Below are 52,670 nucleotides of genomic sequence, written 5' to 3'. Positions count from 1 at the left end.
AACAGCTTCCCTGGGAGACGCAGTCTGAAAGTCCCAGCTCTGTGCAGCACTTTGGTCCCCCTGTGCTGCTGAACTCAGCAGGACAAGCCTGGCAAGTGATCTAACAGGTAGCTGGAGGGGCGCCAGCTGTGCGCTTAAGGTTGAGGAGACCGGCCCTCTTTCCCAAGCCAAACAGTTTAGTCACTGTCTGAGTCTCTGCCAAAAACCTCCCCAGAAAAAGAGGGCCCCTTAACGTCACTGCTGGGTGCAGACAGCAGACCTCTCCACAGGACCCAAGTATGGCAGTGTGGCCTTGCCAGCAGTCAGAGACTGGACAGTGCACTCCCCAGGCTGGTGCTGTAACAATTGGAGCGCTTGTCCCTGGGAAGGTTGGGTCTGGGTCTCCCAGGGGGACTGGATCCCCATTGATTTTCACCACCAGATGTTATGTGGCTCCTCTTCCCATCTCTCTTGCTCTGAGTTGGGGATCCCTGTGTGGGGTTCAGACCCCATGCTCCAAGTGGGATGGAGTTTTGCCGCCATGATATCCCTCCAGCTTCTCAACCAGGCCACACCTGAGTATAGAGGGCTAGCCTTTTCTGCATTTCTGCCCTTCTTTCCAGTCTCTATGTGACTTCTTCTGTAAATCCTTGGTTATTATATTTCAGTTCAGCTAGCATTCAGTTGGTTACTCAGGTTGGCTGTTCTATAATTTAGCTGTAAGTCCGGTTTGGGGCGGGGAGCAGGTGAATGTAGCTTCCACCTACTCTTGGATTCCTCAACCACAGAATTTGCAGTCATTGTTCATAGCAATTTTATTCATAATAGCTCAAAACTAGAATGAACTCCAGAGTTCATCAACTGATGAACTAATAAACAAACCGTGCTATATTCATACAATGGAATACTACTCAGTAATAAAAATGAATTACCAGTACATGGTAATATGGATGAATCTCAAAATCAGTATAGTTAGTGGGGGGGAAAATTGGACACAAAAGACAGCATAATGTGTAATTTCATTTGTATAATCTAAAAAAAAATGCAATACTATAGTGATAAAAGGCAGATAATTAAGTAATTGACAGGGACCAGGGATTAGGAAGAGAAACATAAGGAAACTCCGGGATGATAGAAATATGATTGTGGTTTTGGTTAAATCACTGTATACGTTTGTCAAAACCCATGAAATTGTATACTCATCGAATTGAATTTATCATGTGCAAATTATACCTCAATAAAATTCACAAAAAGTAGCAATGCTTTTTATTATTTTTGGTAATCACCATTTCCTTTCAATGTTAGTTCTGTTATTGTTGGTATAAATATACTTATGAAGTTCTTTCCAGAAAGTTAATTTAGGTAGGGAGGCTGGCAAATGCCTATGTGCCCTGGGTTACATGAAGAAGAGAGAAATCATGGTGACAGTGAAGGAGATGGAATGGAGAGCAACAATAATTCTAAAGTGGATAGGAAGAATGGTTATGTTGACTGTGCCAGGTAGGATATCAGGCATTTACATTTCATTAGTTCAACTAACCCTGACAACAATGCTAGGAAAAAGTGCTTTTTTATCCCCTTTTGCATGTGAGCCATTAGGCTTGGAAAAGATCACTGAATTACCCACGGTTACACAGCTAGTAGGAGACCAAGACCCTGGGACAAGTTTGTCTGACCCCAGCTGGCTTCTGTGGCATGTCTTCATCTAAGGACTGCCAGAGCCTCTGAAAACCACTTTGCCTAAAGCTGGCCCTCCACCTTATTAACTACCCTGAGTTACCCACCAATCCTTGTTCCAAGCATCCTGGCTACCCCAGTTTGTGGGCTGGGGCTCAGAACCTGGAGTTGGCAGTTGGGAGCAGCACCTAAAGTGGTGACTGAAGAATGGGGCCAGGACAGAGAGCAGATACACAAAAGAATATAGAACCATGCAGCTAAAATATGTGCTAGATTTTAGCGAAAAGGGAGTGGAGATGAAGAATTCTATCGTTGGGAACATTCTTAATATAAGCAGTGTTTGCTACAATGTTATTGTAATCCTTCCTTGCACAGGCTGGGCTCTAAGTCCTCAGCCAGGGCAAGTCTTTGTGGGTCTTATAAAAGCCTAAGAATCCCTCCCTGCACATAATGAAATGATGCACTAATGAAACCATTCCTGCTTCCACAATTAGTTGAGGAAGCAAAACATATACACTAATAGTGAAAGTCAGTGCAAGTAAATGCTTTAGGAGCTCAGAGTCTGCTGGGACTTTAGCAGGGGAAGTCATTCATTTAATCAATTTATTCAATAAGCATTGATTAATCACTATGTGCTAGGCACTGTGTTGAGTCATGGAGGAGGATATGTGAGCAGGGTGATAAGTGAGCAGGACTTAGAGTGGGTAGGATTTACGTAACCAGGCACTCACTCACGGCGCAGCACATTTAGTGAACTTCTGAGAGAAGGCTGTACCCTTGGGGATCCTTATTCAGTCGGTCTCATGCAGATCCCAGACACATGTATTTTAGCAAATCCGGCCTCCGACATCCAATAACAAGGGTTCAGGTGTCAGCTCTACCGGGTAACAGGCTAGACTAGAGGTCACTCGGTGCCTCAGTCTTGCGTCCCTCCAGGAGGACATACAGCAGGTGCCCCACGGGTTGCTGTGCGGATTCAGTGAGCTCCCGCACGCCACGCTCTCAGCGGCAGCACTCCCACACGCTCAGCGCGGAGAAGGGGCCTGACCGTAGGGCCTGCGGAGTCCTGAGATGGGGCGGGGGGCGGGCCGACTGAAAGCGCGCGTGGGCGCCCGGGAGGGGGGCGTGTTCCTGAGGGGGCGGGGCCACCGCGCGGCCCGTCCGTAGGCTGGGGGCGGGGCCAGGGGCGGGGCCGGGGCGGGGCGGGGCCGGTGGCGCGAGCTGAAGGGAGCGCGGGGGAGAGAGAGAGGCCTCCGGGCGGGAGCTGACGGCGGCGGGGCGCGCGGGGAGGGCCCGGGAGGAGTGGTGAGCGGGAGGCGGGAGCGGGGGTGGGAGGCGGCGGGCGGGCCTGTCTCTTTAAGGTGCGCGAGCTCGCGGGCGTGGCGCCGGGGGACTGCGCGGAGGCGCGGCCTGCCTCCCTCGCACGGCCCGCGGCGCGCCCGAGCTGCGCCGACCCGCCGGGAAGCAGGGCCGGCAGCCTCGCGGTGCGGCGGCGCACGGTGAGCGGGGCGGGCCGGGGCTGGCGTCTGCGGCGCCGGGGGCCGCGGCCGCGGCGGGCTTCTCGGGAGCGGGGGACTCGGGGCGCTCGCGCGCGGCCGAGCCCCGCCTACGCGGAGGACAAAGTGGGGGTGCCGCCGCCGGTGGGCGCTGGGCGTGGGCGGAGGCCGGGCGCCCGGGTGCCTGCCTCGCCGGGCGCGCACTCCGGGCCCGGCCCTGGGGCGCGAGGAGCCGGCGGCCTCGCCCGCCGCGCGCGGGGCCCGGGCGGCGGCACAAAGGCGCTGTCAGGCCGCCTCCGGGCCGGCTCCCGGCCGGGAGACTCCTCGCGGGGTGTGAAAGCTGCGTTCGTGGGCATTGTTCTGAGCTCAGAAAAAACTAGAAGCCTCTTGAATAATTCTGCTGCCTGCTTTGTACGTGCCCCTATTTACTTGAATATATTTTCAGTAAGGTTTTGGGAGTAGGATGAAGACAACCGTAGGAGATGAAAAAACACAAAAATAACCTCTCCTTGGTAGCTGTAAGATGAAAACTAGTTCTGGAAAAATCAGTGTTCAAATACCTTCTTTGGCCTCCACAAATGTGTACTGCTGGCTCCAAAAATTATCCTCCTAGGTATGTGTTGTCAAAGAAGTTAGATAATTGGGTTACTAACGGTCTTTAGGAAAACTTCTGGGCCTCGGTAGCAATCACCAGGGCTTACTCTTTCAAACTGAGTCATCCTGGGTACGAAGCTCTTTCTTCTTTTCACCTTACTGTTTTGGCTTTATTGTGCTTAGTAATACTTAGTATAAAAATTTACAGTCATTATAAAGGCCCCATAAACGCACCTTTTATTCCTCTTACATCAGTAGTCATTTATTTTAATTGGTTCTATTTGGGTGGGTGTGGAGGGGTGTTTTAATCCCAAGAAGTTATATTTTCTCTTTTTTAAAAATTTAATAGCCGCGTTGATTATTTAACCACTGTCAGAATTTGTGCTGGTCTCCCCCCGCCCCCCCTTTTTCTTCTTTTTAAACTGTAATATTTTCTTAATAACTTTGAAGAATCTATGGTACTGTGGCATAGAATCAGAAGAGCTTCACATTTAATGCAGTTAATAATTTACTATTCCCTTTGTTATTTGCTAAATTATTTAAGGAATGACTCTCAACTCCTTTCTTTGAGCTGTTGCTTTTTAATTATGCTAAGAAACAGTGAGACAGTCATCATTACTAGAATAATTTGCATAAAAGTTTGTTTTAATTCTAAGAATTAACATATTGTTAAGTGTTTTTAAATTATAATACAGTATTAATAGTTTTCATACAGGCGTAAAGTTCACTAATGGGCCTAAAACTAAGGTTGAACAGTAGCAGTGCAGTTTTGAAACTCGTTATTTGCTTGATGTACTCTCAAGTTACTGTTGACATATATACATAAATATTCATTTTAACTTTTACAGTCATCATTGCTAGGTAGTCTGAGAAATTTCAGTATTCTAGATCTTTGGAGGTGGTCAACAAGACATTATTATATAAAATTGTAGGGTGGTTTTTTTCCCCTGTGTTTAATCTTTCATTGAGTGACTTAAATGATCAGTCAAAAGTCTAACACAAACAATGAGTTTTGGTTTATTTGTATTGTTTCACATTTTTGTATTTGTTTTTGCTCTAGTTCTTACCTTTGGATTCAAGTTTTTTGTTTGTTTTTGTTTGTTTAGCTTCCTGGGAATTACTGATTGTCTTTGAAGAAACATGAAGTCACATTCTGTTATTACGCTTACTCTAGCCATCTTGATGTTCCTGACGTGGATCCCTGTGTCACTGAGCTGTAACAAAGCACTCTGTGCTAGTGATGTGAGCAAATGCCTTATTCAGGTAGGACTAAAGGGTACTTATTCTTAATATTAAAATATATTGTAGAGCAGATATAGACACATATATACAGACATAGAGTGTATGTATAATACAGTGTATTAGATGAGGGCCTGAGGTACTCAGTCGTGGCACAGTGCTCTGGGCTTTTGCCCCTGTACTTCTCTTGCATACAAGCAGGGTCAGATTCAAGAAGTTCAGTACTGAAAATAATATCCAGCTTTCTAAACATACCGTTACAAGGTGATGAGCACTCTGTTCAGATGAACTAAAGGGTTTCTCTTGTATAACCTAGTTTACATAGCAAAGAGACCAAATAACTATATTTAGAAAAAAAAATTAGTCAAATAATAGACAAATTGTACACTAAATGTAATGTATTAGTTGTCTGTTCTAAGAAGTTACCTCCAAATGTAGCAACTTAATTCAGTAAACATTTATTATTTCATGAAGTTTCTTAGGGTTAGGAATCTGGGAGCATTTGATATGGGTGGTTTTGGCTCAGGGTTCCTCACAGGGTTGTAGGCAAGTTGTCATCTGGGATTGGCAAATTGGCTTCTGAGATAGTTGATAATTATCTTTTTCAGTCATCAAGGCAAGCCTAGTGATGTAGCTACCACTGTCATTTTCTGAAGAGAAAAGTGAGGTTAAGTAATTTGGCTAGGTTCATATAGCTATTAAGTTGCTGTAGAATGTGGTCTGTGTTTTTGACTCCAAGGCCTGTGGCCTTTCCACTAATCATACTCTTCATAAAGTGGTGAACTTCATTTCTTACATAACTGTTCTCTCTTTTCCATCCTGTTAGATCAGCAGCAGTCTCATGCCCTTTGTGTGTCTGTATTTTATTAGCCTCCCTTCTAGTTATTGGCTGTTGGCTAAGAAATTCATTAACCACACATACTAGAATTCTATGTATGAGTCAGCTACTTCTTGGCTATAATCCTGACATAAGAGCAATTGTGTGTATGCACTAGAAGTATTAATGATTTTTATAGATCAGAGGCATTTTGTGCTTAATTCTGACATTTTGGTTCTTCTCATTAATAGTTGAAATCCTAGGTAGCATGGCCTTTACGTGAGTGTAGTTTGTCACCACCTTAGCTCTGTTTATTCTTACTTTGCATTTCAAACCAAAACATTTAACTAGAAATGTTTGTTAGTTGAGTGATTGGTTTTTAATTTTTTTAGTATGAACATTTTCAAGCACAAAAGGAGATGAGGGTATGAATAGCAGTTATGATTAGCAGTTACAGCAATCATTAACTCATGCTTAGTTACCCTTGTTTTATCTCTATTCTCCTACTCTGACCACCCCAGCTGTTTTAATTTCAAGCAAACCCCTGATACTATTTTACCATAATTCTAAAACCTGTCTTTTAAAGATAAGAACTCTTCAACACATAGCTATGAGCAATTTTAAAATTACCAGTAATTCTTTAATATCACCTAATTTTATACATGGACGTTTCGATATGGCATGTCTACTTAGGCTTGTCCTCACTGAAAATTTTGTAGTCTGTACATTAATTCCAGCTTTGTGCTGTGGGGAATCTGTGCTCACTTCCCAGGTTGTTGCAGTGTAGCTTCATTACTCATTAATAGAAATAAAGTCTCATAGCAATTGCTATATTCATGTTTAGGTGGAAATTCACTTAAATTCCAAATTATTTTTTGACTCTCCAAGTCTATACTTTCTATTAGTTCAAATAATGAAAAATTAGATTTTATTTACAATACCTTGCTTGTAAGAGAGTATTTAAATAAGAAAGCTTTTGGTTAATATTGATAATACTTTCAAAGGCATTCCATATTGCTGGTAAGAAGTCTGATGACAATCTGTTGTTTAGTCTCTGTAGGTATCTTTGTTAATTTCTTTCTTCTCTCTGGAAATGTTTAGTTTTATCTCCTTATTCTTGGTGTGGGTCTTTTTTTATGGACATTATGTTGGCCACCTGTGAATCTTTTCTGAGAGGAGGGGTTTATTTTGAGTTGAAAACTAGAACATTCCCTTTTATATTATTTTTATATATAATATCCTCCTTATTGAAACTCTGATTAGTATGAGTCTATGATGTTCTGTGTCTTAGTTTTTTTAAACAGCTTTATTGAGATATAATTCTAATACTATACATTTCACCGGCTTAAGTGTACAATTTAAAGGTTTTTAGTATTCACAGAGTTATGCAACCATCACCACAATGTAATTTTAGAACATTTCCATCACCCTAAAGAGAAACCTCATACCCATTAGTAGTCACTCCCCATTTTTTCCTCCCCACCCCTAGGCAACCACTAATCTACTCTGTATGTCTTTATATGCCTGTTTTGTACATTTAATATGAATGGAATCATATAATATGTTATTTTTTATGTCTAGCTCATGTTATTGAACATAATGTTTTCAAGGTTCATGCATGTTATCGTAGGTATCACCACTTCATTCTTTTATGATCAGATAATTTTTCATTGTTATGGATATACCTCATTTAATTTATCCATTTATCAGTCCATGGGTATTTGGATTGTTTTTATTTTTTGGCTACAGTGAATTATGCTGCTGTGAATATTCATGTATATTTTTATGTGGATATATGTTTTTATTTCTTTTGAGTATATACCTAGGAATGGAATTGATAAGTCATATTTCTGTGTTTAACATTTTGAAGAACTGCTAAAGTATTTTCCGAAGTTACTGCATACATTCTCACCACCAGTCTGTAGGGATTACAGTTTCTCTCCGTTCTCACCAGCACTTGTTATTATCTGTCTTTTCATTTTGTTGATGGTATGATTTGCAACACAAAAGTTGAAAATTTTGATTAAGCCTAATTTAGAAATTTTTTTGTCACTTACGCATTTAGTGTTGTTGCTAAGAAACCATTGCCTAACTCAAGGTCACAAAGATCTACTTGTATATTTTCTTGTAAGAATTTTATACTTTTAGCACTTATATTTATTTTGATTTTATTTTTGTGTATGGTGTGAGGTAGGGTTCCAACTTCATTCTTTTGCATGTAGATATCCAGTTGTCCCAGCACCATTTGTTAAACAGACTATCTTCCCCCCTCCCCCCCACTGAATTATCATAGCACCCTTGTTGAAAATAATTTGATCTTTAATGTTGGAGCATGTTTCTGGATTTTCAGTTTTATTCCATTGATCTATATGTCTATCTTTATACCTGTACCACATTGTCTTGATTATTGCAGCTTTGTGGTATGATTTGAAATCAGGAAGTATGAGTTTCTCTGTTTTGTTTTATTTTCAAGATTATTTTGACTATTTTGGTTCCCTTGCATTACCATATGAATTTTAGGATCATCTTGTCAATTTCTCCAATTAAAACCAGCTAAGATTTTTTTTAATGATAGATTTTACTTGTTGGAGTAGTTTTTATTTAAGTTGACAGAAAAATTGAGCAGAAGGTACAGAAAGACCCCATGTACCTCTTCCCTTATACTCACTGTTTCTTCTATTATTAACATCTTGCCTTAGTTGATACTTTTGTTATAATTGATGAACCAATATTGACACACTATTATTAACTGATGCCCACAATTTACCTTAGGGTTCAGTGTCTTGTATAGTTCTATGGATTTTGACAAATGCATAATGTCATATATCTGCCATTTATAGTGTGATACAGAATAGTTTCATTGCCCTAAAAATCCCCTGTGCTTCCATTTGGCCCTTCTTCCTCCCTCGCATCACCCCCCGGGCCAAGCCCCTTACAACCACTAATTTTTTTTACTGTTTCTATAGTTTTGCTGTTTTCAGTATGTTATGTAATTGGAATTATGCAGTATGTAGCGGTTCCAGGCTGGCTTCTTTCACTTAGCAATATGCATTTAGTTACTCTATATCTTTTTTTTTGGCATGATAGCTTATTTTGTTTTATTGCTGATTTACAGTCCATTTTTTGGATGTACCACAATTTGTTTATCTGTTCACCTATGTTGAACAGAGACATCCCTGTTGCTTCCAGGTTTTGGCAATTAAAAATAAACCTGCTATAATAGCTAAGATCTGGGAAAAACCCAAGTGCCCATCAGTAGATGAGTGGGTAAAAAAGATGTGGTACATTTACACACTGGAATACTATGTACCTATAAAAAATGAGCTCTTACCCTGGAGATTATCATGCTAAGAAAAATAAGCCATTAAGAGGAAAACAAATATACATGTGCTCACTTATTTGTGGAATCTAATGAACAAAATAAACTGACAAACAGGATAGGTCCAGAGACATGGATGCATGGAACAGAATGACAGATCTCAGAGGGAATGGGAAGAGATTAGCCAGAGAACATACATGCATATATGCATAACCATGGACACAGACAGTAGTGTGGGAAGGCTTGGGGTGGGATGGGGGCTGAGTGGAGGGGGGCAAAGGGAGGAAAAATGGGAGACATCTGTAATAGTGTCAATAATAAAAAAATTCTACATGAAATAAATAAATCTGCTACAAACATCCATGTGTAGGTAGTTGTGTGGGCATAAATTCTCAACTCTGAACATATGCTCAAAGTATGTTTACTTTTGTAAGAAACTCCAAACTACCTTCCAAAGTGGCCATAACATTTTCTGTTCCCACCAACAGTGATTAGAGTTTCTGTTGCTCCACACCCTCATCATCTGATATTGCCATTGTTTCGAATGTTCACTGTTTTAAAGAGTACATTTGGTATGTTGTTTTAATTTGCAATTCCTCATTGGTTGAGCATTTTTTTCATATGCTTCGTTTGCCATCTATATGTCATCTTTGGTGAGGTGTCTGTTCATATCTTTAGCCCCTTTTTAAATTGACTTGTTTGGTTTTCTTATTGTTGAGTTTTAAGAGTTCTTTGTGTATTTGGATAATATACTTTATCAGATAAGTCTTTTCAAAATACTTTCTCCCAGCCTCTGGCTTGTCTTCTCATCTCTTACTTGTCTTTTGCAGAACAGAAGTTTTTAATCAATGAAGTTCAGCTTATCTGTTATTTCTTTCATAGATTGTGCCTTTGGTATTGCCAGCTAGGATTTTAATAGGAATTGCATTGAATCAGATCAATTTGAGAAGTGTTGCCATCTTAACAGCATTAACTCTGCTGATTCATGACCGTGAAATATCTTTCCTTTTATTTAGATCTTATTTTTTTCAACAATATTTTGTAGTTTTCAGTGTACAGATCTTATACTTCTTTTGTTAAATTTATTCATAGATATTTTATTCTTTTTGGTGGTGATATAGAAGGAATTATTTTCTTAATTTCATATTCAGATTGTTCCTTGCTTTTATAGTGTCGTAGGTCTTAAATCTGTTTTTAATCTTCTTTTATGCTTTCTGGGAAATTTCCTTGACTTTACCTTTGAACTCTTTGTATGGAATTTTAAAATTTTTGCCATAACTTTACATTTTTAGAAGCTCAATTTTCTGCTTGTTAATTTTTGTATTAACACGTTCACTTGTTTTTTAATGCAATATTTTCTCCTCAGATATTTTTGAGGTTACTTATCTGAAGTTTATTCTGTTACTTGGATTTATCTTTCTTCCAAGATTGGTTTTTCTTTTAATTTATGTCTCTCATGTGGCAGGCGTTCCTCAAATGTATAGTATTACTTAGGTGTCCATTGTAACTAAGAATGAGCTATTCAAAGCATGGTGGGGAGACTGTATATGTGGGCAGGGCTGACACACACAGGCTGGAGAGTTTCACTTGGGTAGGGAAGCCCTTGATGCTGGAATGTGTTCTTTCCTCCGAGGCTGATCATTTTCCTGAAGAGAAGCTTTTGGTTTGTTTGTTTTGATTGGCTGGTTTTCTTGTTGTTGTTGTTAATCCTAACCCCAGGGTATTTTTTCCATTGCTTTTTAGAGAGAGTGGAAGAGGGGAGGGAGAGAGACACACACACATTGATGTAAGAGAGACACATTGATTGGTTGCCTCCCGCACACACTGGAGCACACACCCCAGCTGGGACCTGACGATCAAACCTGCAACCCAGATAGGTGCTCTTAACTGGGAATCAAACCTGCCACCTTCGGTGTGATGGCCGACACTATAACCACTGCACCACACCAGCCAGGGTGATTGGCTGTTTTTCTTGCTGTGGTTGGAGTGGGTGGGTGGACAATAGATCCCTGGTTCTTGTCTTTTTGCTCTAGTGTGGAGGGTAGCCTAACTGGTCTGATAGAAACTTGAATTGGAATGCCCTCTTTCATTCCTATGTTCTTCATTTGAAGAACAGATTGGTTATTGGTATTTCATGTGCCAAGAATTGTTAAGTGGGGTTCTTGGATCCCTTAAAGGTTTATGGCATCCTCAGAATTATATTAAAAGTTGTATATGTACAGTATGAAAAAGGAAAAAAAGCCCATAGCTTTCAAGAGATTCTCAAGGTAGTTGATGCTTTTGAAAGGTTAAGAATTGCTGGGGCCCTGGCCAATGTGGCTCAGTGGAGCGGAGCATTGTCTAGTGTACCGAAAGGTGTGGGTTCCATTTCCGGTCAAGGCACATGCCTAGGTTGTAGGTTTGATCCCCGGTTGGGGTGTTTCTCTCTCACATCAATGTTTCTCTCTCTCTAAAATCAGTCAACATATCCTTGGGTGAGGATTTAAAAAAAAAAAGTGTTAAGAATTTATGAGGCTTTGCTTTTCATTGCACATAGTAAGTTTTCAAAATTCTGCTTTCACATTGACGTTTTCGATGAAAATAAGAGCTTTTCTCCTTAAACTTACAAAGGAAGAACGTGTACAGAAATAAGCATTGCTATAAAAGTTTAAAGAAAGACATTCCTTCCTTCCCTCAGAGGGAATTTAGATTTTCTTTTTGTTATTCTGGTTTGGTTTGAACAGCTTCTGTAGTGTTGAGATGATGTACTATGAGGATAAGTTAGAACATTTGTTTATATTGAGCTCTCTGCAACTCTTGAAATAACTAAATATAAAAAAATTTCCTTGGAAGCTCATAGTTATGTAAATATTTTTTACCAGTGTGGCCTTGAGGCAGCACAGTCATTCCTGCCACTCCTACAAGTTGCTACAAATAAGGGTAGTCCCTACACAAATATTTGTTTTGTGCTTCTGACAGGAAAGAAATCTAACTTTAAACATCAAGAAAGTAAAAATTGTCATCTTGGTGTATTTCCTTGCTCATGTAATGAGTGGTTTAGCTGTCCTATTTCAGGAAAAATAAAAGGTAATATATGATTTTGCTTTTAACAAGATGTTTCTGGTTTTTCCTTCTGCTGTGGGAGAACGTTTAAAATTTGGATCAATATTATGCTTTTACCCCAGAAATCTCAAGACGCATTTTGTATTAAGAATTAAAAAAAAAACAAAACCCTTACTGACTTGTGAGTACTTTTGGCTAATATTTATGGTCATATTTAGGATGATATAAACATATTTCATGAAAATATTCACTTAGGTGCAGAGATCTTTGATGCATTATTCTAGCACTTCACTGGTTATCTGAATATTTACTTAGCATTTTTATGTACTAAATCAACAGTCCGCTTTTTTCTAAAAATTTATTTAACTATTAAATCTTAAATTTTTTGACATAAGTTAGGATTTTAAAACACTTTTTATTAATAATTGTAATTTTTAAAGTGTATTTTGTCTTAAGTTAAAAATATAAGTAGTTCAGATAACTTCAGGACTTTCTTAATCACAGTAAACTAAAAAAATTAACTTTCTCTTCCTTTTTCCTTAATCAGTGCTAATTAAACTCTATGTTAGCTTCTTGCTACAATTATCTTGGTTTGTTACTAATACTAGTAATATTTTAGTTTACAATATACGATATTTTCTCTTTTCTCTTACAAACCTTACCTTATTTCTTATAGTGTTATTTTCCTCTTCATTTTACTTCCTTGCTCTTAAAAGTTGTGGCTCTAACTCGCGTTTGTCCTGTTTTGCTTCAGTTAACCCCTCATGAGAATCTTTGAAATGAATGTCCAAAAGTACTGAGTTAGGCCTGATGTAATTTAAGAAAATAATAAGTCATTGTTTCCCTTTGAATGTTTAATGTGGTTAAAATAGCTGCTAAAATTTGGAAGTAGAGACTAAAATTTATTTTCACTGACTGTTTCACCTGTTGAATTATTATATTAAAACAAAAATGAGAATTTCATTGGGAGACATAGAAATTTTCAAATATAAAATAGGGAGAAATTTTCAAGAATAATATAGAGAGAATAAATAGTAAAATAATTCCCATTACCCTGTCAGTCAGCTTCAACAGTGATCTGCAAATGGCCAGTCCAGTCTCATCTATACCTATCTCACCTTACCCCAGTGGGATTATTTTAAAGAAATTTGTTGGGGAACTTTTAAAGTAAATAAGATTAAAATTTTATTACTAGGTTTATGTAAGAAGTGGGTACCATTTCACATAGTTTGGAAGTCACGTAGACACATGAACTTGTATGCTGATTTATTTAGCCAACGGAGAACACTACTATTCTCAGTAGTGTTTCACTTAAGTTTATATCATTTTCAGAGCAAAAGTTTACCAGTCAGTTGGAATTTATAATGAACAACATGATGATAAGATTCAGCTGAGAAATTTTTGTTTGAAGTTTGAAAGTTTGTTAGATGTTCTTAAAGCGTATTACTATGTCAAAGTGGATTTGTTGTAACTTAACATAATTATGTTTATTCTTTTGAATAAAGGCTGATTGAGGATGTTTTATTTTGTATATTTGTTTTTAAATAGCCATTTGATCTAAGAAAAATTATAATGCAGGTAACATCAGCATAGGTACAATCTAATGCTTTGTTGATTACTGATGCTTATGCAATATGCATTTACTTAATTAGCTTTGTTCTTACATTCCTGAGGTCCTTTTTTTAATCAAGATATTATAAGTACTTAGAGTTGGCTTAGTTTAATATTTAAGAACCTCAGTTTGTGTTTTGAATGTGTTTTTATAATTGTATACACAATAATCTGACTCTTAAGTCATACTACCCAAATAAATTAAATGTTTGCCATTATAAAAATATTTCATATTTTAAAAATTTACAGAATATATAGAAGTAGAAAAAGGAAAGCAAATCATTCATAGTTCTATTTTAGAAACACAGACTACTCTTAATTCTTTGATATAGTATTTTCTAGGTTTTAATTCATGCTAAGATGATTTTTTAACAACTGTATTGTATATAAAACTACTGTGTTCTGCATTTTTGACTAGCATTATTTTATGCTTCTTTGTAAGAAAGTATTTATGGTAGTTTAGAGAAATATAGTTTTAGCTTAAAAATAAAATAGAGGAATTTGGTTTTAGAGTTAGAACTATCTTCTGTATTGCTTTCTTTAATACCAGCTTATGTTTATATAGTGCTTTATATTTTTCAATTCTGATTTATTAAAATAATAAATTTATGGGCCATAGTGTACCATACCGGTCTTTCAAAGGTGAAATAATGTATTCCCTGATCTCCCAGTGCACTTTTTGGGGTCAGATTTATTGAGGTATAATTACATATAATTCTCTCTTTTTTGTTATGTAGTTCTATGCTTTTTGACAAGTGTGCTCATGTGGCCACCACAGTCAAGAGGGAATATTTTCATCACCCTTAAAAGCTCCCACATGCTCCTTTGTAGTCAGAACTAGCCCCCTCCACTGCCTCAGTGCCTGGCTACCACTGATTTGATTTTTGTCCCTATAGTTTCACCTTTTCCAGAATGTCATATAAACAGAATTGTACAGTATGTAACCTTTTGTTTCTATCTGATTTCTTTTATCTAGTATAATACTTTTGAGATTCATCCAAGTTATTGTGAGTTTCAGGTATTTCTTTCCTTTGTATTGCTGAGTAGTATTCTGTTGTGTGGCTGTACCATAATTTGTTATTTATTTACTAGCTGATGGACATTGGGTTGTTTCCAGTTTTGGGTCATTATGAATAAAGTTGATATATACTTTCACATATGGGTCTTTGTGTGGACAGATGTTTCATTTCTCTTGAATGAATATCCACGAGAGGGATTACTGAGTCACCAAAGCATTTTCATAGCCATTATATCATTCGGATGCCAAAGTCTATAAGGGTAAACCCAACAATACCACCCCCTTTTTATGACCGACAAACTGAGACTCAGTATTATATGCTGCAGCTTATGGGCTGTGACTTGAATCCAGATTCTATAAGTTGAAGTCATTTGCTGTCTGCTCGACTGTAATGTTCTCAGTGATGATGTTTCCCTGTTTTACCAGCAGTGCTAACAAGTCTCTTAGCTCTTGGCAATAGTTAAGAGAATGGAAATATTTATCTGTAACTGAACATCAGAATATAAATCAGATTCTTCCTCAAGTTATTAGTTTCCATCTCTAGCCTGGAAATTTGGAAGTTCATAAAATAAATCTGTACTCTTACAGCCTAGTCTTAATCTTAAATGAATGATAACCCCCCATTTATTTTGCATTGAGGATTAAGATTTCACTGGAACCTTAGGTGTGTAGAGAACAAGATTTTCTATTAAAGTTGATTAAGTAATTATGTAAAACCTCTGTCTTTTGGCATTCAAAAATTTGAAATTCTATGTCACATTCAAGGTTTTCCCTAATAAAAATGTAGTAAAATGCATTTGAAATGATTAGGCTCTTCCTCAAAGCTTTTTATCCTGTCAGATTTTCATTTCTTATAAGCTTTTTAAGGAACTTGCCAAATTATCTCTAGATACCCATGTTGGTCAATATGGGATAGCCCAAATGTATAAATTTTTGTTTTCCATTTAGTATAAAATTTTTATTTTTCCAGTATAAAATTATTGAACAATGTGATTACCAAACTTTAAATAACATCTAGAATAGTCCTCCACACAGAGAACAGATAGATGTCTTATTTCATTATTACGCTGGCTCTCACATGTGAGAGCAGTGGTAGTGGGAACAGCCTTGAATCAGAAGACCGCGTGTGAACTCAGACTAATCAGTAACCCACTGCTCTTCAGCCTTTCCATTGGTACCATAAGCAACACCCACACTTTTTCTGAGACTTGCAGACTAGGAAAGCAGATGATATATGGTCTTTAACTCACTGAAGCAACAAAAGAATTAACTATTAAATTCCAACTCACTGGTTTTGCAACTCTTGGCCAGTGATACTTATTTTACCTTTACAAACAATGACTAAACTTGGGCAATAGCAGTTCTGATTATATTCAGGTACTGAAAGTGAATTATATAATATCTTTAATTAAACATCCTAAAGGATTATCTAAATTTAATTGTGGGCTCATTCTCTCTAAGAAAGAGTAATAACTATAATTATTGAAATGCTAAATTAATAAGAAATAACTTTCATATTTCTCATTCCAGTGTTTAAAAAGCAGGCATATCAAACCAAAACTTGGGTCAAACCTCAGCCACTTACTAATTGAATGAAATACAGATTTCAAAACTTTACTTGAAGAATGAAATAATAACTATATTATTAGGGCTCTATGAGATTCAAAATAATGCATATGAAACATTTAACATGGTGCCTGTTAGTGATAAAATAAACCCCTCTAGGAACTGTGGGGAGGGGCAGCAGTAAATACTTGGAAGCATTGAATCAGTCTTTCTGGACTGCTGTGAACTTCGAGTTTGGGTGTGATCACATGTTCCATTCAGCGGAGCAGTACTCAAATTTAGTTCTAGGAAGGTTAGTAAAATGTATAAATAGTCAGATTTTCCAAACAGGAAAGTCTACATCTCAGCTCAACTGTACTTTTTATTTAATAAGTGGAGACTTTGAAATAAGGGTAGAATGGGAGATAATGAAGTTTTTGGAGGTAGTGGTAAAGAAAGAGGTGTGAGGGTCAGGAACTGAAGGCCGGCCCGTCTCTGAGTTTTGGTACATAGAATGTTCTATTATGCAGCTGTTAAAGTATGTTGACAGATTTTTACAATAGGGAATTGCTTATTTGTTTATTTTTTTTAGAGCAGGACAGTATGTAATCATTTTCTTAGAAATGCATAGGAATTTACCAAAGTAGGAGGAATTTGGGTGTTTTTTCCTTGTACTCCAGTAAATGTTTTTCAAAGTCTTTGATAACTCAAATAAATATCTAAAATTTTTAAGGCATTACTTTTATCTTGACTCTAGCCTCTTTCTGGTTACAGAATATTCATTTATATCCTCGTAACTAGAACAGCGTAACTTTACTAGTGGTAAAGATTTCTTTTTAAGTGTCCTGAAGAAAAGATCCTGCCTAACATTTTTAAATGGAGTAATTTTTCCTGTGATCCTTGATTCATCACAGAGTTACATTTTGAATTGTTTTCTTTTGTATTTCCAATACTTAGGTTCAAAGCACTTTAGAAAATGTGTTTTATATTTAAAAATATTCATCCTAACCAGAGTTTGCTTGCTGTCAAAAAATTAAAGTATACATTTCCAAATATGTTAATGACCAAATGTTATTCAATAGTGTGATTTTAAAAGACATGTAAATTGAATGGGAAAGATGAATTGCTTGATGAGCTACACATGGCTGTTATTCATAATTATTTACACATGGAAATTAATTGTTTCCATTTTTTTCTTAACAATAGTCATAAAGCAAATGATTACCATATACTTTTGCTCTTTTAATTTACAATTGGGTTTTTGAGATCTTCAGTGTCCTATATTAAATTTGCCTGGGATTTTCTCCTGAAAAGTGAGAAGTCAGATGTATGCTTGAAAACGAAAAAGCACATGCTGACCAAGAGGTTGATGTAAGGATCTCATTTTCCTTATCTCCCAATCTCCTAAGAAGAATGCCACACTAGTTACAAAGAATAGAGATGTTTTTCATATATTCTGAGGCTTATTTACTCTGTAAAATTTCTTAATTTATGTGATTAAATTTGGTTTCTTAAAACAAGGACTTTTTAGTCTTTTCTGTAGTAAGATGAAAGAAAGAAAAATACTAGTTAGCATATTGTTACTTGGATTCAACTCGTTTTAGCAGTCATTTTAATAGTATAGTAATAAAGTTTATATTTAAGTCATTTCCCCCATGTCTAAGCTTTCTATAGCCTCTCACTTTGTATTCTACCAGTAAATTATAATCATTAAGTATATCACTATTGTACATTATTCTATCACACTGACATGTAAAAGTATAGGCATCTATTAAGAGGGTGTGAAATAGATTGAATCTTGAGGGCGGGATAATCCAGGCAAGTTCAAGTAACTTTTATTTATTTTTAATTGATTTTTAGAGAGAGAGAAAAGGAGAGGGAGAGAGAAAACCATCCATATGATAGTGAAACATCAATTGGCTGCCTCCTGCATGCCCCCTACCAGGGATTGAACCCGCAATCCAGGCATATATCCTGACCGAGAATCAAAACAGCAACCTTTTGGTGCATGGGACTATGCCGAACCAACTGAGCCATACCAGCCAGGGCTCAAGCAACTTTTAAATAGTCATAGTTTTAACTTTCCATTAGTTAGCAGCAATCTTAGAATATCACTCACCCTTTCATTCCAATTTAAAACACCTCACAGATACCTGACAATAAAAGGTACAATGAAGGCTTTACAAACTCAGTTTCTGTAATGGAAACCGTTAAGTTGACATTTACTTAAAAATTATTTAGCATAGCATACATTAATTCATTTAACAGACTACCACTTGGAAACTGTGATAGGAAAAAGGAGAGACGTATTCTTTGAATAAATTTGATACTTTTCTAATTCGTTTCTCCTGAGCTAAATAGATAATGTAAATGCAAGCAACTAAGATAGTAAAGGGATATTTTCTATGTAAAATGTAAATTAAAATTTAAAAGAAGCTTTATTTCTTGTGACTAAGTGGCATCCTTTATAAAACTAAAAACGAAAAAGTATCAATATCCTTAATTCTGATGGTGTTTTTAAAAAAAAGTGTAACTCAGAAAATGATGTCTCACTCCAAAGACAAGACAGACAGGTTTGCATGGAGAAACGAGTCACAAAGATTACCTTTGGCGACTGTGTTTTTCTAGATTTCCAAGTAAATTTGAGCTTTCCTGCATCAAGCATCACCAGTTTTATGATGAAGCATCTGTACTTCTCACGAAGTCTCTGCCCATTTAGTTTCTTTCTGACAGGCCTAGCAAAGTTTTACCTACAGCTTGCCTACACGAAAAACAGCCCAACTCTATAGAATTCTGCAGTACTAAAATAGTATAATTTGCACTTCTTATGTCTCAGATATACATTGACATCAAACTAATTTAAGTAGAGAATAGCACAAGTGTTGATTCTTGAAAGTGCTGTGTAGTAGCTAGGGGACTTTTGGAGAAGAAAAAATTCAGAATTACATATCAGTGTATTATCAGTGTGATTAACTGTCAGTGATAAAAATATGTCTCATTAGAATGCTGAAGTGACTCCAGTAGTATAGAGATGTAATAAGATAAATTTAATAGTGATAAATATTATGTGCTATGTTTAAATTCTCATAACCCAGGGAAAGCCAAGAAGGCGATGGTGGCTACAGAGTTTCCCTTTAAGTTGGGTTTGTTTAGGAGTGGCTGTCTGGTGTTAAGGGTTAAAGGAATTACCTTGAATCTTCAGTTACGAAGCAAGCTGTATTAATTAGCTTTCATGGATTAAAAAAGCACCTCAGAGTTTAGTGGCTTAAGACAATAACCATTTCTGGGCTCTCTATTTGGTACCGTTGACCTATATGCCTGTTCTTGTGGCATACCAGGCTGTCTTGATTACAATGGCTTTGTAGTATAGTTTCATATCCGGTATTGGGATCCCTCCAGTTTTGTTCTTTCTCAAGGTTGCTGTGGCTATTCAGGGTCTTTTTTGGTTCCATATAAATTTTCAGAATATTTTTTCTAGATCTATAAAATATGTCTATAGTATTTTAATAGGGATTGCGTTGAATCTGTCGATTGCTTTGGGTAGTGTGGACATTTTAATGATGTTCATTCTTCCAGCCCATGAACATGGTATATGCTTCCACTTATTTGTATCTTCCTCTGTTTCTTTTTTTAATGTCCTATAGTTTTCCAAGTACAGGTCTTTTGCCTCCTCAGTTAAGTTTATTCCTAGGTATCTTATTATTTTTGTTGCAGTGGTAAATGGAGATTTTTTTATTTTTTTTTTGTAGTTCTCTTTCTGAGAGTTCATTATTGGTGTATAAAAATGCCATCGATTTCCAGATGTTCATTTTGTATACTGCTTCTTTGCCAAATTCATTTATTAAATCTAGTAGTTTTTTGGTGGAGTCTTTCAGGTTTTCTATGGACAATATCATGTCATCTCAATGATAGTTTTACTTCCTTCTTTCCAATTTGTATGCCTTTTATTTCTTCTTCTTGTCTGATGGCTGTGGCAAGGACTTCAGTACTATGTTGAATAAGAGTGGTGAAAGTGGACACCCCTGTCTTGTTCCTGATCGTAAGGGAAATGCTTTTAGTTTTTGCCCATTGAGTATGATGTTGCCTGTGGTTTCCTCATATATGGCCTTTATTATGTTGAGGTATGATCCCTCTGTTCCCACTTTGCTGAGAGTTTTTATGATAAATGGGTGCTGGATTTCATCATGCTTTTTCTGCGTCTATTGATATGATCATATGATTTTTATCCTTCGTTTTGTTCATGTATCACACTTATTGATCTGCAAATATTGTGCCAGCCTTGCATCCCTGGAATAAATCCCAGTTTGACAAAGGAGGCAGTAGTATATAATGGAGTAAAGACAGTCTTTTCAATAAATGGTGTTGAGAAAATTGGACAGGTACATTCAAAAAACTGAGACTAGACCACCAACTTACACCATACACAAAAATAAACTCAAAACGAATAAAAGATTTAAATCGCAAAAACATAAAAATCCTAGAAGAAAACATAGGCAGTAAAATCACAGACATGTCAGGTAGCAGAATTTTTGCCAATACATCTCCTAGGGGAAAGGAAACAAAGGAAAAAATAAACAAATGGGACTGCATCAAACAAAAGCTTCTGCACAGCAAAAGCAACCATCAACAAAATGAAAGGGAACCCAGGGTATGGGAGAACATATTCACCAATGATACATCTGATAAGGGGGTAATTTCCAAAATATATAAAGAACTCATAGAACTCAAAAAAGGAAGACAAACAATCCAATTAAAAAATGGGCAAAGGACCTGAATAGACACTTCTCCAAAGAAGACATACTGATGGCCAAGAGACATGAAAAAATGCTCAACATCACTAATCATCAGAGAGATGCAAATTAAAATTATGTATGATGAGGTATCACCTCACACCTGTCAGAATGGTTACCATCAGTAAATCAGTAAACAAGTGCTGGTGAGGGTGTGGAGAAAGGGGAACCCTAGTACACTGCTGGTGGGAATGCAGACTGGTGCAGCCACTGTGGAAAACAGTATAGTGTTTCCCCAGAAAATTAAAAATGGAGCTGCAGTTTGGTCCAGTGGTCCCACTTCTGGGAATATATCCTAAGAATCCCAAAACACCAATCACAAAGAACTTATGCACCCCTGTGTTCATAGCAGCGCAATTTACAATAGCTAAGATCTGAAAACAGCCCAAGTGCCCATCAGTAGCTGAGTGGATAAAAACCTGTGGCACGTTTACACCGTGTAATACTATGCAGCGTGAAAAAGAAGGATCTCCTACCGTTTGCCACAGCATGGAGGGACCTAGAGATTATTATGCTAAGTGAAATATACCAGTCCAAGAAAGACAGCTATCACATGATCTCACTTATATGTGGAATCTAATGAACAAAATAAACTGACAAACAAAATAGGTCCAGAGACATAGATGTGTGGAACCGACTGACAGATCTCAGAGGGAAGAGAGGTGGGGGGTCGGAAGATATTAACCAAAGAATTTATATGCATATATGTATAGCCAATGGACACAGACAATAGCGTGATAAAGGCCTGAGGTGAGGTGGGGCTGGGTGGGAGGGTAAATGGGGGAAAGCTGTAATACTGTCAACATTAAAAAATAAATTTAAAAATATATGTTTTAAAATAAAACAAAAACAATAATCATTTAGGTCTTATTTCTGTGGGTTGGCAGTTTGGACCTGTATCAGCTGAGTGGTTTTTCTGGGCTCATACTTGTGTCTGTGTCAACTACTGGTTGGTTGGAGGCTGGATGAGCTAGGATGACTTCAGTTTGACTGACTTGCCAACCTGGCCTTCTCCCAGGTGACATGTGGTAGCTGGGCAAAGTTCTAGGAGAAAGTGGAAGCACTCAATATTCTTGAGACCTAGACTTAGAACAGATAAGGAGGTCACTTCCATCAAATTCAAAACAAGTCTCAAGGTCACCCTATATCCAAGGGGTCTGGAAATAGACTGTGTCTCTTGATCAGAGGAGCTGCAAAGTTACATTGCCAGTAGGGAGGGGAAATAATTGCTGCCTTCTTTGTAAGTAGTCTTTCACACCACTGATACTGTTTTAATATGTTGTAGATAAATAAAAATAGCAGTTTTATAACATTCTTTTGTTTGTACTCTATATTTTGAGAAACCACAGCTTCCACTACAAGTTGGTTATTCATTTAGATTAATTTGAACAATGAATCTAATAGCTGAAAGCAGGTTTTGTGCTTGTATTGAATTATTTTTCGAGGTGGTGTGATGGGTATAAAGTTATGGGTTCTAAGGTAACCCATTTTATTTCATAAAATGTTTCAAAATAAGGTAGAAGCATACAAAACCTGTTCACTGAATGTGTCCAAAAGAAAATACAAATCTACTTGACATTGTAGGTATTTATGTTCATAGAACAGTTAATGGTCTTTAATAAAAAATTATATGAAGAATAAATTACTATAAATGCAAATATTGTGTTTTTTACTACAAAAAATTAACAATTTTAAATATAGTTATTTGGAATTTTAAGTTTGAACATCTTATTTCTAGGAGCTCTGCCAGTGCCGACCTGGAGAAGGAAATTGTTCCTGCTGCAAGGAGTGTATGCTGTGTCTTGGGACCCTTTGGGATGAGTGCTGTGATTGTGTTGGTAAGTTGACGTGCAATAAAGTTTCTTAATATTTCTTATCACAGAGTCCTTGACTATAAGAGACTTTAAAGAATATAAATGTATTTTATGTTTATAAACTAGGGTGTGAATAAGATATAATAGTTAGCCCTGGTCGGTGTGGCTCAGTTGGTCAAACATTGTCCCATGCACCAAAGGTCTCGGGTTTGACTTCTGGTCAGGACACATGCCCAGGTTGTGGGCTGGATTCCCAGTGAGGGGCTTGCAGGAGGCAGCTGATCAGTGTTTCTCCATCACATTGATGTTTCTTTCTCTACCTCTCCCTCTCTCTAAAGTCAATAAAAGCATATTTTTTTAAAAAGACTTAATAGATATATAGAACATTATTTTATATTACATTTACTTGTATTAGATGGTGTTACAGATAGGGTGGGGTTTACAGTTGTGAGTATACAAAATGCGGAATTTATTCTTGTATTTTATTAATTAATTATTGTATTATTTTCCATACAAACAATTGTAAACCTACGTTGCCCCACCCTGTTTATGTGTATTTTTATAGAAAATAGTCTAGGAGGAAATTAAAAGTACTTATTTTTGGAAACTAGGAGTGGAGGAAAAACGGGAGATACTTTTTATTTTTAATTTTTTTATACTGTTGAATTTTTTATAAGGAGCATGTCGTATAGTTGTAAATAAAGACTAGATACTTAGCATGTTAAGAAATAGATTATCTTCCTTTATAAAAGACTTCACTGAAAGATCCTCAGAAGCTAAAAGCTATTTTTAACAGCCTTCTGAGGAACAGTCTCCACAGTGTATGAAATAAAAAAATAGCAAGCTGCAAAAGTATGTTTATAGAATGCTACCATTTGTGTTTTAGAAGGAAAACTTAAAATAGACTTGCTAGAGAAATACTCACCATCCTCTCTCCGACCACTTAATTCTTTCCCATCCTTAAAACTGAAATTCAAGTGTCTCCGAGTCTCAAAAACCTTCCTCACTTGACAGAGATAGGATCCCCTGTGCTATTCAGGTTTCTTCTATTACATCATGTAGTTCTTGCAACTATAATTGTCATTGTGCATGTCTCTTCTAATAGAGCATAAACTTTTAAAGAACAGGGATGGTGTCATACTGATGTTTTAAAATTAACCTCTATTTTTATCAAAGTGGGGTAGACGCACATACTTTAAATATATGCGATAGTGCTAAAGCAGTCCTGAGTCATACTTTGGCTTCCCGGTCCTTTGATCCTGTGCCAGAGACAGCCACTTTTATCTTTTTGGTATTGTATTACTTCCATAATTCTAAACAATATCCTATGTTATTCTTGTGATTCTTTGATATTAGAAACTTTTTGTTGACTTCTTATTATGGTAGATAATGATTTTGCTCTCTTATCTCTTTCCAATAGTTTTATCACTACTAGTTAAATCAGTAATTACTTTAACATCCATTGAGTAAATTAGTATTACATACTAGTTTGATGGATAATAGTATAAACACTGATTTATTAAATGAATAATCCTATTATCTGTCTTTTTGTATTGGAGTATAAGTACCGAGAGATTCCTTATCTGCCAGGCTTTGTATTAATGTTTAAACTTCTGGTTTTCATTTTTAGTTTCCAAGAACCCTTCTGTGATGGTCCCTTTGGGAGAACATACGTTCTTGTGTTACAGATATTTTTCTTATCTTTCTGGGACTAATGATTACAGACTTTGGTTGTTAAAGTTTTCCCTTCTACTCTTTGCCCTGTTTCTCTTTCCTTAAATGTCTGGTGATCCTGGGCCATCTATCCATATATAAAATTTAGTCACTTTAATGCGGTCTGGAAGCCCAGGCTGGTGGACGGCATGGAATCTAGTTTGCCTCGTTCTCGGATGGCTGGAGGAGGAGCTGGCATGTTCAGTGAGGATCCCTCTCCAGCTCACTGTCTATGATCTTTCCCTTTGGGTTGTGCAGCTTTTTCAGAGAAGGATTTTTGAATGTCTTGCCCTGCTGGGGCTGGGCACCTTGGCTGGCCCAGCCCTGGGATCCGGAGAGGCCGCAAGCGCAGTCGTTTACTCCCCGTTTCATCTTGTCTCCACTCTGCAGTTCCTGCCGTTTCTAGCCCAGGGCCTCAAGGACGGCCCTCTTACTGCCTACAGTTGTGGGAGGAATGAGGGAGGGGTGTGGAGGCATAACTGTCCTCGAAAGAAGCTCGCCTCTGTAGGGATACCTGGTGTCTCCAACGCCTGAGTCTCCCCAGAATTCTGGGGTTACATCTGCCTGGCAGGGAGACTGCTGAGTCAGTGACATTCCGCTCTTAGGTTCTTCCAAGGCGGGGCTGGTGTTTCAGTTTGTTTTTCTTCATTGTTTTGTAGTGAATTCTGAGAGCACAGGGACAGACGTGTCTTTTCCTCTGTTGTCTTAGGTCCATCTTGGTATTTCTAACAGCTGGTATAGTGTCTAGCACATAAAAGTACTCCAGCACATAGAAGGTTTTATGACTGTCAAAGAAATGAATTATTAATGCATTATTCTTCCAAGATGAACAGTTTATTCTATGCATTTGACAGTTATAATTCTTTTTATTATGTCAGGTCAACTAAAAGCAGCTTTGAATTATTTTGCATCATTAAATGTAAGTTAATTTAATATGTACGATGAAAGTAAAAAGGAAAATAAGCACATTAACCCCTAATATGCATATACAAGTGTTTAATTTAAACATGAGTGCCAAGCAGACAAATGCAGTTTCAGCGTTGCCTAAAATAATGTGTATGTGTGTGTGTTTTAACCATCACACCATGGTAGCAGTGCCATTCAACGTCTCCTCCTAGGAAAGGTCTGTAATTCTCCTACTGAGTAAGAGTAATTATACATGCCCATAGTTCTGTAATTGTAGAAGCAACTTGTGTTTTTCTGGGCTACTTACCATTAAAAAATTATTTACTTTTAAGGATTTAATACCAGTTTTAAATTTCAACTAAGTTTATAATTTAACTTAATTTTCATTTTAAATTCAGTTAGTCTTTCTATTTTCTAGGCTGAAGTGTAGAGATTTCAGTTCCTGTTGTTCAGCAGTACTCTTTTCTGTGTAGGCAGCTGTCTTCCACATCAGGCGTCTTTGATGTCCTTTGCAAACCTGGGGCCACTCCTCCCTTCTGAGCTGAAATGCTCCTCATACTTTTCATGGGTGGTGCACAGACCTCTGAGAGGCCCGAGTTAGAGTACAGCCTTCCCTTCCTGTCTCATTCTGTGGCTTCTGGCTCCTACTTTGTCTAGCGAGCTCTCTCCTCCAGCTGCCTTGCACAAGAGAATTAGCTCCTCTTAAGGTGAGAGTGACGACTGGAGCTCATCCCTGCCGTTCAGTGTATTCCTCAGATCCTATGGTTTCTGGAACCTAGATCTCTACCCACAGTTTGTTGTTTTGTTTTTATTTGTTTTATTTTTACTTTCCCAATCATACACAAAATAGAGAGTTCAGTGAATTTCTTTGTACCCACCCTCTCTTCAGTGGCCTTACTTGTTCCACCCACTCATCAGTCCGTCCTTCTGTCTGTCCTCTTCCCCCCTTTTTTTGTTGGAATTAACAAAACAAATAATTTCACCTTCAAAGTCCCTAAGTTATGTATCTCAAAAAAAAAAGAGAGTACATTTTCTTAGATAATACAATGTTATTCCCACACCTAAAATAATTATAACACTTCCTTAGTATTTAATACCCAGTCCATGTTCAGATTCCCCTAATTGACTAAAGGTTATTTATAGATATTTTAGTCACGTTAAGATCCCACAAAGTTCTGTTTACAGAATTTGGTTATTAGGTTTCTTAAGTTTCTTTTATTCTAAAATAGTTCCTCCTCCCCTCACCATCTTTTAAAATCCTGTTGACTTGTTGAAGAAACTAGTAAGTTATGATGGAAAATATATCACATTCTGTATTTAGCTGATTACTTTCTGTGGTTATTTAACTTGTTACTCTATTTCCTATTGACTGGAAGTTAGAGCTGAAAGTTGATTAGATTCAGGTTCAGTGTTGGGGAGGTGGGGTACAGCAGTGCAGTGTACACATTAATACCTAGTTGCCCTGCTTTTAGTGATGCTGAGATTGACCAGTGGGTTCAGATAGTGGAAGTCTGATCCCTTGGTGGTAAACTCCTCACCTATCTTTTACCTGGTGGCTTTACCCTTCATTGATGATCATTGCCACTTTCAGTTTAAATAATGATCTGTTATGATTCCTTCTGTATGTATTAGCTGTAATTATTCTTTATAGAAGAACTTTCCCACATTGACTAGAGCCCTTTGGTTACCCTGACATACAGGATAAACAAAATGTTACACACTTGCTTCTTTCTCTTTACCCATTTTCAGAGTATACTTCATGCCCTAGCAAATTCTAGTAGGGTTTAATACAGCTTTGCTTTGCTTTTTGGGAGGTGTGTGTGTGTGCGTGTGTGTGTTTTCTTTTTGAAGTATCCTTGTAAACTCATGACTTTTTAAAAATATATTTAGTGTTTTAATCAGTTGCTGTCATTATTCTTCTGTGGAAGGCAGCCAATCAATGTGTCTCTCTCACATCAATGTTCCTCTCTCTTTCCCTTTCTCTCTTTCTCTCCCCTCCCACCCTCCCTTCCACTTTCTCTAAAAATCAATGGAAAAAATATCCTCAGATGAGAATTAACAGAAAACAAAACAAAAAAGTATAATGTTGCCTGGCCTGTGTGTTTCAGTTGGTTGGCCTTCAGTTCCCAGTTCCATTCCCGGTCAGGGCACATGCCCCGATTTGGGGCTCGATTCCTGGTAGAGGGCGTGCAGGAGGCAGCCAGTAGACATTTTGCTCTCACTTCCATGTTTCTCTTTGCCTCCCTTCTTCTCTCTCTAAAAATCAGTAAAAGCCCTGGCCAGTTTGGCTCAGTGTTTGGACTTTCGGCCCACAGATCAGAGGCTTGCGGGTTTGATTCCCCATCAAGGGCATGTACCTGGGTTGCAGGTTCTCCCTGCCCCAGTGGGGTGCATGCCTGAGGCAACCAGTCAATGTGTCTCTCATCAGTGTTTCTCTCTCCCTCTCCCTCCCTTCCTTTCACACTTTCTCTCTGAAAGGCAATGGAAAAAATATCCTCAAGTAAGGATTAACAAAAACAAACAAAAATCAATAAAAAAACTTTTTTAAAAAAGTATAATGTTCACAAAAGGAATTGCAGAGGACTCTGTTCAGTCGTTATTACTACTATAAACAATCTACCCCAAAACAAAACAATAATAATCATTTAATTAGCTCACAAACCTGCATTTTGGGCATGGTTCTTTGGGGTAGCTCTTTTCTACTCCACATAGTGTCAGCTGGGACAGTTCTAAAGCTGGGGCTGATTAAACATTTTCTCAGCTCTCCTTTTTATAGCAAGACTCCTTGAAAACGTTTTCTATGGTCACTATCTCAATTCTTTTCTGCCATTTTCTCTTTTTAAAATATTTTTTAAAAGAATTCATTTTGAAATAATTTCAAATGTAGAGAAAATTTTCTGGAAGGGTAAAAAGACTTTCTTATCCTCTCACTCTGATACCCTAGTTATTAACATTAATGAATTTGCTCCTTTACTTAGTACCCATGGCTCTCTCCCTTTCCCTAAATACACGTACACATACATACACACTCACACTCAAACGTATATGGGCATACCCCCATGATCATTTATCTCTTTTGAATGTTTAGAAAGCAGGCTTTACAGATGATGTCCCACCACTACTAAATACTCCAGTGTGGCTTTTCCAACAACAAGGACATCACCTACATAACTAGCATACAACCCTCCAAATCAGAAAGCCAATGACACTGCCACCCAGTCCACAAACCCCATTTATATTTTGCCAACTGTTTGAACAGTATCCATTTTGTTGATTTATCTCTTTCAATCTGAAACAGTCTCTTAGTCTCTCCCTTGAAGGTTTAATGACTACAGATCTTACCTTATGTAGGATGACCCTCAACTTTGATCCACCTAATGTTGACTGATGATCATACTTAAGTTACACATTCTTGGCAACAACATTGCTGAAATGAAGCTATGCAGTACATCATTGGACATACAACATCAAACTTTCCCATAACTGGCGATGTTAACCTTGATCTCCTGGTAACACTGGTATCTGCCAGATTAGTTAACCCCATTGTAATTAATTAGTATTGTGTAGAGAGTTTTCCAATAGTTCATCAATATGTTCCTCATCAAACCTCCACCCACTAGCCTTAACATCCATTGACAACTTCTATCTGAATCGCACACCTCTGTGATGGTTTCCAAATGGTGATTTTCTATTTCCTTCATTCCTTCTACATTTACCAGTTGGCACTCTAGTAAAAGGAAGAGCTTTCTATTCTCTCCCATGTACTCATTCACTAATTTATAATATAAGGACTCATCAATTTCTATTGTATTCACAAAGTGGTAATCCATTTCTACCATTACTTTAGTGTTAAATTATCGATTTAGCCAGTGGGGAAGCCCCTTCCAGTTGCCTCCTGTGTTTTTCGACATGTCCCATCATTCTTTACTTTTTGGCACAAATAGGGTCATTTTGTGCTTTCCCAGATCCACCCATAGAATCAGTCTTTTCTCCAAGGACTTCTATCTAGTTCCTCTTAGTGTAGGATAGGTTCTTAGAAAACAAGATATGAACACTCCGTGTGCTTGACGCTACTGGTGTGTCATTGCTCCAGGGCGCGCTCAGCAAAAAACAAAAAAATGACATTACAATTAGTGAGAAGAATAAACTTATTCTCTTTGCCTCTCCAACCCCAGGTATGTGTAATCCTCGAAATTATAGTGACACACCTCCAACTTCAAAGAGCACAGTGGAGGAGCTTCATGAGCCAATCCCTTCTCTCTTCCGGGCGCTCACAGAAGGAGACACTCAGCTGAACTGGAACATCGTTTCCTTCCCTGTTGCAGAAGAACTTTCACATCATGAGAATCTGGTTTCATTTTTAGAGACTGTAAACCAGCCACACCACCAAAATGTGTCTGTTCCCAGCAATAATGTTCACGCACCTTATTCCAGTGACAAAGGTAATTGCCTACAGTTGACTTTTTCTGTCCTGCCCCCTCACTTTCTGTGTGGTCTGCGAGATGTATATTAAGATTATCTTTTTAGAGCATCCTTTTGGTTTTGAGTTTAGTCTTAAGTAAATTCTGGATTTTAATAACCCCAAATCCCTGAGTAGATAAGGAGGCACGGCGAGCATATTGTTACAACTCCTTCATTCTCTCGATGACGGAGGCTGTGTTGGAAGGTAGGTATATGGTCCTAATTTTGATATCTGTGTTAGATCTTAGTTGTTGTGGGTTTTTTTTCATGAGATAGCAACAGTGCTGCTTACCTAATACAGCATTGCTCATCATCAGGGAACATTCACACTATCCTTGGAAATCGGGTTTTTATGATAACTTTGGTACCACAAAGTTATAACTGATAACCTGATGCCAGGTTATCAGTTAAATTTCCTTATAAGCAAGTTGGTATTATAGACATCTAATGTCCAGGTATAAACTAACCACATCAGTTCCCTGGAGATGAGAACTATTGGTCAGAGGGAAACTAAATGAGAGAATGACATGAACAACAACTTTGAGAAACATTAAAGAACATTTGTTAGTAAGGATAGGCCGCACCTTCATTTTGGAATGTAAAAGGCATGTAACTTTTAAAGTCTCTGATACTTTCAAGTAAAATGCTCTACACAGTTTTACTGTGGAAGAATAAGGCAATTCTGAAAATTGCAGTTATTTCTTAAAATATGAGATGAATCATGCATAAACAGTGTAATTTGTGCTCTATTTTTACTTGGCTTTTTGGTGTTTCAATCCTGCCTATCTAAAATATTATGAACTTTGGCCATCAGTAGTAAAAGCAAAACAGCTGTTATTAATCATACTCAAAATAAGAATTCTTATTTCCTTTTAAGTTAAAGTACTTTATAAGACAAATTCTGAATCTTGGAAAATATGAATGAATGGAATGTGTCTTGCTACCATTTTCCTCATGATTATAATGTAATCAACATAATAGATATTACATAATAATTCATAAAACTTTCTCAAAGATTATTTAATTCACAAAATAATAATCAGGAAGCTAATTCCTGGAAACACCTGCTCTCCTTCAAGACGGCTACAGTGTCTCCTCCTTGAGACCGTCCCTAGGTGCCCCTCCCCCCAGGTAGAGTTAGCTACTTCCTACTCCTCCCACATTTACAGTTTGATTTGTTGTCTGTTAACTTATAGGTCTAACATTTTCTACATAGTTCCCTGAATTCTCTGATTACTCTTTAAGGCCCTAATGGCTATTCCCTAGTAGATGTTCAAAAATACTAATTGAATAAATAATGAAGTGAGTTTGGCAGGTACCAATCACTTGGAGGTATAAATGCTTCCCGTCCTGCGCACTGTTAACCCCTGTAGTCTTCCTGGTGTAGTGCTGTGCTGGTCTCCCCAATTTCCTTCTTTAACCAGATCCCACCTTCTATACCCAGTGGCGGTTCTACTGTCTTCTGATGCCAACCATCCGCTGTAGACAGACTTGCTTCTGCTCCATCCCTGTGCACACTACACTCATCTCCTTGTGACTTTTCTTGTTTTGTTACATGGTAGCTTTGCTTTTAATTTTTCCGAATGCAAGTCCAATTTTTTTCCATTAAGCTTTCCCTTACTCTCAGACCCCTGGTGATTTGTCAGTTCTATAAATGGCTCTGTGAAATAGCCTGCTCTTTAGTCATATGCTCTCTGTTAGTGGTTTTTATTGTCCTTTATTTGTTTATTTCAGATGCCCTATCCACCCGGCTAGGTAGTCAAAGGGTTAACCACCAGGAGCACTTAAAATTGAAACAATCAGAAGTGCTTGCTTGGAAAGCTGGACTAGAAATTGTTATTAATAATAAGAGTTTTTTCTAATAGCTAATGTTGAATTGTGCCAAGCATTGCTAGTCATTTATCATCATTGGAGTTACTTTGTTTTATTTTATTGTAAATTCTCTGTATAATTTTAGAACAGTATTTTTCAAACTTCTTTTAGCTAGAAAATTCTCTCCTCTTAGGACATCTTATCAACAATGTCCAGTTTAAAAAGCACAGCTCTGACACATGGCAGAGGTTGTTACTCCCAGGAATCTAACTTTCAGATCAAAGTCTGAAATCTGATCAAGTGACTCAGGAAGCACTTCGTGTTCTTCAGCTGGAGTGGGAGACTCAGGCTTCCTTCTCCGTGCAGTTAACAAGTGAGAGATTTTTTTCCTGTGCTTGGTCGTCATTCTGTGCAGACTAGCAATAAGAGAACTAAGATAAATAACTATTAGTAATATCTAGCTAAATGCTAAAGCATTTTATGCTTTGCTCATTTCTTGCTGTGAAATCTTAATTTTTTATTTTTCAGAACACATGTGTACTGTGGTTTATTTTGATGACTGCATGTCCATACACCAGTGTAAAATATCCTGTGAGTCCATGGGGGCATCCAAATATCGCTGGTTCCATAACGCCTGCTGCGAGTGTATTGGTCCAGAATGTATTGACTATGGTAGTAAAACTGTCAAATGTATGAACTGCATGTTTTAAAGAGGCAAAGAAGTGGAAACCAAAGCAACCCAGTCAAAAAGAAAGGTACGAAAAGCTACTCACTGACGTGCTGGTTGCATCCAAATGCCAGCAGGTTAAGAAGATGTAAAGAATTTGGACCAACATACTTTTTAAGTATGTCAAATTCAGCAGTGTGTTAAATTGTGATAACTGCATATTTTTATTGTCCACTAGCAATAAGCTCTTTCCTCTAAATACATGTACAGCTTTGGTCATATGAGAAGCAGTTGCACAGAGAATACTTGAAAGATCTGAGGTTTCTAACATAAAGCCTGATATCATTTTGTTCTTACATTCCAAAAACCTTTTGTTTTGGAAGTGTTAGAGCATGTAGGCATAAGTTATGATTTCTTCATGTACTCCTCCTAGGACACTGAGTTTTCATAGTTGTATGCCATCCTTCACTGTGCCTTGTGGTGTTTACCTGTTTTCTAAATAGGGTAGATATCTAAATGTATTACCCTGAGATGTTATTAAAATCATCATAGAAAGCTTAATTTCAAGTCTTTTTATGTTGGTTTTGGAAAGTAAATGCTTACTATATTTTACAATTTAAAATTTTTACGTAGAATCCATCCTATAATACACATACTTTAGGGAAAGTTTCTCCTTCCCTTCCATACCCCTGCCCAAAGTGCTGACGTAGGTAGTAATGAAGATTCTTTATCAAGAATTTCAGGGCACACCTGAGACTGCGTTAAATATACTGCTAGCATAAATAGGCAGCAAGTTAAAGCATTTCTCTGACTAAAGGTACCAGCTTAAAAGAGCACTAGGAATGGGAAACGACTCAGATCAAACTCCAGCAAGGAAACAATTTGTCCCTTGTACAGAAATGGCAAAGCTGAGAGGTGGCACTGTGCTCAGGCGAAGAGTGAGCCCACTCAGCCTCAGCGCACACAGCCACTTTCTGCCACAGATGAGTGACAGGAGGGGCTAAAGAACAGAATTTATGGGTATGAACTGGTTGAAAATCCTGGCAATTCTAATGGGAAACAAAACTATTTACATTAATTGTTACTTTGTAATCTTTGAAGTTTATATCTAGATCAAATGTTCTTATTAAACAAGTATAACCATACGGTAGGAGGTTAAGATTATGAAATCAAAAAAACAACACTTCAAATACACTACAGAATATTTTGTCAGCTTTTTGTGTAATGTTTCAATAAAGATAAGCTTAGATACTGTGTGCCCTTCATAGTAATAAAATTGCAATCTTCAAGCATCTAAAACGTTTATGTTACAGAGACTCTTAATTTTATAGAATTACTAATTTCTCAAATAGGACACATTTGAATTACACAAAACTTTTTAGGAATACCTCTTTGTATGTCTAAATATTTTAGTACATAAAAATAGATAATGCTCTTTGTATTTGTATTCATTATCTGAACAGTAGTTAGTTACAAGATCATATGTAGTATTATGATTAGCAATCATAAAGTTTAAAGCCTTAATACCTTTTCTGCTCTTTCAGATAACTCTAATGAATACTCAAGGTACTTTAGCTTTTTATAAAGTTGCAATTTCGGTTATGGATACTGTTTTTTTAATAGGAAAAAATTGGGATATCCTTTTCTTACTTTTACCCAGAATGCCTCTGTTTAAAAGTGCCTTGAAAACATTTTAGCTCCGGTTCTTCATTAATACCAATCAAGCTGAAGGTTTTTTTGAACTTAAGACAGTTTTAAAGGAATCTGTAGCCAGGTTGGTTCATTTCAACTTTGCAGTTTTTTCAAAGTAATTTCATATTTACCTATGAATAGATGAATTCTGCTGTGTTTATTGACAACATGCTTAATGTTTCCTTAAACACAGCAACAAACTTTTTAAAACTGCATTTATCATCATTTTTAGGTCTTCATTATTAAATTTTAAAATGTAATATATCTTCTGCCCCCTGCATTGGGAAGATAATTTCTTGAACCATATTATGTTTTAACTGATTTTTCTTACTCTCTTTCTCCCAACAGAAATTATCTCTAAATGTAATGCTTTATTTTTCTGGTTTATAAAGGTGTTGAAACACAGTGCTCACCTGAAAGATTCCATTTCAGGTTTTGAATAACAATATTTTTTCAAATCAAAAGTATAGCGTTTGGGAAGCCAGTAGTCCCAGTAAAAATTAGACCTTCTATTACCATTCTAAGCACAATTCACTTCTCTACAGAAGCTCTAGTAAAAAAAAAAATTTTTTTAATAAAAAATTGGGTTCTTGTCTTTTTTATAACTAGATTTTAAAACACTAAATTTTAAATCAGTAGGCATTATAAAAACCACATATAAAAGGCTTTTTCCTATAGTAAAACATGTCCTTGCTAGCAGGTTTTTCAGCCCCCTCTTCCCAGTAACATCTGATTATTACTAAAACTATAGTGGCACCAAATCAAATAGTAATTCAAACAGAGTAAGTCTTTGTTTACATAGAATGCTGTAAAGGAGAGGCCTTCATTTAGAAATGTGATTTCCAAGGTTTCAGAACACAAAATTGATGAGATGTTAGACTATTTGAACAATTATTTATAAATCACAGTAGCATTAAAATGGAGAAATGAAACTTCTGAAAAATGAGGTAAATATATAAATAAGCCACATATTTAAAGTTTGTTTTTATAAAAGTTTCTTTGAATGTTTGTAAATCTAGTCTGCATTCCCATGAGCCTATGTTTATTGTATTTTACATGATTTACAACTTATAAAATTATGTGCTTTTTCCTTTGGTTGTCCCTATTAAATAAAGTATTTTAATAAAAAATTGAAATGAGTGTCTCAAATTGTTTGTTAACTTCAGCATAGGACATCAAAATAAGTTTGACATTTCTGTCTAGTGAAGTTATTGGTTAAGGTATCAACCGAAGCATGTCCCCTTCTCTCCAAATGTCCCTACAGATTCCGTTGAAACAAAGGATTTGTAACAGTTTACTCTCTGCTTTTTCAAAATATGCTTTATTCGGATATGGGGGTAACCTTTGAAATGAAATAATTAACTGATCTCCTTGCTCCTAGGGTCTTGTGACGCCAACCAGCCTCACAAGAACTATCTGATGGTTGGAAGGAGTTACAGAAAGATCAAGGTAGGAAAAGAAGTCCCAGCTCTCCTGCAGTGATCCTCTCGGGATAATAGTATTAGGATTGAGAGCTATAGGCTGTATGCTTATGGTTATTTCATAGAATCCACATTTTGACAGCCTAATGGATGGGGAGTCTAGAGAGCGGAGAATTCAAGAAGACAGATTGCCAGCCTGAGTGACTTAAGGGAATGACAGATCTAACGAATTTGAGAGTGCAGAATTAGTTTCAAGAAAGATAGTACATTTGATTAGGAAAGCTGTTTTTTCACTGAAGGTGTCCCATGGCAGTTTGTCATGTGGATCCCAGAGGCAGAGGATCAGCCTCGAGCTGGGGAGTTGAGAGGGTGTATCTCCAAGCTTGAAAAGTCAGCAGGGACCAGACAGCCTCCAGCTCAGGTCCTCTGGCCTAATCGAGCTGCTCCACATCCAGCATTTTTTGAGTTTCTAAACCAGCAGGCACGCCCTGAGCTGTGGGTGTTATGACTCAGACCTTTTAGATTTTTCCTGACCAATAAAAAAATAAATTCATTTCACATTCTTTTACTTTGAAGTCTGTGCTGGAAGGATGGAGTCAGCAATAATCCTAAGGTCTTTTGAGATGAGAATTCTCAGTGCAGAAGCAGAGAAAAGAGACTTCCATCCCCCCACAGTGGTGCTGTGACTCAGTGTGGAGCCTAGAGAAGAGCTGAGCCCCCGCCAGTGCCAGCACAGAAATTCCCTCACTTGATTGGAGGTAGCCACGGAAGTCAGTCAACACTGAAATATCTTTAGGGAAAAAAATTGTTTCCAACCCTCCTTACCTCTGTACTCCATGCTGCAGCAGAGCAGTTGTTCTAAAACACGGGTGCAGCCCGGCTGGTGTGGCTCAGCGGTCGAACCCAGGAGATCACACAGTTCGATTCCCAGTCAGGGCACATGCCTGGGTTGTGGGCTCGATCCCCAGCAGGGGGTGTGCAGGAGGCAGCTGATCAGTGACAACTTTCTCTTCACTGTTTCTATCTCCCTCTCTCTTCCTCTCTTGGAAATCAATAAAGATATATTTAAAAATAAGTAAATAAAACACTGGTGCAGGCAATTACTGCCCCAACCCTAGGTTCAGTTTTGAGCAAATAGCAAGGCCTCTTTGCTCCTTTGCCACAGAGGGTTGAGTTACCCAGTAGGCAGTAGTAGCAACACCGACAGCCTGCCTTTTGTTTTCCAGAAGTCTCACCTGCTCAGGGGTTTGGCTGGGGCAGGGAGAGTGCAAGAGACTTTGGGGCCCTGAGAGAGAAGATTGGATGTAGCGAGGGTCTCAGACCCTGCGGACTGCCCCAGCCTCAACGTGCCCTAGCAGAGGCTACGCGTCTGAGACATGCCCAGCAGCTCAGAGGAGGCCTGGCTCCTGAGCCTACAGTTGCCTTTTTAAGAGGTTTCAAACTGCAAATATTGGCAGATCAGCACTCATTGTCCAGGGCTCCCCAAACTTGCCTCTAGGATTATGTGAGACCCAAGCAAGAAAGGTGGCCCAGAGCCTCTCTCAAGACAGATGTTGGGTGGGATGGGGCTCAGAGTCAGGCTTGCTTTAAAGAAAATAAGGTGTGAGATGTTGCACCCCTGGGTTTGTGGAATGGAAGCTCTATTCCCAGCCCCAGTGCTTCACACCCCTTCTCTCCAGTCCCCTTGCTCCTGGCTGTGCCCCTCGGCCGCACACCAAGTTCGTTCCACCTTCGGGTTTGCGTAAGTTGATTGCTCTGCTAAGTGTGCTTTTTATGCAGATTTGGGCATCTTGTTCTTACTCAGATCTCAGCTCAAATATTTCCACCACCGTTTCTAAAGTGGCAGCCCTTTCCTTCAACACCCCAATCCTATTACTGTTTTATTTTTTTAACAGCAGGTAACTCTCTGAAAGTATTTATCAGTTAATTTTTTAAATCCTCACCCAAGGATATTTTGTTCATTGCTTTTTAGAGAGAGTGGAAGGGAAGGAGGGAGGGAGGGGGAGACAGAGAGAAACATCGATGTGAGAGAGACACGTCGATTGGTTGCCTCCCGCACGAGACCCCACCAGGGCTGGGGATCAAACCTGCAACCCAGGTGCTCGTGCCCTTGACTGGGAATCTAACCCGAGACCCTGCAGTGCGACCGGACCGCCGACGCTCTAACCACTGAGACAAACCGCCCAGGGCTATCAGTTGACTTATGTATCGTCTCTACTAGCATGAGGCTAGCGACCTTGTTCTCTTGCTGATCCCTGCCTTAGACACAGTTCCCCAGCACCCTACAATGGCAGGCACAGACTGTTTTATGGACCAGTGAGCCTCAGCACGTCCTATCATACTTCTGCAACTTCTCAGCAGCTTTCCCAGGGCCCCACCATCCGGTCCTGCTGATCCCGCCAGGCCTGCCTGAGGCCTCTTCATTTCACAGTCCACCTGCAGTCCACTGGGCTGCGTCAGTCCTCCTGTAAATGTCACATCAGCCTGGGACACTTTCCCTCCGCGCCCTCCCCTTAACCTCTTTCACTGACTCACTCACCAAGCTCTCAGCTTAGCTGTCTTTGTTCTAGATCCTCTTAAGCAAGGCAGTTAACTGTGATTTCTTATGACCGACTGAAAATGGACAGAGGCCAGATTAGAGGACAAGGCTGGAGCCAAGATTTAGCCAGACATGCCCCCAAAGAACGTGGCCTAAAGGAGGGCCTGCTCCTGCAGGAGTAGGGCGAAACGTGTTCCTGTGGACAACTGACTTCCAAGAGGAAGGGCATGCCCAGTTTTCTTCCCAAATTTGCCAGTCAGTTACTCCTCTGCCCCGCCCTGGGGTGGGGAGTGGGGGTGGTGGTAATAAATATATGGGGCAGAGAAAAGCCCCTCGGTACACTGAATTATTTCTTACCCACAAAGGAAACCTCAGCGTTAGGGGAAAAAGTGTTCTGAAACAAAGAGCCCCATAACCCAGGTCCTTGAGGTCCAAATTATGCACATTACCTACTTTTCCCCAGCTTTTCCAAGAAGTCTGCACATCCCACCGAGGTTAGTAACAAAATCGGACTTTGCATATCTTTGGCTATTGAGATATGTTTTTGTCTTTTTCTAAGGACCCTTCGATAAAACCCTCAAGTGTGGAAATATCTTTAGGAAAATCTCAAGAACTTTGAACCTGATGGAATCTTGCATCTTTTCATGTTCAAAGATCATACGACTGTTTTAAAATAACATCATTCAGAATTTGGGTTATTTCGAGATGACTAACTAGTGGCACAACTTTGAGGTCTTTCTGTAGTTAAAGGTTTTTGCCAGAGCACCATTCTGATGTGTTTGATTTCAGTGGTTAAACTTTTACGCCTGGTTCACTCATGGGGGCCTGTTTTGTGTATGTTTTACACTTTTGGAATATAAGCTTGTGCTGATCAGGGCTTTGTGCCATTCCTAGGAAGCCTGGATTATGGCTATATAGTTTCCAGGGAGATTTTTATTTGCATATGCAGCTGCTCCAAAGTGTAACCACCCCAGATAAGCTTGATGTGAATTTCTTGGTTTACCAGAGTTAAGTATACATCTGTAGTAGATATTTGAACTCCAGAGCAGCATAAGGTTTGCTCATGATCATGAACTCTCAGGAGACTTTTGCATCACCTTTGTTCTCTCATTGTCAGAGGGAGAATTTTTTCCAGTCCATAGTTTTTAGGGACTCTTGAAAAGGCCCAGCTTCCTCAGCAAGGGGGTGGGCTTCTAAGCTATAATCCCTACTTTGTGTGGGCCCATCCCTCATCCTTTGTCTTTTTCTTGCCCCATTAAGGTTCAAGTCTCTTGGTTACTGAGATCAGCTAACACCCCCCGGGGCAGGAGAAACAACTGTGCCAGTCTGGCTTTTAGCTTCAACATCAGTTGTTTTGCTTTTGATCGGGAGAACTGCCTTAAGGAGAAGTCTGGACACTTAACTTTTCAGTATAAAAGTGTATCTATTTGCACGGTTGAGGATTCAGAGAAGGACAGTGTCAAACTTCGAATTTGCAGTAGACATTAACTAGGGTAGCTTCCTTCTGTGACCGCTCGGTGGCCTCTTCTGTGTTGTAATTACCCTGCATTCCAGTCACAGCTGACTGATCCTGTGGTCCTACGTGAGGACAGCCCACCTCTAGCTCAAGAATTTGAAAGTTAAAGATAGTGACCCAGAAACCCAGTCACCACACTGGAGAGAAGTTCTACCAATGGAATTCTCTGGAGTTGACATACTTGCTGCCCTTCCCAATTTAATACCTTTGATTCCAAGAGCTCCCCCAACAGCCTTCCAGTTAAATGCTTTATCTTGCCTAAGAATCTATTTCTGCTGCTTGCACTGATACTAAATTTCTTACAAAGTACATTTAAAATCAGGTTAGGGACATTAAAACACGTCATAAATGATACAGTAATTAAAATAGTGTGGTACTGGCATCATAACATACATGGTACAAATAAGTCCAAAAAAATGTTCCAAATGCATAAAATGTGAAATATTGGATAAAGGTGGTACACGCCAGTGGGGAATTGTTATTAAATGTGGGAACACCTGGATAACTGTAGTCAGTTTGGGGTGCTGTAACAAATACCACAGACTGGATGGCAGAAACAACAAACATTTATTTTCTCACAGTCCTGGAGGCTGGGACGCCTGAGGTCAGGACGTCAGTAAGGCAGGTTCTCGGCGAGGGCCCTCTGCCTGATTACGTGCTCACTTACTCTCTCCTTGGTGTGTGCACACAGAGGTCTTCTTTTTGTATCTTTCTTTTCTAAGGGCATCTATCTCATCATGGGGTCTCTACTCTCATGACCTCATATAAACCCAATTACCTCCCAAAGGCCCCATTTCCAAATATCATCACATTGAGGATTAGGGCTCTAACATAGGAACTTTGTGGAGAACACACTCAATCCATAGTGTTAACCATCTGAAAAAGAATAAAACTAGACTAATACCTCACATCTTATACCAAAAGAAATTCCATATCAATCAAAGATTTAAGTAAAAAATCTAAACTACAAAATTCCCCCCCCCCCCAAAAAAGAGAGTTAATGTTTAATCTTAGTATAGGGAAGGCCTTTCTAATTATAATTAAAAAATTTTTAAGCCAGTAAAGAATAGATTGATACATTTTACTATAAAGCCAAAATGTGAATTGGGGAATTAAAAAAAGATGTCACAAACAATGAAAAGATACGATAAAATGGGAAGGTTTTTTTGATAAGTCAGATATAGAATAGAATAACAGCCTGATGTAAAAATAGTTGAGCCCGGCCGGGTGTGGTTCAATGGTTGAGCGTCAACCTAGGATCTAGGAGATCGAGTTTAGATTCCTGGTCAGGGCACATGCCCGGGTTGCAGGCTCGATCCCCAGCAGGGGGCGTGCAAGAGGCAGCCGATCAATGACTCTCTCATCATTGATGTTTCTCTCTCTCCCTCTCCCTTCCTCTCTCTGAAATCAATAAAGATATGTTAAAAAAAGTTGAAAGTATGTAAATGGACTATTCAAAGAACAGGAAATACCAATTACTATTAAAGATTCTCAGCCTCTCTCAAAATTTAAGAAATGCAAATTAGAATATGAACACGAAATAAAAACATGGAATTAGCCTTTTCATCTATCAAATTGACAATGTTCAAGACTTTTCATCAATGAAATTGACAGTGTTAACCTAAAATTAGACGAAAGGCCACAAGCGTTTATTGGAGATCCCAGGAGTAGCTCTTTGGGGAGCACTGATTCAGGCAGACACCAAACTGTTCCAATTAGGAGGCGGAGGCAAGGGATATATATGAGAAAGGAAAGAGGAACAATTAAACTGATGACAGGAAAACCTTACAACAGTAGAAGGAAGACATTTCTATAGATGCAGGTAAGATAAGGTGATGCTGATCTAAAGAATGCTTTTAATTTTCAGTTATCTGCTTTTTTGTTATCTCTGCTAACAGTTGTGTGGAATACAGTGTTGCTTCAGGCTCAGTCCAAAGGTTCTTTTGCCCAATGTTTTTGTTATTGTTGTTACTCATTCTCACCTGAGGATATTGTTTCCGCTGATTTTTTCAGAGAGAGTAGAAGGGAGGGAGGGAAAGAAAGAAGAAGAGAGAAACATCGATGTGAGAGAGACACATTGATTGGTTGCCTCCCGCATGCACCCCAACGGGGGCCGGGGATTGAACCTGCAACCCAGGTACCTGCCCTTGACTGGAATAGAACCCTCCACCCTTCAGTGCACGGGGCCGATGTCCCAACCACTGAGCCACACAGGCCAGGGCGTTTTGCCCAGTTTTAAAATTCCAAAGACATGCAAGGTAGTTCCTCTGGGATGGCAGCTCCAACTCTATTTTAAAGTGGCTCTGTTTATATTAATATTTTTGACAACAGTGTTAAAAAAAAAACCCCAAACATATAATACTTAATATCAAGGAGGTTGTGGGAAACCAGTCATACGTCATTTATGGGAATGCAGTTTTTCGCACCTCTTTAGAAGGGAGAGCTCCACTTGGCACACGGGCACCGGCCCAGCTATTTCTTGTGTAGGAGTTTATCCTTCAGATATCACTCGTGTGTGGTACAGGGGCATCCATTCAGCATTATTTGTAATGCAAAATACTGGACCTAAGTGTGTAACAGCGGTAGCTGCTGAATTTTGGTACATTCATATAATGGAATGCTATGCAGAATAATGGATAATCTCTAAGATATATTATTAACAGAAAAAAGCAAGATGTAAAACTATGGATAATATTCTACAATTTGTTTAAAACAGAGAAAAATTTATGTACGTATTTGCTTGTATACAAATAAAATACCTGGAAAGACTCACAAGAAAATGAAAACACTGGCTACTTCCAGGGAGGGTAAACCAGAGGCTGAGGGAAAAGATAGGAAGGGGACTTTCACTCTCCCCTTTGTACCTTTGAATTGTGAGCCATGAGAATGTATTACTTTTCAAACAATAACTAAAATTTAAATTTAAAAAAGACATGAACAGAAATATTTTTCCTAAAAAAATTAACTTTGTGGCATCCCCAAATTGTATTAGATACCCACAGTTTCTAATAAAAATGTTAACATATGGGGACAAAATATTCACTAGGAGCTTGATCATAAGGGATCCTACACTGTGGATCTAGTCATGTCTTTTCATGGACGATGACATATACTTAGTTATCAAATTCTAATAAACAGTTTCTAAACAGAATCTAAGATTTGAGTGATGAGATTTTAGGGCGATAGTCCTGTGGTTTGCACCTTGTACTGCCTTGGGATTTTTGTTTTTGTCGTTATAAAGGAGTTCAAGAGTATAAATTCTGTCCACAGCATTCATTAAAACAGCTGCTTTCCGCTTCCTTAAACTAATTAGAACCAATAAAAACACAAGCAAGAAACTCCAAACCTTGATTTTAAAATTCCAACCGAACGGCCTTTAAGAAGAACTCATTTGTGATCACATAAAACACACTCACCGACAACTTCATCTGTTGCTGCATTTGTAATCTTTGAAACTACTGCCTTCCGAGGCTTTTCTCCCTCCTCTGTTCCTCCTCCCCCAAAATGGGGCCTTCTTTACGTTCTCGAAGTGGAATTTCCTTCTATTGCCAGTTTTATAAAGAGCTCAGTCCATCTGGCAGGACCCAGCGCTCCCAGGGTGCGGAGGAGACACACGAGAGTGTGATCATTGTAAGGTAATTGTTAATTTATTAAAGCGACCCTTGTCTATCAGAGTGTTTACAACTCTCCCGTTTTGGAGCTGCTGTGAATAGACAACCAGATTTCCTCCGAGAGACTTTTCACACAAGTACCTAACTCGCCACAAAGAGCTCCTTCCACAAGGGCCCAGAGCACAGACTCTCAAGTGATTCCCAGGGTCAGTGGCCGGGTGCCAGGCGTGCTCGAGCTCCAGAGAGGGATCTGCCCTCTTGAAAGAACACATTCCCTTATTGATTAGGAATCGTGAATGAAATTCGAGAGGTGCAGGTGTTTGGCAATTCTGGAGACGAGATTCGAACAGCAGATACCTCCCCCTGTCGCTGCATCGCTGCATCGGGGTGCATGTCTGTGAAACGCGGGGTGCTCACTCACTCAGCACTTCCTCACTCAGGTCACCAGACATCCCTGTCTTTTTTGTCAAAGATTGCCACTCTTTTTCTCTCTTTTTTATCTAGATAAAAAGAAAGTAAACATTCACTGGAGGTAGGGGGAAAGAGAAAACTTTTTCATTTAATGCTGATTTCCCTGATAATAATGGTTCCTAAAACAGATTGAAAAAGCACCCACTTATAACTGAATCATTTTCAAATTCAGATTTTTCTGCTGGGAAACAGGAGCTCTGAGCAGACAGGCCTGGCAGGTGAGGGCTGGGGCTCTTCTCTGTGTTTCAAGCCCAAAGCTGAAGTGCAGAAAGACAGCAGCAGGAAGCAGGGGCGCTGCAGGCTCTGCCGCTGGCGGTCCTGCAGGGCGGCGCCGTCACCAGGGTGGAGCCGCATCCCTTGTCACTCCCATTTTAGTAGGTGAACGTGTTGTGTACGTTATCTGTGCTGCTCGTGTTGACTACACCTACTGCCCCACGGGCCGCAGCGCTGCGGGGCTAAGTCGCAGTAACCGCGTCACCTTGCTAGCTGGATCAGGGAGCACAGGCGTGCCGCCAGCCGCGCCAGCGATGAGGCTGGCACAGACGAGGTGGGCGTGGGTGTCCTCTCCTGGGCATCAGAACGAGAAGCTGCTGGAAGAATTGCATACGGGGGACCGGCGCAGCCCTGTTGGGTCCCGTGCAGGCCAACATTGTGAAGGGACAGAAAAATCCAAGCAGCAGCTGTGAGAAAGAAGACACAGCAGGAGGTGTGAGGAAGCTGACCAGTCTCAATGGCAGGGGGAGCCCTCAGGAGCGCAGGCTCCTACAGCTGCGGCATCTGGACCGGCCTCGATTCCAGAGTGATCACCAATCCTGATGGGTCCCGGCTTTTCCTGGCGCCTTGTGCAGGAGTTTCCTGGCAATGACCCTCTCTTTTTCTCTTGAGAAATTTCAGCAAGTTTCTGTTTTTTGTAGCCTCCAAATCCTAAGTAATACAATGTTCTGCTGGTCTTTTTTTCTCTACACAAATCTATGTACTTTTTCTTATGAAACTGGGCCAGATCGAAATGTTATTTTTTTTAACTTGACAGTGTATTATCAATTGTCCTAAATATCACAACACTTTATAAAATTTCCTTACAAGGTACCAGACTTCTGAATAGCTATCATCACATAGCAAAGTTGAATTTGCTACCATCCTACTAAAAATTGTCATCTGCCTCAGAAAACCACTGCAAAATTGAGTGAAATTCTCTCCAGTCTGCCTTCCCTGGAGCCAGCTCCAGCTCCAGCCCTGGGGTACCTGTTACCTTTCCAGTAGGTCCCTGGTGAACCCCAGCAACAGCTCTCACTTTCTCAGTCTAACACCAATTTTTTAATAGCAGGAACATATTGGAACTGTCAAAAGAACATAAAACGAGCCCCCAAAGCCACAAAGCATAACTTACAGTTCTAGTTGTTCTGTGACATTTTAAAAATAGCAAATCTGTCATGAAAAAAAAAAAAACTGTAACAGAAACTGAGCACTCTGGTGTAACTCAAGTGAAGGTGACCCCACGATTGAACCATCTCATAGTGCCGTCAAGACAACATTTAGTCACCTCCTGACTGCAACGTTCATGCGCCTCCAGCTTTCAGCATCTGCTCTGGAAGCATTTTTCAGTAACAGCTGCAGCCAGGAGGTGCATTAGTGTCACTGCAGCCTTGGACCTACAAGACCCCAGGCCCTCTCAGGTCATGTGGAAGCACCGTCTGTCCCGGGACCCCTCCTCAGCTTGTTCCTTGCATAAGCTGTGTGGAGGCCTCTACTTGTAGCCATCGCTGACCTGGGCCGAAGTCCACCATGGTCTCTGTGCTAAGGGATGTGATGAGTGTTGCCCAGTCACCGCTTCAGAGGTCCTTGCAAGAAGCTCTAACGGTTGAACACTGGACTGGAAGTTTCTTTCTCTCTTTTTTTTCTTAATATATTTTTATTAATTTCAGAGAGAGGAAGGGAGATGGAGATAGAAACATCAATGATGAGAGATTCACTGATCGGCTGCCTCCCACACGCCCCCTGCTGGGATCTGGTCTGCAACCTGGCACATGCCCTGACCTGGAATCGAACCTCAGTCTCCTGGATCTTGGTCGATGCTAAACCCCTGAGCCACAGGGGCCGGGGTGGACTGGGAGTTTCTAAGAAATGTCCATTGTACTTGACCTCTAGCTGTTCACTCTTGGTTGCCAGGAGCCTCCTTCATCTGCTTTGTCTAAGAACACGCACACCTCTGAGGACTTCTGCAGCATTCCTGCTTCACGGTTTGGTTCTGAGGCTGTGTCGTGGGGAGATTTCAGTTCCATGGTACTGTCACCACCTGTTATTGTTGTTAATCTCTTACTAGTCCTAATGTATAAGTTAATCTTTATCATAGGTATGTAGGTATGGGAAAAGCATAGTTTATACAGGACTCGGTACTCTCTCCCGTTTCAGGCATTTACTGGGAGTTTGGAACGTATCCCCTGGGGATAAGGGGGCCTACTGTAGTTAAAAACCGGTTATAATCATTGCCCCTGAGCAGCTGAGCTTGACTGAAGCGGAACAAGGAAGATCATGACTTCCTTCCTAACTTTTTTACCTTTGAATTTTGTGCTTTCTGTTTATGCTAGCTATTCCTTCAAATAATCACTTTAAGTATTTACTGATGAAATGATATGGTGTCTGGGACTTGCTTTCCAATACTCTAGTGGTGGTTGGTGGGCTGAAATCGGATCAGCCCATGTACTGATAATTGTTGAAGGTGGGTGATGGCTACATGGGGTTCCTTATACTATTCACTCTACTTTGGATATGTTTAAAATGCCCCATAATGAAAAATTTAAATAATAAACATCTCAATTTATTGAAAAGCACACACAAAATAAGATCATATATTGAAAAATTTTGCTTTATTTCAACTTTTCCTTGAAAATTTTGTTGCTATAATGAAAACAGGAAGAAATTTTCCTACAATGAGTCAGTTAAATGATTTTAAGAGGAATTACAGTGAGAAACCAGGAAGGAGACTGGAGTCAGAGGTTGGAATGTTTGTGTCCCCCAAAATGCATATGTTGAACTCCTAATGCCTGATGTGACGGTGTTAGAAAGTGGGGCCTTTGGGAAGTAATTAGATTTAGATAAGGTCGTAAGGGTGGGGTCCCTATGATGGGACTAGTGTCACTATAAGAAGAGAAAGAGACCAGGGCCCCCTCTCTCTCCGTCTCTCTCTCTATCTGTCTCTGCCATATGAGGATACAGCAAGAGGGTGGCCGCCTGTAAGCTGGGAAAATGGCACTCACCAGACACAGAACGTGCTGGCACCTTGATCTTGGACTTCCAGCCTCCAGAACTGTGAGAAGTAAGTGCTTATTGTTTAAACCACCCAGTCGGTTATTTTGTTGTATCAGCCTGAGCTAAGGCAAACAGAATTCTGATTGGACAAACATTGCCATGTTTACAGGCATTCATATGAGAAAGCAATTAGTAATGCTTATTTGAAAACAATGCGTTTGAATCTAATACTCCTTTGGAAGACCACGTCCTTCAGGATTTGAGATACTTGAGAAAGCAGGAAATCCAGATTCTAGGCCGCCTCCTCCTCTGTGCCTCCCTTCCTCTCTCCAGATGTTTCCAGATTTCCTTTGCTGTGCTCTAAAGCAGCGGTCCTCAACCAGGGGTTCAGGATTCTCTTTTTGAAATGAGATCTGTCAGATTCCTTTAGATGACAAACATGTAAAAATGCAGACCGTGCTGCATAAATCACAAATGGAGAAGAGCCTGAGCCTCGGCCAGCGTGGGCCACTCCCCACGGCGACCTCCTGGGTGCATTGGCTTGCTTGCTGCTTTTTAATCCAATGTGACTAGCTCCAGTGGGTGATGGAGCCCAGAGAGCTGTGGGCCCTGGCGCTTTGCGCACCGGAGAGCTGAGCAGGGCTGTGCTGTCTCCATCCAGCCGGGCGGTCAGGGCTGAATTTGCCTGTCCACACCGGGGGCCGCACACTGGAATGCCTGGCTTTGTTTGAATTTGGTAAACTTCTGACTGTTAGCACTCTGGGAGAATTTTACTCCCTCAAAAAAATTCCACATGTCTCCAGGCAGATACCTGTACCTTTTTGTATGGCAAATGAAAGACACCCAGAATAGTGACTCTGGTTATCATAGGCAGCCAAAGATGTGCAAGGCCAAGCACCAAAATGTGGGGGGATGGGGCAAATTGTTATTACCCTATGCCAGTCTCAAACCATGGGAGCCTGAGAAGCCACTGGGTCTAGCATCCTCTCAGGTTGCATATTTGTGGGCCAAGAAAAAAGCAGCTCTGTTCAACAGCTGAAAAATCACATGAATACTGGCAAATGGCAAATAATAATAATAATAATAATAATAATAATAATAATAATAATAATAAAATGTTGGAAGGAGTAGAAAAGAGATTTTGACAAGCTCCCTTGTTTCATAGTTAATAATTTCAGAATTCATGATGTTCCCAAGACTAGGTTTGCATGATGAACATCTGTGAAGCAAGCACAGGGAAATCATGTTCAAAGCAAAACCACATTTGCGTGACGAACCCTGGAACATTGCTCTAAACAAAGGCCAGTTCCTGGAACTTAATGAAAGCCCAGGAATGCAGAACAAGTGGGTACTTAGAGCAAATGGGGCCAAGGGCAAGATGGTAGGCAACTTCAAGAAAGCAAATCTTCCTTTTTAAAACACTTCCGCCTCTAAATACACTGTGTGCATTTTGCGTTCTTAGCCCAGAGAATTTGGCTGTCCGTATTATAACCGTCATGGACCACTATTAGAAAAGGAAGTTCCTCGTGCCAGGGTGTGAAGCTATTCGGTCCAGTACGTCCTTAAAATAGCATTTTGTGTCAGGTCTCATTTGTCTTAACTCTCCATTGTAGGTAGCATATAAACACAGTTACATTGTGGGGAAATGTCTCTTTATACTATTTATGAGAACATTAAAAGTGGCCACATTTGCAAATCACTGCTTCAGGCCTCTTTTTTTCTTCCCCTAAATTGATTTTATTTACAAGGAGGTTAGCTGTTTGCATTTGATTTCACTAAATTATTAGGTACAAGCTCAATATTTACTTTCTAGGTTCATACTTCCTAGGTAATATTTTTCATTTTTTATTCAAATAGTGCTATATTAACAAAGAATGATGATAAAAATATGCCATGCAGAACACTTTTACGCAGCTAATGGTTTCAGCAGCAAGAATGATTGCATCCCATTTTACATGCAAAGTTTCCCATTTTTCAGCTGTTATGTATTTTCCCCCTCTAATCCACATCACCCTTTTGGGTAAACTATAAAAATAACCATATTTCAACACTTCAGTCTTACGGTGGAGGTGTTTTTGTTTCTTGTTTTTGAAAAATTAAAATAAGATTGCACATTCTAAAAAGTGAATCTAGGCTACATAGATGTCTTTAGTTAGTCTCGCATCAGTTATAACCTCCTTGACCTCCTTTAGCCAGATTCTGATTGGGAGCAGAGTCTTCTGACCACTGCTGAGCTTTATAGAATCTCACAGCCAGTAAGACTAAACTGTCCAGCAGGTATGGCTCAGTTGGTTGAGTATTGGCCCTTGCACCAAGAGGTCGTTGATTTGATTCCCTGTCAGGGCACATGCCCAGGCTTTGGGCTTGAAACCAGTAGGGGTTGTGCAGGAGGCAGCTGATCGATGTTTCTCTCTTTCTCACCCTCTCCCTTCCTCTCTCTGAAATCAATAAAAACATTTAAAAAAAAAAAAGTTTAAAAAAGAGACTAAGCTGATCTGGGTGCTTTTCTTATATATATTTCTTTTTTAAATTTTTATTTATTGATTTGAGAGAGAGAGAGAAGCGTTGATTTGTTTTGTTCCACTTATTTATGCATTCACTGGTTGATTCTTATATGTGCTCTGACCAGAGATTGAACCTACAACCTTGATGTAACAGGATGACACTCCAGCCAACTGAGCTACCCAGTCAGGGCTTTGATTGATTGATTGATTGATTGATTGATTGATTGATTTACCTATCTATCTATTTATTTATTTATATATTTATGTAATTTTTTATTTTGTTTTTCAATTACATTTGACATTCAATATTATTTTATATTAGTTTCAAGTGTACAGCATAGTGGTAAATTATAATTTATGAAGTGATTCCCCTGATCATTTAAATACCCACCTGTCACCATACATAGTTATTACAATATTATTGACTACTTTTCCTATGCTGTACTTTACATCCCATGACTATTTTTTGTTGTTATAGTTAATCTTCACCTAAGGATATTTTTTCCATTGATTTTTTAAAAAATATATCTTTATTGATTTCAGAGAGAGGAAAGGAGAGGGAGAGAGAGAGAGAAACATCAGTGATGAGAGAGTCATTGATCGGCCGCCTCCTGCACGCCCCTGACTGGGGACCGAGCCCGCAACCCGGGCATGTGCCCTGACCGTACATGCCCCAACCAGAGATCAAACCCACAGCCTGGGGATATGCTTTGGCAGGAAATTGAACCCACCACCTTTTGGTGTACAGGACGATGCTCCAACCGACTGAGCCACACTCGCCAGAGCCCCCTATTTTCCTTCTGTAACTGTGTCCACCCTATACCATCTTGGGTGTTAGACAGGCTTGGGGACACCCAAAATGACCCTCTCTAACTGGGTCCTCTGCCAGGCCTCGGGAGGCAGCCCCATGGCCACACTGCGGGCCAGGGAGAACCACGCTCAGCTGAGTTCATTCCCAGGCAAGGCGCGCTCGGAGGACAGTGTGGGGACCTCAGCTCTCCTTGGGGTTGGGAGGAATCACACACACACACGTGTGGTTCCATTTATTTTTTTAAACCACGCATACACGTTTTTTTAAAAAACCTGACTAGAACCGTATCGCATTTCTTCTCCCGCCGCTTGCCTCTTTCCCTTACACTGCGGCATCCGCGTGAGCACGCGCAGAGCCTCCGCGTTCTTTCTAACACATACGGCCTATCTTTCAAAATGAGAAGGTTTGGGCTCCTTTTGTCTTGTTGTAGTTGATTGACGACTAGGAGCCTGGCAATGAAAGAATGACCTGGAGAGGGCCGGAGAGAGACTGGTAAGGCCACCTAACGACACGAGGTGACTTGCCCAGAAGGAGCCTTGCTATCAACCAGGACATGTCCTAAGGGGGTTGGCAGGGCCCCAAATATTTCTTGACCTCGGCCTCTCTAGCTCTGTAGAGGAAGGGTGGGAAAAGCTGGAGAAAATTCCCCGATTCAGATCTTTTGAAAGTATTTCCATTTCACCTTAGGTTTCCATGGCACAAGCCTATCATACCTTCAAAGACACTTTAATGATATTAAATGGTTTTTCTTTCCTTTTATTTCTTTTTCTTTTTTGAAAGAATCAAACTTCAAACCTTTAGAATGTCACTTCCATGCAGTTTTAAGCCTTTATATGTGTTGCAGAGAAATAAATTCTCAGAAGCAAATGTCAAAATGATCTTTGTGAAAGGAAAAAAAGTTTAAAAATCTTATGTCAAATGCCAGTGGTCAGCAATATTCTTGAAATATAATTACAGTCTTTGAAAATTATGTTTCTTAAAATTAATAGTCCCAATATTATAGTTGGGCTTTTGTTTCACAGAATGTTCAAATAACCTCGACTTTAACATTAACTGGTAATTTGTCTTTCATAAGCATGGCACTGAATCTTCTTAGTCATTAGCTTGCATAAGTTAATGAAATGGGCCAACACCCGGACCACTGGGGCAGGGCCCAGGGCAGGGAGCCAAGCTGATGTGCCTTCTCTGGTCCCGCCTCCCGGCTTGGAGCTGCTCCAGGGCACTTCTGTTTTCCTGGCCTCAGAATTTACTTGTTTTAACAACTGCCGCAGAGGAGACCTATGAGCCTTAGACTGAGAGTTGAGGTTTGACTCTTTCTTGTTAGTGCAAAGGGAAAGATTTCTCTTGGCGAAAATGCAGATTTTAAATCGTAAAGCTGTATTTCCAAATTCTCCTCACCAGTATGGGTGTAAGAGAGGACCTGTGTCAATGGCTCACCCCACAGAGTCTGAGGGAGGAAATAATGGGGGGCAGTAAGAGGCCTGGAAATTCTAGAGTGGCACCTCCCACTCCCAGGGAGGGAGCCCCTTGAGGAGTCCTGGGCGACCTCAAAGCAGTGACCTCATAAATCAGAACGGCAGAGGGCTTTGTTAAAAGAATTTTTTTTAGATACACAGTAATTACTGTTTGAAATTTCAGCCTTAAAACAGAAAGCTGGAGACACACAAAATGCCTATCCAATGAGCAGATGCGATGAGCCAGCTCACAGAGCAGGTACTTGGGGAAGTCATCACTCAGTAGACTTGGCGCTTTGGATGGGGTGGACCATTATGTCGTTTTCATTCCTTTATCCTTAGTTCTGTATCATTTAACTTAGTCTATATAAAGTGTGGAAGCAGAGTGAAAAGGAAACTCACTGAATGGGAGAAAATATTTTTAAATCACATGTCTGATAAGGGGTTAATATCCAGAACATATAAAGAACTCCTAAAACTCAACAACAAAACACCAGATTAAAGTGGGCAAAGGTCTTGAATAGACATTTCTCCAAAGTATTCAAATATTTTCCTCTAGATATGTAACATGTATTTATCTGAGCACAGATTTTACACAGCACATCAAACTATTTCTGGTTCTTCAAAAATCAACGTAAAAAGAGAAAATACAGTAAAAGTAATCCAACTGGGCTTGTCACCTATGGAGGAGAAAAGCCTTCTATTCGTAACGTATGATTTCTGAACAAATAATGTCACGTAGCAGTTTGAAAATCTTCTCTGTCTCCTCATTTAGAAACTAAACAGAAAAACGACAAAAATAAACCAACTGGTGTTTTCTAACCAAAAACTGCAAGCATTTAAGACAGCTGCTTTGGTCTATTTTTGATGCCATAGTGCAGAAACATTTTAGTCTAAATTTTTTC

General features: G+C 39.3%; 1 protein-coding gene across 3 annotated transcripts; it reads left to right on the top strand.

Moving 5' to 3' along the window:
* Positions 1–3,051: 3,051 nt before the first annotated feature.
* TWSG1 (twisted gastrulation BMP signaling modulator 1) lies at positions 3,052–35,328 on the top strand. Of its 3 annotated transcripts, XM_087818944.1 has the most exons (6): positions 3,081–3,155; positions 3,598–3,765; positions 4,853–5,009; positions 22,866–22,965; positions 29,736–30,002; positions 32,362–35,328. In XM_087818944.1, the coding sequence occupies exons 3-6, from the start codon at positions 4,887–4,889 to the stop codon at positions 32,541–32,543; spliced, it is 672 nt and encodes a 223-aa protein (XP_087675070.1). In that variant the 5' UTR covers positions 3,081–3,155; positions 3,598–3,765; positions 4,853–4,886; the 3' UTR covers positions 32,544–35,328. The 3 variants fall into 3 exon arrangements, with proteins under 3 accessions (XP_087675069.1, XP_087675070.1, XP_016064404.1); XM_087818943.1 differs by lacking the exon at positions 3,598–3,765 and having other exon boundaries at positions 3,052–3,155; XM_016208918.2 differs by lacking the exons at positions 3,081–3,155; positions 3,598–3,765 and adding an exon at positions 3,471–3,563.
* Positions 35,329–52,670: the final 17,342 nt, after the last annotated feature.

Source organism: Miniopterus natalensis, chromosome 7, assembly GCF_054644295.1.
Source record: "Miniopterus natalensis isolate mMinNat1 chromosome 7, mMinNat1.hap1, whole genome shotgun sequence".
In the NCBI taxonomy this organism is placed as follows: domain Eukaryota; kingdom Metazoa; phylum Chordata; class Mammalia; order Chiroptera; family Miniopteridae; genus Miniopterus; species Miniopterus natalensis.
Note: the sequence above shows the minus strand (reverse complement) of the source record. Positions and strands in the feature narration are given on the sequence as shown.

What these genes read in the sequence shown, in the direction of transcription:
- TWSG1 (XM_087818943.1), top strand. Translation starts at nt 4,887, where the DNA reads ATGAAGTCACATTCTGTTATTACGCTTACTCTAGCCATCTTGATGTTC. An exon ending in TGAGCAAATGCCTTATTCAG is followed by an intron (nt 5,010 to 22,865) that starts GTAGGACTAAAG and finishes TCTTATTTCTAG; the next exon opens with GAGCTCTGCCAGTGCCGACC. An exon ending in ACCTTATTCCAGTGACAAAG is followed by an intron (nt 30,003 to 32,361) that starts GTAATTGCCTAC and finishes TTTATTTTTCAG; the next exon opens with AACACATGTGTACTGTGGTT.